This window comes from Aulonocara sp. 'chitande type north' Nkhata Bay, linkage group LG16, assembly GCF_057382095.1.
Source record: "Aulonocara sp. 'chitande type north' Nkhata Bay isolate Kocher_YH1m ecotype deep benthic linkage group LG16, A_spYH_male_GT1.1, whole genome shotgun sequence".
Taxonomy (NCBI): domain Eukaryota; kingdom Metazoa; phylum Chordata; class Actinopteri; order Cichliformes; family Cichlidae; genus Aulonocara; species Aulonocara sp. 'chitande type north' Nkhata Bay.
This window is the reverse complement of record NC_141359.1, coordinates 31,902,701-31,973,586: the sequence shown is the minus strand read 5'-3', so window position 1 is coordinate 31,973,586 and position 70,886 is coordinate 31,902,701. Positions and strand designations below refer to the sequence as shown.

The 70,886-nt window shown below is 41.5% G+C and overlaps 5 protein-coding genes across 5 annotated transcripts; all 5 read left to right on the top strand.

The window, feature by feature from the left end:
- Positions 1-6,877: 6,877 nt before the first annotated feature.
- LOC147311884 (ileal sodium/bile acid cotransporter-like) lies at positions 6,878-13,893 on the top strand. The gene is made up of 6 exons (XM_086266612.1): positions 6,878-7,382; positions 7,841-7,959; positions 8,927-9,015; positions 9,452-9,627; positions 9,716-9,873; positions 13,018-13,893. The coding sequence occupies exons 1-6, from the start codon at positions 6,985-6,987 to the stop codon at positions 13,206-13,208; spliced, it is 1,131 nt and encodes a 376-aa protein (XP_086122738.1). The 5' UTR covers positions 6,878-6,984; the 3' UTR covers positions 13,209-13,893.
- Positions 13,894-16,029: 2,136 nt separating this feature from the next.
- On the top strand, positions 16,030-23,560 carry LOC147311883 (ileal sodium/bile acid cotransporter-like). The gene is made up of 6 exons (XM_086266486.1): positions 16,030-17,309; positions 17,766-17,884; positions 18,029-18,117; positions 18,319-18,494; positions 18,582-18,739; positions 22,143-23,560. Exons 1-6 carry the CDS (start codon positions 16,912-16,914, stop codon positions 22,328-22,330), a joined length of 1,128 nt encoding a protein of 375 aa, XP_086122612.1. The 5' UTR covers positions 16,030-16,911; the 3' UTR covers positions 22,331-23,560.
- A 1,310-nt stretch (positions 23,561-24,870) lies between these two features.
- Positions 24,871-31,628, top strand: LOC147311882 (ileal sodium/bile acid cotransporter-like). The gene is made up of 6 exons (XM_086266528.1): positions 24,871-25,351; positions 25,808-25,926; positions 26,071-26,159; positions 26,361-26,536; positions 26,624-26,781; positions 30,217-31,628. Exons 1-6 carry the CDS (start codon positions 24,954-24,956, stop codon positions 30,402-30,404), a joined length of 1,128 nt encoding a protein of 375 aa, XP_086122654.1. The 5' UTR covers positions 24,871-24,953; the 3' UTR covers positions 30,405-31,628.
- Positions 31,629-32,807: 1,179 nt separating this feature from the next.
- Positions 32,808-39,243, top strand: LOC147311881 (ileal sodium/bile acid cotransporter-like). Its single transcript, XM_086266440.1, has 6 exons — positions 32,808-33,426; positions 33,888-34,006; positions 34,151-34,239; positions 35,800-35,975; positions 36,063-36,220; positions 38,002-39,243. Exons 1-6 carry the CDS (start codon positions 33,029-33,031, stop codon positions 38,187-38,189), a joined length of 1,128 nt encoding a protein of 375 aa, XP_086122566.1. The 5' UTR covers positions 32,808-33,028; the 3' UTR covers positions 38,190-39,243.
- Positions 39,244-41,598: 2,355 nt separating this feature from the next.
- On the top strand, positions 41,599-68,099 carry klhdc3l (kelch domain containing 3-like). Its single transcript, XM_086267861.1, has 8 exons — positions 41,599-41,713; positions 54,747-54,942; positions 55,561-55,643; positions 55,743-55,821; positions 57,159-57,205; positions 57,673-57,793; positions 58,313-58,496; positions 64,862-68,099. The coding sequence occupies exons 2-8, from the start codon at positions 54,780-54,782 to the stop codon at positions 65,472-65,474; spliced, it is 1,290 nt and encodes a 429-aa protein (XP_086123987.1). The 5' UTR covers positions 41,599-41,713; positions 54,747-54,779; the 3' UTR covers positions 65,475-68,099.
- Positions 68,100-70,886: the final 2,787 nt, after the last annotated feature.

The window sequence follows — 70,886 nt, the reverse complement described above, 5'->3', positions numbered from 1 at the left end:
TACACAAAAATGCTGCCCATACAGCTAACAAATAAAAACAATCTACATTATGTTCTTTAAAAAAATATATCATATTGGGAAACATATAACCCTACTGATCAAGAGCCATGTCACTATGATAGGCCTATATCAGGCCAATGATACTGATCAACTGATCCATCAATCTGGCTCTGGTACATGTCAGCTGAGAGCTGGAAGATTAATTTGAGATGCAGCTCAGCACTATGTTCCAGTTTTTTTTTTTGTTTTTTTTTTAAATATAGGCCAGCTGATTGTAGGCCTGTGAGTTTTAAATGACTACAAATTTAATTTATTGTAATGACGGTGGTTGTCCAAATAATAAGCTAAAACATTCCTACGAATTGTAGCTCATATGCATGTGCACACACACGCACGTTAGCTAGCTCCATCTTATTTTAATATCAGGCTAACCAATGGTGGTGACAATATCTTAGCCAAACTAATAACCTTAACACACATGAAAAATAAGAAAGCAATATTGTACACGTATAGTTGTGAAACCTCTTACCTCAAGTTTTAAATGACTACAAATTAAATTTATTGTAATGATGGTGGTTGTCCAAATAATAAGCTAAAACATTCCTACGAATGAGGTCAAACAAAGTTTGCATTGCATCTGGACGCTGTCCCCTTTTCTCCCTCTGTACATGAAAAATTCCTCCAGGTACAGCCATGGGGGGCACTCGTCCTCCGTCTTTTCTACGTCGTTTTCATGGTTGACAGTGTTTTGATTTGATAAATTTAAATTTGATATACCTTTATTAGTCCCACAAGGGGAAATTTCATAAGGCTGTCGACCTATTGCACGCAATGGCGGCGCCATCTCACCCTCCGACCATACATACATTACACAAAACATCACATGGGGAAGACAGGTCAGAGAGGTATAACAATGGAAAATGCACCACATGAGGAAAGATAAGGAGAAAAAAATAACTCCCCCTAGACTGAGCTCCAACAGGGAGATCAGTTTGAGAACAGAAAAAAAACACCTCTGCACATAGCACATGAAAAAAACTCTTAATACACCAAAGAAACACATGACAAGCGACAGGGGTGGGTAAAGAGTGAAAGACAGCCGAATTAGACAGTACATCCGGGCCTGCATGCGCTGGTCTCCTTGATCCCCGTCAGCATCGGAAGAGAATAAGTGTCGAAGGCGTTTGGAAAGCGAGGGGGGATGAGTGTGTGCATATCAGTGTATATGTGCGTGTCCAGAGTTCAGCTGAGACAGTGTCCTTCGCCCTGCTAGGCTAAGTAAACAGTCTTCCAGCCAACCCAGGTGGCCAGCATGGAATGGGAAGGAACAGACTAAACACAGTCGTTATCAGGGTGTTATTGTTCAGCTCCAGCCTTGAGACCGCAACCGGCGCCAAAGGGGGTATCCGCATAAGTGATAGTGATTTTTACTTTAGTGCGAACAGCTCATATGAATTTCAAAGCAGTTCTACAGTCCAACACTGGTCTTTCAATCTCCCGCAAGCTTCGCCATACTTGTGTTCTGTGATGTTGTCATTTCTTGTGCTCAAGGAGACGATTTCTGAGAACTCACGGCAGTGTGCCTCCCCGAGATGTCATCCAATTTGCGCCCAGAGATGATATTTCGGGCTAGCCCTTCTGAGATGTATCCAGTCTGCAGTCAGAGATCTTATTCAGCAGCCGTAGCCTCTCCAAGATCTTATCAATGAGCCCATTTTGAGAAACTCACACCTCTCCCATCGTTCCAATCCCAGCGGGCAGCCTTGTGGGGGTTTGAACAGCCGGTTCCGCTTTCTTAATTCTTCGATTAAGTCAGGGCCAAGCCAGCTCCGATCAGCCAGAACCCTGTTACCATGGTTCCGAATAGGTAGATATCTTCAGCACTAGGGATGGGTATCGTTTAGGTTTTATCCGATACCGGTGCCAAATCGGTACTTTTGAAACGGTGCCGGTGCTTAAAGAATGGAGAACACAAACTTTGTCCAAAAACCTCTCATGTTCAGCTGGGTTTTTTTGTAAAAAGACAACAATGTGTGCCTTTTCTGCAGCTATGTGGCATATATGGCATCACTCTTGGCTGGAAGCAGTGCTTAATCAATGGAAAAAACACAAACTTTGTCCAAAAACCTCTCATGTTTAACTGTTTCCCACTTTTTCTTTGGTCATTTTAGCCTTTTTGGCCAGGGGGAAGGGAGCATCTGCCATCAAACAAGAAGACAGCCGCATGTAGCTATGATGATGTTTGCTAGTTCACCTTACATGCATTCATGTAATAACGTGGTTAGCCTACTCAACGTAAATTACACACGAACAACATGAAGCTACTCACGCAGAGAAGAACGGCTGCTGCTACATCATCATCCGTCATCATTTCTGCTACACTGGCAGGGCTAGGGGCCAGGACTCTCCTCTTCGGGTTTTTGGGGGATGTTGTTCCGGGTCCGATAACTGGCAACCCACCCGACGTGCACGGTGTGAGGTCTGGCAGCAAGCTATCAAATACGGCGCATTTCTCGGCTTTTAAAAAAAACGCTATGCGTCGCCAGCTGTTTAATCGGATTCTTGGTGTTACCTCCTTTGACAGTATCACAGTATCAGCTTAAAGCACTTGTTGCAGGCTGCTGAGTTTGCATATTTTGCTGTGAAGTACAGGCAGACTTTTGACCGCTTCGCCTTGGACATTTTTAATCTGTAGCTCTGCTCTAACAGAACGTACGTACCTGGCCCCGCCTACTATCCTCGGAAACGTAAAATGATTGGCTAGAAGTGTATCACAGCTCAGGAAAAAAAAGCACCGAAATAAAGCACCGAAATGTGCGCTGCTTTTCGGTCTGGTTACTACCGTTTATATCAGAACCGGTGCCATCATGGCACCGGACACCGGTACCCATCCCTATTCAGCACTCAGGCTCACCCAAGCTCAAACTTCTCGTTGAGAAAGGGGTGTCGATTGCATTTAGTGACCAGTTGATCCAATCCATAATTCCTCTTTTAGGTTTTAGAGAACAGACTGTGAGAGAATGTTCCAGGGAAAAGTAAGTAAAAACACGATCTATACAATAATGACACATTTATTGACTTCCAACAACTAAAGGAAAAATTTAAACTTCCAGACCAAAATTTTTTTAAATTTCTACAAATAAGAGACTGGATCAAAGAAAAAACCAAAGGAACTTTCCCTGAGATTCCCAAAGAAAGTCCTTTTGAAACGCATCTTTGCACCAAACCATGGAAGTCAATAAAAGGAATAGCATCTTCATTATACACTATTATTAATGAAAAATTACCTGACTACAACAAAACGGCTCTGAAAAGAAAATGGGAGGCAGATCTGGGCTATGTTTATGAAGAGGTAGAATGGTACCATCTAATGGAACAGGCACAGACCATGTTAATTTCCACAAATCATAGACAAATGCAATTTAATATATTCCACAGGACATATTATACACCTTACAGATTACATAAAATTGATATTAATTACTCTCCCAAATGTTTGAGATGTAAGGTGATAGATGGTGATCTCCTTCATATGCTGTGGAATTGCCCAGTAATAGAGGAGTTCTGGAGACGGACTACTGAAATAATTTCAAGGGTGATTGGGATCCAAGTCGAAATGGACCCAAAACTATGGATTTTAGGTGACATAGACTCTATAAACGTGGATTACCACAAGAAATATTTTATTTTACTTGCAAGTACTGCAGTTAAAAAATGTATTCTGACACATTGGAAATCTGAAAATTCTCCAACACTGAGATATTGGATTAATGAGTTAGCATCCTACTGTACACCTGAGAAGATATCGCATAGTGTAAAAGGGAAATACGGAACCTTTAAAAAAATTTGGGGACCATTTCTTTCAGTATTACCGTCTTTGGACTTGACAGAATATAGAGATGACGTAAATTCCTCTGGGTTTACCCTGAATTTATCCTTGGTTAGGCCCTTCTGATCAGAGTTCTTGAATGTTGTGCTGATTCTTGTGTATAGACGGGTGTAAATATGGGCTGTTTGGATACACGAATGTGATGAAGTTGAGAGCCATACAGGGGTAAAGGGGTGGGGGGATGGTGGGGAAAAAAAACAAACAAAAAAAAAAAACACAAGACAAGACAAGGACATAAGAAGCTAAGCAGGGAAGATAAGGGAGAGGAGGAGGAGGAGAGGAGAAAAGTGCGACCGCCTTCGTCAAGAGCAAGAGCAGGGTCCTCTGTCTTCATTTTGGCTTCTTTGTCTCCAAATCTTCCGTCTATAAAGTAGTTTATACTCCACCATTTAGCACCTCTAGACACCTGTGCCTGCTGCTGCAGCGGAGTTTATTCTTTGCTTACGTCTTAAATTGGCGCGGTCGCTATTGCACAGTGTTATTGGCTGCAAAAATGCAGATGAAAGGTTTGAATATTAATTCAAATTGTGGGTGTACTCAGTAGCGACTTTTGATTTTATAAGTAGCCAAGCAGATTACATGGTGTAAGTTGTACTCAAGTATGAGTAAAATTACACACTTGAAAAATTACTCATAAAAGTACAAGTACCCAAAGAATCTACTTAATTACAGTAACGTGAGTATTTGTAATTCGTTACGTCCACCCCTGGCTATAACGAACTGATCGGCATAGTATACAGGAATATGTCACGGTTCGGGGCAGCAGCCGTGTGAAGAGTGGAAGGAGGACTCAAATGCAGCACTTATTCAGATGTGAAGGGTGATTTATTAACAATACCAGACATAAAGTGGAGATGGCAAACAGAACTAAGGACGAACTAAACTGGGATCAACTACACAAAGGAGTGGCAAACCTGAACATGAAGGGAGAACAGCAGGGAGAGCACGCAGGGGATTTCACAAGGTATGAATACAGACAACGCGACCATGACAGAATATCTGTATGGCCTGGAAGTCACGAGTTCAAAATAGGACACTCCCCATAGGGTGGTCAATAGATGTAGCTATACTACATATATCATTAGCCTGTGGTAGAGAACCCAAGCTTGAAGGATAGAGTGCCTGAAGGGGCAAGACGGGATTTTTTTGTAATTTTATTTATCATTTTAGCCCATTGCTAGGTAGGAATGTCCTCATGTTTTAGGCAACATGATGGGATTAAAATAAAACATTTATTAATCAGATTTGTAAATATAAACATGGTCTTATTTTGATTAAATTAAACTGATGGGGTGGTGTTGTGGTGCAAAAATGCAAAAACATACTACTTTGGTCCTACTTTTGCTGTCATGCATAAATGAGTTATTGTGGATATAAATTACATTTTACTACCATGAAATGAAAATACCAATGTTGTTTAATAGGATGTTATATGTGCATAAATCATTTTAGTGTCTTGACCTGGCAACCACGTGGCATCCACTCTGTAGATAAGAGCCTTTAGGGGCCTAAAATGTACCTGTGTGCCAAGTTCAGTTGCTCAACTGTGTTAAGGGAGTTGGTGGATAAAGTAGCAAACACACAGACAGACAGACACTTCATGTGTTAAAGTGAGATGCACTAATGTCAGGATTTAGTATGGAAATGCTTAGTTCCTCAATAACCCGCAATATATTTATATGTAAAACATTCAGTTCAGTTCAAGAATGAAAGTTAGACATTGACATGACCATTATGGACTGATATGGGCATCCAGAGAGGATTTAAAAAGGTATTGCGTTGGTGTGTTTTAGGTTTCTAACCTCATGATGTCTCATGTACAGTACATTACATAGTGAGTGCTTAAAATGGAGACTTTACTAAAATGAAACAACACATGATCTGATTAATATGAAGGAAACCCCTGTGAAAGAATCATAAATTACATAAACTAGTCTGAAAAATAAATGATAGATGAAAAATAATAATAATGGATTGCATTTATATAGCGCTTTTCGGGACCCTCAAAGCGCTTTACAATACCACTATTCCTTCACTCTCACATTCATACACTGGTGAAGGCAAGCTACAGTTGTAGCCACAGCTGCCCTGGGGCAGACTGACAGAAGCAAGGCTGCCATATCGCCCCATCGGACCCTTTGGCCATCACCAGTAGGCGGTAGGTGAAGTGTCTTGCCCAAGGACACAACGACCCAGACTGCAAAGTTGCATAAAGTCAGTTAGGAAGGCAATAAAATATATCTGGAAAATAAAGCCACCAATTAGAGAACAGCCCAGGGATCTCCTGGTGGGTTTAAACATGCTCATGTGGCAGATTTCTTTTCTTCTTTTATTAGGTAAACTGTTTTTATGTTGATGATGCTGGTACTATCCTTGTGATAGCCCTTAAATTTCTATCAGGACACTTTGACTTTTTATTGTTTCCACACCTGGTACATGAAGTGCCCGTAAACATTTTCATCCTTTCATGTTTTATTGTTTTACAGCATCTTGATTCTCTATATAATTAGACCTATGGCACATAAAAAAAATGTAAAATCAAAATGCAAAAATGAATGACACCACAGACAAATCACCTCTAGCCCACCCCCCACCCCCAATTTATGTGCTCTTTTCCGTTCAATGCAAAAAATATTTCTACACTTTCTTTTATGATTGTGTAAGCTGCATGCCTTTATATTGGGAATGTTATGGGAACTGTGCAAAGAACATGTGCTCTGTGTCTTTTCCTGCATGATGATGCTTGATGACATGAGAGTCCAATAAAAATTTAAAACCCACGTGGCTATAAAAAATGGAGCCAAGGTCCAATGGCATTTCATATTTCATTGGGATTTTCTTTTTTATATGCATGTGTTTTGAACGCTGACCCCATAAAACATAGACTATTGGTTAATTTTTTATCTTTCGGGCAAATTTTATTTGGCTTTGGAACCGTGGGCATAAAGGGCAGTGATCCAAGCTCACTCCTTCTCTTTGTCAGGTCCATTTTCCTGGACAGGGGGAGAAACTGGACTCGTCTCATTTCAAGGACCCTAGCCCCAAAGTGTGTGCAAGTTTTAAGGATCTGCTGATATTCTTCTTCTGCCACAACAATGTCCATGCTGAAGCCAACCACCATGCTGCCAGCTATCTGTGACAATGCTGCCACAGCCTGCTCGGGCACAGACTGCCTTGTTCCTCCCAGTAACTTCAATGCCATCCTGGGAGTAGTGATGAGCACGGTCCTCACCATCATGCTCGCAATGGTCATGTTCTCCATGGGCTGCACAGTGGAAACTGCAAAGCTGTGGGGCCACATTAAGAAGCCATGGGGCATTATCATTGGCTTCCTCTGCCAGTTTGGCATTATGCCTTTCACAGCTTTTGCCTTGTCACTGGCTTTTGGGGTCCAGGCTGTGCAGGCAGTGGTCATCATCATCATGGGCTGCTGTCCAGGTGGCTCAAACTCCAACATCATCTGCTACTGGTTGGAAGGAGACATGGACCTCAGGTGAGACCTTGGGCAGGTTCATTGCTATTTTTTCTTTTTCCCTTTATGTTAAAGAGCAGACTTCTCTGAGCCTTTTTCAGCTGGTGGTTTCTCCCTGTTAAAAAAGGAACCTTCTTTTTTCCCTACTATCACCAAGTGTTGCTCTTAGAGGACCACTATGTTTACTCTATGATAACTATTTGTTTCTCTTGTGTATGTAAACTAAATAGAACATTTTCATGTTTTTTGGATCCCAGAACACTCTTAAGCTATTTTAAGGAAGACTTTCTTGTTGTGTAGCTACCTGGCAGGAGAACAACAGAATTAATGTATTACAAGTTTTTATTGGTCTAGAGTTTTATTTACATTTATTCAATGTTAATGCACTATTTAAATAAAACAAATTGTGTTAGTGTGTATAAGCACAGCTAGGGACAAATGCAGAAAACTCATCAGTGTCCAAATCCTTCGCTCCTCAGTATCAGTATGACAACCTGCTCCTCTCTCCTGGCCTTGGGGATGATGCCTCTCTGTCTTTTAATCTACACCAGTGTATGGACATCCAGTGACACCATCAAGATCCCGTATGACAGTATCGGTAAGGAAAGCTCTCGCAGAACTGAAACACCTGTAAGAATTTCAAACATGTGCCTTTAAGAATGTGTATTACCAGGATGTAACTGTGAATGCTGTTCCTGCCTCTAAGGCAGTGGTTCTCAAAGTGTGTGGAGCACCCCACTGGTGGGGCACAAGTTACCTGGCAGAAAGGTTATGCGGAACTAACATCAGAATCACTTTTATGGTGGAACAAAGACATTTGTGGCAGCTAGGTTAATAATATGCACATCCACTGCATCCCCTGAAAAGCTGCAGCCACGTGTGCAAGTCTGTCGGCTGTCGACTTACACATGCGGCTGCAGCTTTTTGGCTACAGCCTACACACATCAACAGTACCTAGTTCATTCTGTTTTAAGCTGGTGAGGTGTGTTTGCGGATGGCGCTCAGGTATGTTCACCTGCCCCGCAGACCACGCCCCGCCAAAGCTCTGCTATCAAAAGCAGGCTCACTGCAGCCACCATTAGTGAATAGTATTAAACTCTCATTTAAATGATATATTTTTCATCTCTGTTCACAAGTTTCTGGATTTTGTTTTTTTAACTTAGACTGAACATTATTTTTCCATGTCTGATAATGTTCACATTCTGTTTAACTTGTTGCTTTTTTGAAGAAGTAGTGCAGACTAATGAAGCAGTCTAGTGAAAAAAGTTACAAGTTGTGAAACTGGGTGATTGGGACCCACAACCAGTTTCACACCTTGGCTCAGGCGATTAGAGGATCATCAGGGGGTCCTTTTGTCCCTCTGTGGGGGGATACTCCCACTGGGTTTATATCTGGGACTCCCCACCATTTGACCTTAGAACTGAAGAAGCTTGTCGGATGAGAGGTGAAATGTCTTCAAGTAACTTAAAGAAGTCCAGACGCTTTTCTTTGCAAGCTCATTTGACTACGATGACCTGGATGACTGAGTACCTTCACAGACACAATCTACTATTTTGCATCATCAGGTATCACTCTGGCAGCCCTAATCATCCCGATTGCTGTGGGAATGTACGTAAAGCGCAGGTGGCCTGAGATGGCAAAAAAGATTCTGAAGGTAGGAATACTCTACAGCACAGGTGTCAAACTCCAGGCCACGAGGGCCGGTGTCCTGTAGGCTTTAGATGTTTCCTTGATCCAACACAGCTGATTTAAATGGCTAAATGACCTCAACATTTCTTGAAGTTCTCCAGAGGCCTGGTAATGAACTAATCATTTGAATCAGATGTGTAGACCCAGGGAGATATCTTAAACCTGCAGGACACCGGCCCTCTAGGCCTGGAGTTTGACACCCCTGCTCTGCAGTTTATTGAATATAATGCTACAGGTTTAATGTTTTCACTTATAACATCTTGTGCCTCTGTGACATGTTTCTTTTTAGAAATAGCATTTCCATCATACATACTGGAGGGATGTGATATTTCCATTTTACAGTGCCGAACCAGTTAAATCACCTGGACTGGGTTTTAATGGAGTGTTTATGTTGTGCACAGGTTGGATCCATTGTTGGCTTGGTTCTCATTATTGTTATAGCTGTGGTTGGAGGAGTCCTCTACCAGTCGTCCTGGACCATTGCTCCCTCCCTGTGGATAATTGGCACCATCTACCCCTTTATTGGATTGAGCCTTGGGTTCTTCCTGGCTCGCTTTGTGGGTCAACCCTGGTACAGGTGAGGTGACAGCAAAATGTTTCTGACACAGCTACATTTAAAATTTGACTTATTGATGAGGTTCGTCATTGTTCCTTTATTTGTTCAGATGTCGAACCATTGCACTGGAGACAGGTTTCCAGAATGCCCAGTTGTGCAGCACTATCGTCCAGCTGTCCTTCAGCCCAGAGGAGCTGGAAATCATGTTTGCCTTCCCCCTCATATACAGCATCTTCCAGCTCGTGTCAGCACTCGTCTTTGTGGGATGTAAGACCTTAAAACAAACAACACATACATTGGCCATTTTCTCCTGCATCGCTTGACTTTTTTTTAGTTCTTGGTCAGTGAATGCAGCTTCCTTATTTTCCTTCTTTTCGTCCATTGTGATGTTTTTTTGCTGTGTTGAGTCAACAGATTGAGCCAGGTGCTGTGCCATATAAGGATTAAATATTTAACCCAAGTTTAACCAGTAATAGAGTTGCAGCATGCTTCATGCTTCTCTGGTGGTTTATCTGTGTCAGAGATCAAGTATCATGACACCTATGACAGCAGCGGTGATGCCCAACTAGCTGCCACACAAATATCAGCTACAGGTACCCCTTTAAAAAGGGCCAAAGGGGCTGCCATTCCCTGATGGAATGAGCTCTCACTCCCTGGGGCAAAGCAAGACCTTTGGTGCTGTACGCCAGTGAGCTTGCTTCTATAATCCAGTGGGACAGCCTTTGTCTGCTTCACCAATCCAGCCAGAGGTAGAGCTCTGTATAAACATACAGCTGGTAACATAAACACACATTCTGAGTGCTCTCAATGTGGGTACGTAGCACACACACTGGACAAAGAGAATGCATCCTCCTCTGCTCCTCAGATGCAAAAGGAGGGAAGCAAAAGCTCAGCAACTCAAACTCCATTCAGTTATAAGATGCAGGCTTGACCTTGGGAAAATAGGCAGCATTCGGACGCAATACGACCTTATGGCCATCAGGAGAGAACTGTGCAAGAGGGATGCACTGCAACGCATGTAGGTCACCCACTTACTTTGCTGAAGCCAAAGTGAGAACTGATGCAGTCTTATATGAGAGAAATTTCATATCCACAGACTCAATGGGTTCAAAAGAGGGGCTACATATGCCTCCAGCACTAAAGAAAAGTCCCAAGCAGGGACACTGGACTTAAGCACAGGTCTCAGCCAACAAACCCTTTTCAGAAAAGGTATGGTGAGGGGATGTGCACCTGGTGTCACCCCGTCAAAGCCAAAATGACAAGCAGATATAGCTGCTAAATAAACCTTAATCGTTGAAAATGAAAGGACCTCATCCAGCAGCTCCTGCAGGAATTTCAAAACATTCACAAAAGAGCACTGGAATGGGACAGTGTGGCGGTCCTGGCATCATTGCTCGAAGGCTCGCCATTTCTAACAGTACAAGCCTCTAGTGGATGAGGCCGTAGTGTTCTGAATTGTCACTATCACACTAGGTAGCAGACCCTTAGCAATCAAGTTTGACCTCTCAGCAGGTAAGCATGAAGACGCCACAGATCCGGGCGCAAATGAATTATTTCTCCTCCCACCTGAGAGAAGAGGTCCCTGCGGAGGCTAAGTTGACTAAGTTGCCAAGGACTCACTGCTAGCAGGCTGATTATCTCTGAATACCAAGACCCTGTGGGCCACCAAGGGGCCACTACAATCAGTCAGAGAGACTGCCGACGCAATCTCTCTAAAATTGGAGATATCATTTCCACTGGGGGAAATGCATACAGGAGCATGACTGGCCATTGGTGCGCTAGCGCATCCATTCCCAAAGGTTGCATTGTGAACGATTATTGAGAAGAACAGGGGGCAGTGAATATTTACCCTGGAGGCAAAAAAAGATCTACCTGTGCATTGCCAAACAGATCCCAAATCTGAGCCACTATCAAAGGGTGCAACCTCCATTCCTTCACCAGAGTACCCCCCTTGGGGGAAATGAACACTGCACCATAACAGCAGAGAGCGAGACAGCTTTAATAGGGGAAGGGAGGGTGTCCCTCCCTGACTGTTTATGTAAGAGACTATTGTTGAATTGTCCTTCCTGTATAAGACATGCTGGCCCTCCAGGACTGGACGGAAATGTTTGAGAGCTAAGAACACTGCTAACAGCTCTAAGTGGTTGATGTGAAGATCACGCAGGGCTGCGGACCAGATCCCTCTCACTGATGCACCCTCGCACAGCGCTCCCCACCCCCTTAGGGAAGCATCTGTGGACACCACCTTGCAAAACAACACCCTCCCATCTGAGAGCCCTGATGCAGTAGCCTGGGCTCCGTCCAGGGATAGAGAACTAGCATGCACGATGCGGTTACCATCAGCCTCCTCCAGAGGTGACGCGATGCACACAGGTGGTGAGAGAGAGTCCAGCATTGAAACACTCTCATCTTTACCAGTCTAAGTGGCACTACAGTGATCATAGATGCCATCGTGCCCAACAAATGTAATATCGTCTGGAAACGCAGTCTCTGTCCCAGATGAAACTGAGCGAAGCTGTAATGAAACGCAGCCACGCAGCCAGGTGCAAGCGTGTCACTGAGGCAACTGAGCAGCCAGCTGGCTGACCTGCAGCATCAATGGCGGGGCATTGTGTGTCTGTGTCTTTAGCACTGATGCACTGATGCTCTAACATCTATGAACAATTTTAAGTGCAACATCTTCATGAGTTTTTATGTCACCCAGGAGTTTTTTTGTTTAGTGGGATGTTTTATTTGCTGTTATTTTTCATCCCTCACTTTTCCTATCAATTCTACTCTCTTTAGTTTGCAAACCAAAAGGTTCTGTATTGGGTTTAGGTAATTACAAGTATTTTAAGTAATTTAGAGAGAAAGACTTTGGTTTGGGTTAAAACAAACCCCCTAAAAATAGTAATCCTGCACATTTACCAGTGATGAGATGGACCTAACACAATCTCACTAATGCCATACCCCAGTGCAAATCGGAACACATCGGAAGGAAAGACTTTGCTTAAATTAGCAATGCCTGTGTGTTTGAGAAGATGGGGCTACTTAATGTCACAGAGGTGAGAATAGCCTTGAATAAACATAGGTTTTAATGTGTGAAAATGTGGAGTGAGGGGATTGATGGAAGTTAGAGTTCACATTGTTGAAAATGATATGGAGGCCGTCTTCTGCAGAATACCTTGAAATTTTCACTTTTCTTTCAGTCCTGGGCACCAAACATTTGAGAACAGTGGTTTACAGATTATCATAGATGCTTACTAATTTTGAAACTGAACAGAAAAGAAGACGTAGGATGCTTCAAATTGTCTTGTTATGGCATCTTGCATAGATGCTTTGTCACTGAAGTCCTGTTTATTCCACTTTTAAAGGTTTTGTCCAAAGGTGTTTGCTCACTGGTTCTGAATCTATGGTTTGTTTCCTGTCCAGGCTTCCAGCTTTACAAAAGGTATTGTGGTGGCGGTTCGTCTGCAAACAGTGACACTCCGTACTTGGAAGGTCACAATCCTGATCTAGAAGAACAAAAGTACCGCCCACGGGAAAATGGTGGCTTTGAGGGCGATGAGAGCAACAACATGGATGTGAAGGATAAAAGCACTGACAAAAGCACTGAGCTGTGATGCAGCCCTGAAAACCAGAGATGTTCGGTTGTTGGTATGAGCAATAACAACTGCATCACTGAACACACCATTCAGACTCTACTGTGAAGACACAATGCACTCTGCAGGCTGTATGTGCACCACACTAAACCATTTGGAAAAGTTTTAGCTGAACAGGGTTGCACAAATTTCTTCCCCGGGACAGTCAGTATCTAACTTCAAGTGGGAACGTGGTGGGGACCAACTGCTGAATTATGTGTTATTTACTTTTATTCATATCTAAATATTTAGAACCACTTTGCCTGTACATTGTTAGTGTCTCTTAATGAGTGCTTCAGTGGTGGAAAACAGGGTGGTTTTTTGTTGTTGTTGTTTTTTGTAATGTGACAGTCATAATTTATTTGATATTACTGTTATTTCAAAAGCAACAAGAACACAGTGATGACAATAAAGAACAAAATGTGATATACTGATGTAGTTACAGCGTAAGAAAAATCTATGTGAGATCCAGTCATGTAAAAGGTGCTGTGGAGTTGTTTTTTTGTTTTTTTCAAAGTGTGTGATTGAAACGACCCTGCCTGATGAAGTGACACTGAGGTACAGTTACCGCAGAAGGATAACTCAGATGTGGGTGGTGATACATACAAATAATCTGAAGAAACACCAATTTAAAAAACTGAGTGCAACTGTACTTGCTTTGGCAGAGGGGTTGGCAGTTAAATAAATGCAATGGACAAGAAGTAGAAATCAAGTAGGATGTAGAAAACCCAAAAGTATACAGATCAGTTTAAGTTACACAAATACAAGAAAAAATGTAAATAGATTGCTATAACATTAAAGAAAAATGTGACATTTCTTATATAAAAAATATGGTTACCAATAAAGCTGTTAGCATGAATTAACTGTGTAACAGCTCCATAAAAGTAGATAAAGATAAACAGATTTTTGTTATTGTTGTTATCTAAAAAAGCATATTTGTTGGATGTTATTTATGCCCTGCCGGGCACACATGGGGCGGCGTAACCGAATGTGCAGCTTAGTATACAGGAACATCTGTGCCAAATATGGCCTAGAAGTCCCGTGGTCAAAATAGGACATACCCCGTAGGGTTGTCGAGAATAACCAAGCCAAGATCCTGTTGGACTTCCAGATACAAACAGACAAAGTGATTACGGCTAACCAATTGGACACAGAAGTGGTGGATAAGCAGATTAAGATGGCTGTAGTGATAGATGTAGCTATCCTAAATGACAGCAACATTAGAAAGACGGAACACAAGAAGCTGGAGAAATACCAAGAGCTGAGAAAAGAACTCAAGGAGATGTGGAGGGTGAAGGCAACATTAACCAGATTTGTAAATCCACCATATAGATAATAACCTGTAGAGGCCTAAAATGTACCTGTGTGCCAAGTTTGGTTGCTCAACTCTTGAGTTGGTGGATAAAGCAGCAAACACACAGATAGACATTTCATGTGTTAATATGAGATGCACCAGATTTAGCATGGAAATGTTTACTTCCTCAAGAATCTGTATTATGTTTATATGTAAAACATTTAATTTAGTTCACAAATGAAAGTTAAATATTGGTATCACCATTATGGACTGATATGGGCATCCAGAGAGGATAAAAAAAGGTATCACGTTGATGTGTTTTAGGTTTCTAAGCTCATGATGACTCATGTACAGTACACTACACAGCAAGTGCTTAAAATGAAAACTTTAATAAAATGAAACAACACGTGATCTGATTAATTTGAAGGAAACCCCTGTGAAGAAATCATGAATTACATAAACTAGTCTGAAAAATAAATGATAGATGATAAATGATAGGTAATGGCAAAGTTGCATAAAGGGAATTAGGAAGGAGATAAAGACTTTAATAAACTAAAACAACACAGGTTGTACTCAGTGGTTAAGAAAAGCGGTAGAAGCACTTAACAGGACAGTCAGAAAAACTCACGACCACACTGGTACTGGGAATTCCACAGTGCTTGTCCTTTAGTGCACATTCTCTACATCTACCTTACAAGGCCCGCTTATCATACATGAAGCACAACCTGTGTTCCTACAACACAGTGTTCCTACAACATTGCAAGTAGTTAAAGAGGTGAAAGATTTAAGGTCCGTCCAGTCCATACGCTCACGTGCAGGTGCATACTTATGAAGTTACTAACCCTTACCTTGCATTGTCTTAAAGAGAAACCACACCATTGTGACTGTTACAACATGTTCTCATTAATTTGAATGAAACCCCTGTGAAAGAATCATAAATTACATAAACCAGTCTGGAAAATGGCAAAGTTGCATAACGTTAGTTAGGAAGAAGATAAAATATATGAAAAATAAAGCCACTAATCAGGGAACAGCCCTGGGATCTCCTGCTGGGTTTAAACACACTCGCGTGGTGGATTTGTTTATTTTTTTTTTAAATTAGGGAGGCTGTTTTTATATTAACAGCATTTCAGATTAAAAATTAACTCATGTTCAAAATGGTTGATCATGCAGACTTTGGGGTGTTAATTAAAGATTATGTCACCATGAAATGACGAGCTTTTTTCCTCCGTGCCTAGTCTCCTGTACAGAACAGAATGCATTCAGCTTGTCAAATTTACATACGTTTTCGATCGCTACAGTGTGACTCTGCAGTGCTGTGCTGTATGTTTGTAAGTTTTCTCCCCAACAAACACAACAATGGCTACGAAACATTTTGAACCATCAAAGGCAACTGCGGTACCACCCATAAGGCAGAGGAAGGAACCATCGCACAAAAGGTTGGACTTCCGGACATGCTAAAGGAAGGTAGAAGTTACCGTATTTTCCGGATTATAAGGCACACCGGATTATAAGGCACGTTAAGCGAAACAAAACAGATAAGTCAAACTTAACTCATTCTTCTTGCTTTCTCTACTTGATTCATTGATGTTGAATTCTCTGGCAGCCGCTCTATTCACGTTCTGCACCTGAAACAGGGTTTGATCTTTGGTTTCATTCTATAATACTGGACTTATTTTTCTACAAAGGTTTGAACTTTGAGGGTGTTTAAACAAGAGAGAAAAGTGTGAAAATGTTCATGCCTGTCTGAGAAAAGTGTATGAAGTGTGTAGTGAGGGGTTTTTACAGCTTAAAACATCTATAATAATTTTTTTTTAAAAGCTGACTACTTTGCGGATTTGACCTATCTCAGGTTATTTTTTAGAACATAACTCCTACAATAAACGAAGGACCACACCTTTATTTTGTTTTATGGGCTCTGGGTTACTCATGTTTAAAAGAATGATTAAGAGACCAAAGACGGCCATATATAATTGTGCAAAGGACATGTATTCTGTGGCTGCTGCCTCTTTGAAACTTTTCCTGCATGATGATGCTTGATGACATGTGAGTTCATTAAAACTTTAAACCCACAAGGCTGTAAAAACTGGAGCCATGGTGTAATGGTATTTCATATTTCATTGTGATTTTCTTTTTTATATGCATGTGTTTTGAATGCTGACCCCATAAAACATAGACTATTGGTTATTTTTTTATCTTTCCGCCCAATTTTATTTGGCTTTGAAACCGTGGGCATAAAGGGCAGTGATCCAAGCTCACTCCATCTCTTTGTCACATCCATTTTCCTGGACAGGTGGTGAAACTGGACTTGTCTCACCTCAAGGACTCTAAGAAGCCCCAAAGTGTGTGCAAGTTTTAAGGATCTGCTGATATTCTTCTTCTGCAACAACAATGTCCACGCTGAAGCCAACCACCATGCTGCCAGCTATCTGTGACAATGCTGCCACAGCCTGCTCGGGCACAGACTGCCTTGTTCCTCCCAGTAACTTCAATGCCATCCTGGGAGTAGTGATGAGCACGGTGCTCACCATCGTACTCGCAATGGTCATGTTCTCCATGGGCTGCACAGTGGAGGCTGCAAAGCTGTGGGGCCACATTAAGAAGCCATGGGGCATTATCATTGGCTTCCTCTGCCAGTTTGGCATTATGCCTTTCACAGCTTTTGCCTTGTCACTGGCTTTTGGGGTCCAGGCTGTGCAGGCAGTGGTCATCATCATCATGGGCTGCTGTCCAGGTGGCTCAATCTCCAACATCATCTGCTACTGGTTGGAAGGAGACATGGACCTCAGGTGAGACCTTGGGCAGGTTCATTGCTATTTTTTCTTTTTCCCTTTATGTTAAAGAGCAGACTTCTCTGAGCCTTTTTCAGCTGGTGGTTTCTCCCTGTTAAAAAAGGAACCTTCTTTTTTCCCTACTATCACCAAGTGCTGCTCTTAGAGGACCACTATGTCTACTCTATGATAACTTTGTTTCTCTTGTGTATGTAAACTAAATAGAATATTTTCATGTTTTTTGGATCCCAGAACACTCTTAAGCTATTTTAAGGAAGACTTTCTTGTTGTGTAGCTACCTGGCAGGAGAACAACAGAATTAATGTATTACAAGTTTTTATTGGTCTAGAGTTTTATTTACATTTATTCAATGTTAATGCACTATTTAAATAAAACAGATTGTGTTAGTGTGTTTAAGCACAGCTAGGGACAAATGCAGGAAACTCATCAGTGTCCAAATCCTTCGCTCCTCAGTCTCAGTATGACAACCTGCTCCTCTCTCCTGGCCTTGGGGATGATGCCTCTCTGTCTTTTAATCTACACCAGCGTATGGATATCCAGTGACACCATCAAGATCCCGTATGACAGTATCGGTAAGGAAAGCTTTCAAAGAACTGAAACACCTTAAATAATTTCAAACAAGTGCTCTCAATAATGTGTATTATCAGGATGTAACTGTGAATGCTGTTCCTGCCTCTAAGGTAACCTTTTTATAATCTACTTTTTTGCATCCTCAGGTATCACACTGGCAGCCCTTATCATCCCGATCGGTGTGGGAATGTACGTAAAGCACAGGTGGCCTGAGATGGCAAAAAAGATCCTGAAGGTAGGAATGCTCTACAGTTTATTGAATATAATGCTACAGGTTTAATGTTTTCACTTATAACATCTTGTGCCTGTGTGACATGTTCCTTTTTAGAAATAGCATTTCCATCATACTGGGGGGATGTGATATTTTCATTTTACAGTGCCGAACCAGTTAAATCACCTGGACTGGGTTTTAATGGAGTGTTTATGTTGGGCACAGGTTGGATCCATTGTTGGCTTGGTTCTCATTGTTATTATAGCTGTGATTGGAGGAGTCCTCTACCAGTCGTCCTGGACCATTGCTCCCTCCCTGTGGATAATTGGCACCATCTACCCCTTTATTGGATTGAGCCTTGGGTTCTTCCTGGCTCGCTTTGTGGGTCAACCCTGGTACAGGTGAGGTGACAGCAAAATGTTTCTGACACAGCTACATTCAAGTTTGACTTATTGATGAGGTTCGTCATTGTTCCTTTATTTGTTCAGATGTCGAACCATTGCACTGGAGACAGGTATCCAGAATTTCCAGTTGTGCAGCACTATCGTCCAGCTGTCCTTCACCCCAGAGGAGCTGGAAAAGATGTTTGCCTTCCCCCTCATCTACAGCATCTTCCAGCTCGTGTCAGCACTCGTCTTTGTGGGATGTAAGACCTTAAAACAAACAACACATACATTGGCCATTTTCTCCTGCATCGCTTGACTTTTTTTTAGTTCTTGGTCAGTGAATGCAGCTTCCTTATTTTCCTTCTTTTCGTCCATTGTGATGTTTTTTTGCTGTGTTGAGTCAACAGATTGAGCCAGGTGCTGTGCCATATAAGGATTAAATATTTAACCCAAGTTTAACCAGTAATAGAGTTGCAGCATGCTTCATGCTTCTCTGGTGGTTTATCTGTGTCAGAGATCAAGTATCATAACACCTATGACAGCAGCGGTGATGCCCAACTAGCTGCCACACAAATATCAGCTACAGGTACCCCTTTAAAAAGGGCCAAAGGGGCTGCCATTCCCTGATGGAATGAGCTCTCACTCCCTGGGGCAAAGCAAGACCTTTGGTGCTGTATGCCAGTGAGCTCATCTTTGTGGGATGTAAGACCTTAAAACACACGACATATACATTGGCCATTTTCTCCTGCATCACTGGACTTTTTTCAATTCTTGGTCAGTGAATCCTTATTTTCCTTCTTTTCCTCCATTGTGATGTTTTTTTGCTGTGTCGAGTCAACAGTTTGAGCCAGGTGTTGTGCCATATAAGGATTAAATGTTTAACCCAAGTTTAACCAGTCACAGAATTGCAGCGTGCTTCATGTTGTTTCAGTGGTTTGCCTGTGTCAGCTATAAAGTAGAGTTGGTACGATACCACTTTTTTATGTCCGATACCGATATCATAAATTTGGATATCTGCCGATACCGATATGAATCCGATATAGTGTGTTTTTTAAACAAAAAAACTGTTTTTTATTATCGTGCTGCTTTTTGTATAAGTTCATACTCAAGTTAAAAAACAAACACTAAAGCTATTCTGTTATACCTGCATGCAAAAAATACACTGCACCCAAAACATTTCATAGTTCAGCAAAACTGATCAATCTAACAAACTTAAACCTACTCTATCCTTCCTATTCTGGTATTTTAAAGAGTAAGCAACCTAACTAATAGGGTTCTAAAACTCCCAGCAAAAAATAAATAAATAAATAAATAAAATAGGGAACCACCCACCCTCCACCTCATGATGCTTAATCGACGTAATCAACTTTAATTTGATGCAGTGTGAAAAGAAAATGAAAAATGCACAGAAATAAATTATTTTCCAAAAATAATTAAATAGATTCAACATCTTTCTTCAACAGAATTGCAGACTGCACAGATTGTACCTTCCCAAAAAAAAAAGTACTAGCTTACTGGGGTATATTAGACTTAATAGTTGCTATATATAGTAATGGACTTCTATACATTTTACATCAGATTAAAATAATTATTTATTAAAAGCTAGATATTTTAAATGAGAATAAGAAAGAAAAGTATGTCTTTGTGCCCCGTTTTCCTTGTTAATGCCCTATCGGCCCCCTGGCAAAACTTTGCTAGATCTGCCCCGGCTGCATAGAAAAAGATCCTGGTGTAGAACATAAATAAATTCCAACAACAGCTTATCAAGCTTAAACGTGCTGCTGTTGTTCAGACCCTGGTTTCCTCATTCTCATAACTTCTTGGAGATGAAATGCCGGATTGCTAGCTAGGCTACAAATACACACAGCTGCTCTATCACGTGACAAGCACTGCTGCAACGTGCTACGGTTATGAGCCGAGTTACGCCGTGTGGCAAGTTTTGTGAGGTGCTTTCGTGATATTTAATGGATCGGATTACATTTTTTAAATTTTTCTCCGATATCCGATCCAGTGATTTACGTCAGTATCGGACGGATACCGATACGTAATATCGGATCAGTCCATCTCTACTATAAAGTATCGTAATATCCATGTCAGCACATAGTTTGAATATTTTTTCCACCAGTTTCTTTCGGGAAAATTGGGAAAATGGATGACTTTACCTCACAGTCTTATTACTATTTCTTTGACCATTGAATTGTCTAACTGTGAAAGCAAATTACATAAAGGGGGATGCTGCTTAGAATTCAAGGGCACCAGTCAAGGTTAATTCAAGTGTTTCCCAAGAGGTGTCCAGGTGTGCCAGGGACTTTGTGTAAACCAAGCATCATTTTGTAACAGAAAAAAAAGTAATGTAAGAAATTGAATTTGACTATATTATTGACTGACGCATTTAAAGCTGTGATTGAGGAGAGCATTGGAGAATGGCGGAGAAGATGAAGAAAAGCACCCCCAAAATCACCTACAAAAGCTACCTGTCTTTAGAAACTTCCTCGCATGAAGTAATTAGCAGCAGCTTTACAACCTGAGACTCCTGAATGGCAATGACTTTTCACAACTTCCTGCAACAGTGTGTAAAATAACAGCTCAAATAGACGTTGAGAGGATTAAGTGACATGAGAGGACGATATATATGTTATAGGTTTACCTAGGCAACTGATATCTGAAATATCCAGTAGCAATTAACATCAGAGATGTTAATGGTCATTAGCCCAACTGTGGCATTTGTTGGCAGGAATTAACTAAACATTCTCCTGAGAGAAATACTGGCTTTTGTAAAACAGTGGTGGATTTGAACCAGAAGAAGCAGGAACAATGCACTCTCAATAAGAGGTATTGTTAAACACCGCTTTCTCGGGTCTGCTTACTGTGTCTCGCCATGCATGCAGACATCTTTAGCATTACTTTTTTTTTTTTTTTGCCTGTCCCATTTGGTTCTTTAGCCATCAGAATTGTTGTATGAAGACCAACGAGGATACCCAATGGATGCATCTTTAGCATTACTGCACTGAAGCTCTAACACCTATGAAAAACTTTAAGAAGTGCAACATCTTCATGAGTTTTTATGTCACCTAGGAGATCTTTTGTTTTGTGGTATTTTTTGCTTGCTGGTTTTTTTTTCATCCCTAACTTATTCCTTTCACTTCAGGTTAAAACAAACCTCCTGCACATTTACCAGTGACGAAATGGACCTTCCACAGTCCCACTAATGCCATACCCCAGTGCATCTCGGAACACATTCAAAGGACAGAATTTGCTTAAATTAGCAATTCCTGTGTGTTTGAGAAGATGGTGCTACTTAATGTCACAGACGTGAGAATAGGCTTGCATTAAAATAGGTTTTCGTGTGAAAATGTGCAGTGAGGGAATGAATGAAAGTTATAGTTCACATTGTCTAAAATGACATACAGGGCATCTTCTGCAGAATACCTTGAAATTTTGAATTCTGTCTGTCCTGTGCACCAAACATTTGAGAACCACTGGTTTACAGTGTATCGTAGATGCTCACTTATACTTGAAACTGAACAGAAAAGAAAACATGGGATGCTTCAAATTTTCTTGTTATGGCATCTTGCATAGAAGTCCTGTTTATTCCACTTTTAAAGGTTTTGTCCAAAGGTCTTTGCTCACTGGTTCTGAATCTATGGTTTGTTTCCTGTCCAGGCTTCCAGCTTTATAAAAGATTTTGTGGCGGCTCGTCTACAAACAGTGACGCTACATACTTGGAAGGTCAGAACGCTGATGTAGAAGAGCAAAAGCACTGCCCACAGGAAAATGGTGGCTTTGAGGGCGATGAGAGCAACAACACGGATGTGAAGGATAAAAGCACTGACAAAAGCACTGCGCTGTGATATTGCAGCTCTGAAAACCAGAGACTTTGGACTGTTGGTATGAGCAATAACAACTGCATCAGTGATCACAGCATTTGGACTCTACTGTGAAGACACACTGCACTCTGCAGGCTGTATGTGCACCACACTAAACCATTTGGAAAAGTTTTAGCTGAACAGGGTTGCACAAATTTCTTCCCTGGGACAGTCAGTATCTAACTTCAAGTGGGAACGTGGTGGGGACCAACTGCTGAATTATGTGTTATTTACTTTTATTCATATCTAAATATTTAGAACCACTTTGCCTGTACATTGTTAGACATGTGTCTTAATCAGTGCTTCAGTGATTGTAAACAGGGTGTTTGGGGTTTTTTGTAAGGTGACAGCCATAATTTATTTCATATTAATGTTATTTCAATAGCAACAAGAACACAGTGATGACAACAAAGAACAAAATGTGATATAATGATGTAGTTACAGCTTAAGAGAAATCTATGTGAGATCCAGTCATGTCAATGTAAAGCTGTTAGCATGAATTAACTGTGTAACAGCTCCATAAAAGTAGCAGTAGTAGTTAAACAGATTTTTATTATTACTATTTTGGTTATTTATTGTTAATTATTATTTTATTATTAAAATTGGTCAGTAAATCCTGTGGTTAGTTGTTGAGTGAGGAAGTAGCTAAAAGCCAAGTGTGAATGATTGAAATAATAATTTAATAGTCATACATAAATGGTTAATAAGAATGTAATCAGTCTTTGAAAGTCTGGGGTTTCAGTGATCAGTTTTTCTGTCCATACTCAAGCATCAGACTTTGAAATCAACATATTCACACTTTAATGTATGAGTCTGCTGTACTGCAAAGGGACTTTGTTTAATGAAGCAATTACAGTTTAATTTCATTTACTTGGACATTTTTTTTAAATGATGAACACAAACAGTTTTTAATGAATACATTTCTGTTCTCAGTTGTGTAGTTATAAATAAAGATTATTTGCATGTTATTGTTTTTGTGCAGTTGTTCCAATGTCCTTTGTCTTATTTAAAAAAAAAAAAAGACTAAAGCTTGTCTTTGACCGTAGTGTGGTAAAATGTGAACAGCTGCACGTAGTCTTGGTTCAAGGTCACAATCATAATGTTATGTAAATAAATAGTCACCAAGTAGTCATGCTAAATGACGGTGGATACTAAGAAGACTGTTGAACAACAAATGCAACCCATGGAAAACAATAAAGGACAAGATAAGTATGGCTGGAGTTATTGGATTATGTCAAGTTTCATTCATAACAGTGGCACTGTGTCACCCCTGCCATCTAACACCTCAGTTGCTTCAAGCATAGGCTTAGCATCTACAAATTCAATTTTTCAATTCAATTTTATTTATGTAGCGCCAAATCACAACAAAAGTCGCCTCAAGGCGCTTCATAGATACAGAGAAAAAACCAAAAATCATATGACCCCCTATGAGCAAGCACTTTGGCGACAGTGGGAAGGAAAAACTCTCTTTTAACAGGAAGAAACCTCCAGCAGACCAGGCTCAGGGAGGGGCGGGGCCATCTGGTGCGACCGGTTGGGGTGAGAGAAGGAAGACAGGATAAAAGACATGCTGTGGAAGAGAGACAGAGGTTAATAACAGATATGATTCAATGCAGAGAGGTCTGTTAACACATAGTGAGTGAGAAAGGTGACTGGAAAGGAAAAACTCAATGCATCATGGGAATCCCCCGGCAGCCTACGTCTATTGCAGCAATAACTAAGGGAGGATTCAGGGTCACCTGGTCCAGCCCTAACTATATGCTTTAGCAAAAAGGAAAGTTTTAAGCCTAATCTTAAAAGTAGTCCCGAATCCAAACTGGAAGCTGGTTCCACAGAAGAGGGGCCTGAAAACTGAAGGCTCTCCCTCCGTTTCTACTTTTAAATACTCTAGGAACAACAAGTAGGCCTGCAGTGCAGGAGCGAAGTGCTCTAATAGGGTGATATGGTACTACAAGGTCATTAAGATAAAATGGGGCCTGATTATTTAAGACCTTGTACTCTACCACAGAGCGAGCAAACACCAAGTGACAGCGCCGACTACTTTGCGGATTTGACCTATCTCAGGTTATTTTTTAGAACATAACTCCTACAATAAACGAAGGACCACTGTACACCTTTATTTTGTTTTATGGGCTCTGGGTTACTCATGTTTAAAAGAATGATTAAGAGACCAAAGACGGCCATATATAATTGTGCAAAGGACATGTATTCTGTGGCTGCTGCCTCTTTGAAACTTTTCCTGCATGATGATGCTTGATGATTGTGAGTTCATTAAAACTTTAAAACCCACAAGGCTGTAAAAACTGGAGCCATGGTGTAATGGTATTTCATATTTCATTGTGATTTTCTTTTTTATATGCATGTGTTTTGAACGCTGACCCCATAAAACATAGACTATTGGTTAATTTTTTATCTTTCCGCCCAATTTTATTTGGCTTTGGAACCGTGGGCATAAAGGGCAGTGATCCAAGCTCACTCCATCTCTTTGTCACATCCATTTTCCTGGACAGGTGGTGAAACTGGACTTGTCTCACCTCAAGGACTCTAAGAAGCCCCAAAGTGTGTGCAAGTTTTAAGGATCTGCTGATATTCTTCTTCTGCCACAACAATGTCCACGCTGAAGCCAACCACCATGCTGCCAGCTATCTGTGACAATGCTGCCACAGCCTGCTCGGGCACAGACTGCCTTGTTCCTCCCAGTAACTTCAATGCCATCCTGGGAGTAGTGATGAGCACGGTGCTCACCATCATGCTCGCAATGGTCATGTTCGCCATGGGCTGCAGAGTGGAGGCTGCAAAGCTGTGGGGCCACATTAAGAAGCCATGGGGCATTATCATTGGCTTCCTCTGCCAGTTTGGCATTATGCCTTTCACAGCTTTTGCCTTGTCACTGGCTTTTGGGGTCCAGGCTGTGCAGGCAGTGGTCATCATCATCATGGGCTGCTGTCCAGGTGGCTCAATCTCCAACATCATCTGCTACTGGTTGGAAGGAGACATGGACCTCAGGTGAGACCTTGGGCAGGTTCATTGCTATTTTTTCTTTTTCCCTTTATGTTAAAGAGCAGACTTCTCTGAGCCTTTTTCAGCTGGTGGTTTCTCCCTGTTAAAAAAGGAACCTTCTTTTTTCCCTACTATCACCAAGTGCTGCTCTTAGAGGACCACTATGTCTACTCTATGATAACTTTGTTTCTCTTGTGTATGTAAACTAAATAGAATATTTTCATGTTTTTTGGATCCCAGAACACTCTTAAGCTATTTTAAGGAAGACTTTCTTGTTGTGTAGCTACCTGGCAGGAGAACAACAGAATTAATGTATTACAAGTTTTTATTGGTCTAGAGTTTTATTTACATTTATTCAATGTTAATGCACTATTTAAATAAAACAGATTGTGTTAGTGTGTTTAAGCACAGCTAGGGACAAATGCAGGAAACTCATCAGTGTCCAAATCCTTCGCTCCTCAGTCTCAGTATGACAACCTGCTCCTCTCTCCTGGCCTTGGGGATGATGCCTCTCTGTCTTTTAATCTACACCAGCGTATGGATATCCAGTGACACCATCAAGATCCCGTATGACAGTATCGGTAAGGAAAGCTTTCAAAGAACTGAAACACCTTAAATAATTTCAAACAAGTGCTCTCAATAATGTGTATTATCAGGATGTAACTGTGAATGCTGTTCCTGCCTCTAAGGTAACCTTTTTATAATCTACTTTTTTGCATCCTCAGGTATCACACTGGCAGCCCTTATCATCCCGATCGGTGTGGGAATGTACGTAAAGCACAGGTGGCCTGAGATGGCAAAAAAGATCCTGAAGGTAGGAATGCTCTACAGTTTATTGAATATAATGCTACAGGTTTAATGTTTTCACTTATAACATCTTGTGCCTGTGTGACATGTTCCTTTTTAGAAATAGCATTTCCATCATACTGGGGGGATGTGATATTTTCATTTTACAGTGCCGAACCAGTTAAATCACCTGGACTGGGTTTTAATGGAGTGTTTATGTTGGGCACAGGTTGGATCCATTGTTGGCTTGGTTCTCATTGTTATTATAGCTGTGATTGGAGGAGTCCTCTACCAGTCGTCCTGGACCATTGCTCCCTCCCTGTGGATAATTGGCACCATCTACCCCTTTATTGGATTGAGCCTTGGGTTCTTCCTGGCTCGCTTTGTGGGTCAACCCTGGTACAGGTGAGGTGACAGCAAAATGTTTCTGACACAGCTACATTCAAGTTTGACTTATTGATGAGGTTCGTCATTGTTCCTTTATTTGTTCAGATGTCGAACCATTGCACTGGAGACAGGTATCCAGAATTTCCAGTTGTGCAGCACTATCGTCCAGCTGTCCTTCACCCCAGAGGAGCTGGAAAAGATGTTTGCCTTCCCCCTCATCTACAGCATCTTCCAGCTCGTGTCAGCACTCGTCTTTGTGGGATGTAAGACCTTAAAACAAACAACACATACATTGGCCATTTTCTCCTGCATCGCTTGACTTTTTTTTAGTTCTTGGTCAGTGAATGCAGCTTCCTTATTTTCCTTCTTTTCGTCCATTGTGATGTTTTTTTGCTGTGTTGAGTCAACAGATTGAGCCAGGTGCTGTGCCATATAAGGATTAAATATTTAACCCAAGTTTAACCAGTAATAGAGTTGCAGCATGCTTCATGCTTCTCTGGTGGTTTATCTGTGTCAGAGATCAAGTATCATAACACCTATGACAGCAGCGGTGATGCCCAACTAGCTGCCACACAAATATCAGCTACAGGTACCCCTTTAAAAAGGGCCAAAGGGGCTGCCATTCCCTGATGGAATGAGCTCTCACTCCCTGGGGCAAAGCAAGACCTTTGGTGCTGTATGCCAGTGAGCTCATCTTTGTGGGATGTAAGACCTTAAAACACACGACATATACATTGGCCATTTTCTCCTGCATCACTGGACTTTTTTCAATTCTTGGTCAGTGAATCCTTATTTTCCTTCTTTTCCTCCATTGTGATGTTTTTTTGCTGTGTCGAGTCAACAGTTTGAGCCAGGTGTTGTGCCATATAAGGATTAAATGTTTAACCCAAGTTTAACCAGTCACAGAATTGCAGCGTGCTTCATGTTGTTTCAGTGGTTTGCCTGTGTCAGCTATAAAGTAGAGTTGGTACGATACCACTTTTTTATGTCCGATACCGATATCATAAATTTGGATATCTGCCGATACCGATATGAATCCGATATAGTGTGTTTTTTAAACAAAAAAACTGTTTTTTATTATCGTGCTGCTTTTTGTATAAGTTCATACTCAAGTTAAAAAACAAACACTAAAGCTATTCTGTTATACCTGCATGCAAAAAATACACTGCACCCAAAACATTTCATAGTTCAGCAAAACTGATCAATCTAACAAACTTAAACCTACTCTATCCTTCCTATTCTGGTATTTTAAAGAGTAAGCAACCTAACTAATAGGGTTCTAAAACTCCCAGCAAAAAATAAATAAATAAATAAATAAAATAGGGAACCACCCACCCTCCACCTCATGATGCTTAATCGACGTAATCAACTTTAATTTGATGCAGTGTGAAAAGAAAATGAAAAATGCACAGAAATAAATTATTTTCCAAAAATAATTAAATAGATTCAACATCTTTCTTCAACAGAATTGCAGACTGCACAGATTGTACCTTCCCAAAAAAAAAAGTACTAGCTTACTGGGGTATATTAGACTTAATAGTTGCTATATATAGTAATGGACTTCTATACATTTTACATCAGATTAAAATAATTATTTATTAAAAGCTAGATATTTTAAATGAGAATAAGAAAGAAAAGTATGTCTTTGTGCCCCGTTTTCCTTGTTAATGCCCTATCGGCCCCCTGGCAAAACTTTGCTAGATCTGCCCCGGCTGCATAGAAAAAGATCCTGGTGTAGAACATAAATAAATTCCAACAACAGCTTATCAAGCTTAAACGTGCTGCTGTTGTTCAGACCCTGGTTTCCTCATTCTCATAACTTCTTGGAGATGAAATGCCGGATTGCTAGCTAGGCTACAAATACACACAGCTGCTCTATCACGTGACAAGCACTGCTGCAACGTGCTACGGTTATGAGCCGAGTTACGCCGTGTGGCAAGTTTTGTGAGGTGCTTTCGTGATATTTAATGGATCGGATTACATTTTTTAAATTTTTCTCCGATATCCGATCCAGTGATTTACGTCAGTATCGGACGGATACCGATACGTAATATCGGATCAGTCCATCTCTACTATAAAGTATCGTAATATCCATGTCAGCACATAGTTTGAATATTTTTTCCACCAGTTTCTTTCGGGAAAATTGGGAAAATGGATGACTTTACCTCACAGTCTTATTACTATTTCTTTGACCATTGAATTGTCTAACTGTGAAAGCAAATTACATAAAGGGGGATGCTGCTTAGAATTCAAGGGCACCAGTCAAGGTTAATTCAAGTGTTTCCCAAGAGGTGTCCAGGTGTGCCAGGGACTTTGTGTAAACCAAGCATCATTTTGTAACAGAAAAAAAAGTAATGTAAGAAATTGAATTTGACTATATTATTGACTGACGCATTTAAAGCTGTGATTGAGGAGAGCATTGGAGAATGGCGGAGAAGATGAAGAAAAGCACCCCCAAAATCACCTACAAAAGCTACCTGTCTTTAGAAACTTCCTCGCATGAAGTAATTAGCAGCAGCTTTACAACCTGAGACTCCTGAATGGCAATGACGTTTCACAACTTCCTGCAACAGTGTAAAATAACAGCTCAAATAGACGTTGAGAGGATTATAAGTGACATGAGAGGACGATATATATGTTATAGGGTTACCTAGGCAACTGATATCTGAAATATCCAGTAGCAACCAACTGTCAGGTAAAAAGCCTTATGGCTTTAGTTGGATCAGAGATGTTAATGGTCATTAGCCCAACTGTGGCATTTGTTGGCAGGAATTAACTAAACATTCTCCTGAGAGAAATACTGGCTTCTGTAAAACAGTGCTGGACTTGAACCAGAAGAAGCAGGAACAATGCACTCTCAATAAGAGGTATTGTTCAACACCGCTTTCTCGGGTCTGCTTACTGTGTCTCGCCATGCATGCAGACATCTGTAGCATTACTTTTTTTTTTTTTTTGCCTGTCCCATTTGGTTCTTTAGCCATCAGAATTGTTGTATGAAGACCAACGAGGATACCCAATGGATGCATCTTTAGCATTACTGCACTGAAGCTCTAACACCTATGAAAAACTTTAAGAAGTGCAACATCTTCATGAGTTTTTATGTCACCTAGGAGATCTTTTGTTTTGTGGTATTTTTTGCTTGCTGGTTTTTTTTTCATCCCTAACTTATTCCTTTCACTTCAGGTTAAAACAAACCTCCTGCACATTTACCAGTGACGAAATGGACCTTCCACAGTCCCACTAATGCCATACCCCAGTGCATCTCGGAACACATTCAAAGGACAGAATTTGCTTAAATTAGCAATTCCTGTGTGTTTGAGAAGATGGTGCTACTTAATGTCACAGACGTGAGAATAGGCTTGCATTAAAATAGGTTTTCGTGTGAAAATGTGCAGTGAGGGAATGAATGAATATTATAGTTCACATTGTCTAAAATGACATAGAGGGCATCTTCTGCAGAATACCTTGAAATTTTGAATTCTGTCTGTCCTGTGCACCAAACATTTGAGAACCACTGGTTTACAGTGTATCGTAGATGCTCACTTATACTTGAAACTGAACAGAAAAGAAAACATGGGAGGCTTCAAATTTTCTTGTTATGGCATCTTGCATAGAAGTCCTGTTTATTCCACTTTTAAAGGTTTTGTCCAAAGGTCTTTGCTCACTGGTTCTGAATCTATGGTTTGTTTCCTGTCCAGGCTTCCAGCTTTATAAAAGATTTTGTGGCGGCTCGTCTACAAACAGTGACGCTACATACTTGGAAGGTCAGAACGCTGATGTAGAAGAGCAAAAGCACTGCCCACGGGAAAATGGTGGCTTTGAGGGCGATGAGAGCAACAACACGGATGTGAAGGATAAAAGCACTGACAAAAGCACTGCGCTGTGATATTGCAGCTCTGAAAACCAGAGACTTTGGACTGTTGGTATGAGCAATAACAACTGCATCAGTGATCACAGCATTTGGACTCTACTGTGAAGACACACTGCACTCTGCAGGCTGTATGTGCACCACACTAAACCATTTGGAAAAGTTTTAGCTGAACAGGGTTGCACAAATTTCTTCCCCGGGACAGTCAGTATCTAACTTCAAGTGGGAACGTGGTGGGGACCAACTGCTGAATTATGTGTTATTTACTTTTATTCATATCTAAATATTTAGAACCACTTTGCCTGTACATTGTTAGACATGTGTCTTAATCAGTGCTTCAGTGATTGTAAACAGGGTGTTTGGGGTTTTTTGTAAGGTGACAGCCATAATTTATTTCATATTAATGTTATTTCAATAGCAACAAGAACACAGTGATGACAACAAAGAACAAAATGTGATATAATGATGTAGTTACAGCTTAAGAGAAATCTATGTGAGATCCAGTCATGTCAATGTAAAGCTGTTAGCATGAATTAACTGTGTAACAGCTCCATAAAAGTAGCAGTAGTAGTTAAACAGATTTTTATTATTACTATTTTGGTTATTTATTGTTAATTATTATTTTATTATTAAAATTGGTCAGTAAATCCTGTGGTTAGTTGTTGAGTGAGGAAGTAGCTAAAAGCCAAGTGTGAATGATTGAAATAATAATTTAATAGTCATACATAAATGGTTAATAAGAATGTAATCAGTCTTTGAAAGTCTGGGGTTTCAGTGATCAGTTTTTCTGTCCATACTCAAGCATCAGACTTTGAAATCAACATATTCACACTTTAATGTATGAGTCTGCTGTACTGCAAAGGGACTTTGTTTAATGAAGCAATTACAGTTTAATTTCATTTACTTGGACATTTTTTTTAAATGATGAACACAAACAGTTTTTAATGAATACATTTCTGTTCTCAGTTGTGTAGTTATAAATAAAGATTATTTGCATGTTATTGTTTTTGTGCAGTTGTTCCAATGTCCTTTGTCTTATTTAAAAAAAAAAAAAAGACTAAAGCTTGTCTTTGACCGTAGTGTGGTAAAATGTGAACAGCTGCACGTAGTCTTGGTTCAAGGTCACAATCATAATGTTATGTAAATAAATAGTCACCAAGTAGTCATGCTAAATGACGGTGGATACTAAGAAGACTGTTGAACAACAAATGCAACCCATGGAAAACAATAAAGGACAAGATAAGTATGGCTGGAGTTATTGGATTATGTCAAGTTTCATTCATAACAGTGGCACTGTGTCACCCCTGCCATCTAACACCTCAGTTGCTTCAAGCATAGGCTTAGCATCTACAAATTCAATTTTTCAATTCAATTTTATTTATGTAGCGCCAAATCACAACAAAAGTCGCCTCAAGGCGCTTCATAGATACAGAGAAAAACCCAAAAATCATATGACCCCCTATGAGCAAGCACTTTGGCGACAGTGGGAAGGAAAAACTCTCTTTTAACAGGAAGAAACCTCCAGCAGACCAGGCTCAGGGAGGGGCGGGGCCATCTGGTGCGACCGGTTGGGGTGAGAGAAGGAAGACAGGATAAAAGACATGCTGTGGAAGAGAGACAGAGGTTAATAACAGATATGATTCAATGCAGAGAGGTCTGTTAACACATAGTGAGTGAGAAAGGTGACTGGAAAGGAAAAACTCAATGCATCATGGGAATCCCCCGGCAGCCTACGTCTATTGCAGCAATAACTAAGGGAGGATTCAGGGTCACCTGATCCAGCCCTAACTATATGCTTTAGCAAAAAGGAAAGTTTTAAGCCTAATCTTAAAAGTAGTCCCGAATCCAAACTGGAAGCTGGTTCCACAGAAGAGGGGCCTGAAAACTGAAGGCTCTCCCTCCGTTTCTACTTTTAAATACTCTAGGAACAACAAGTAGGCCTGCAGTGCAGGAGCGAAGTGCTCTAATAGGGTGATATGGTACTACAAGGTCATTAAGATAAAATGGGGCCTGATTATTTAAGACCTTGTACTCTACCACAGAGCGGGCAAACACCAAGTGACAGCGCCGACTACTTTGCGGATTTGACCTATCTCAGGTTATTTTTTAGAACATAACTCCTACAATAAACGAAGGACCACTGTACACCTTTATTTTGTTTTATGGGCTCTGGGTTACTCATGTTTAAAAGAATGATTAAGAGACCAAAGACGGCCATATATAATTGTGCAAAGGACATGTATTCTGTGGCTGCTGCCTCTTTGAAACTTTTCCTGCATGATGATGCTTGATGATTGTGAGTTCATTAAAACTTTAAAACCCACAAGGCTGTAAAAACTGGAGCCATGGTGTAATGGTATTTCATATTTCATTGTGATTTTCTTTTTTATATGCATGTGTTTTGAATGCTGACCCCATAAAACATAGACTATTGGTTATTTTTTTATCTTTCCGCCCAATTTTATTTGGCTTTGGAACCGTGGGCATAAAGGGCAGTGATCCAAGCTCACTCCATCTCTTTGTCACATCCACTTTCCTGGACAGGTGGTGAAACTGGACTTGTCTCACCTCAAGGACTCTAAGAAGCCCCAAAGTGTGTGCAAGTTTTAAGGATCTGCTGATATTCTTCTTCTGCCACAACAATGTCCACGCTGAAGCCAACCACCATGCTGCCAGCTATCTGTGACAATGCTGCCACAGCCTGCTCGGGCACAGACTGCCTTGTTCCTCCCAGTAACTTCAATGCCATCCTGGGAGTAGTGATGAGCACGGTGCTCACCATCATGCTCGCAATGGTCATGTTCGCCATGGGCTGCACAGTGGAGGCTGCAAAGCTGTGGGGCCACATTAAGAAGCCATGGGGCATTATCATTGGCTTCCTCTGCCAGTTTGGCATTATGCCTTTCACAGCTTTTGCCTTGTCACTGGCTTTTGGGGTCCAGGCTGTGCAGGCAGTGGTCATCATCATCATGGGCTGCTGTCCAGGTGGCTCAAACTCCAACATCATCTGCTACTGGTTGGATGGAGACATGGACCTCAGGTGAGACTTTGGGCAGGTTCATTGCTATTTTTTCTTTTTCCCTTTATGTTAAAGAGCAGACTTCTCTGAGCCTTTTTCAGCTGGTGGTTTCTCCCTGTTAAAAAAGGAACCTTCTTTTTTCCCCTACTATCACCAAGTGTTGCTCTTAGAGGACCACTATGTTTACTCTATGATAACTATTTGTTTCTCTTGTGTATGTAAACTAAATAGAACATTTTCATGTTTTTTGGATCCCAGAACACTCTTAAGCTATTTTAAGGAAGACTTTCTTGTTGTGTAGCTACCTGGCAGGAGAACACAATAGAATTAATGTATTACAAGTTTTTATTGGTCTAGAGTTTTATTTACATTTATTCAATGTTAATGCACTATTTAAATAAAACAAATTGTGTTAGTGTGTTTAAGCACAGCTAGGGACAAATGCAGGAAACTCATCTGTGTCCAAATCCTTCGCTCCTCAGTCTCAGTATGACAGCCTGCTCCTCTCTCCTGGCCTTGGGGATGATGCCTCTCTGTCTTTTAATCTACACCAGTGTATGGACATCCAGTGACACCATCAAGATCCTGTATGACAGTATCGGTAAGGAAAGCTTTCAAAGAACTGAAACACCTTAAATAATTTCAAACAAGTGCTCTCAATAATGTGTATTATCAGGATGTAACTGTGAATGCTGTTCCTGCCTCTAAGGTAACCTTTTTATAATCTACTTTTTTGCATCCTCAGGTATCACACTGGCAGCCCTAATCATCCCGATCGGTGTGGGAATGTACGTAAAGCACAGGTGGCCTGAGATGGCAAAAAAGATCCTGAAGGTAGGAATGCTCTACAGTTTATTGAATATAATTCTACAGGTTTAATGTTTTCACTTATAACATCTTGTGCCTGTGTGACATGTTTCTTTTTAGAAATAGCATGTCTACGAGAATATTATTGTGCAGCTCAGTTAAGACCGCTGATTTGTCTCTGTTGTCCAAACTACACCGCCGGATGGAAAGATGTTGAAGGAACAATAGTAAAAGAAATACCAGTTTCAGCTTTAATATCGGACATAAAATTGCAGAATAAAATACATATGGCAGATAAACCTATACTACAAATAATGATATCAGCTTGGAAAGAAGTAATAAAAATTGGTGGTTTGGAAAATGCCTCTAAGGTTTTAAGATGGTGTGCATATGATTCAGATTTTACTCCAAATCAATATGATAATAGATTCAAAAACTGGATTTCAAAAGGTATAACCAATTATTATTCATTTGTCCATAAGGGTGCATTTCAAAGCTTTGAATCTTTAAGGAGTAAACATGACTTGGGATCTGATGATTTTTTTAGATATCTACAGATCAGAAATTATTTTAATCAAAACTTAAAAGTGAACCTAAACGAATTACAATTTGTAGAAACATTCTTATTACTAACCAAATCTGAAGTGCAAAGTAAAATTATTTCTAAATTATATAACAGCATCCGGCGGTGTAAAAACGACAGCACTCTGTATATTAAAGCGAAGTGGGAAAAGGAGGGTAATTTGACAATTACAGAGAAGTGTTGGGCTCACGCATGCAAGATACAGTGGGCTACCACTGGGTCTAATGTTTGGCGTGAATTTTGCTGGAAAAGCATTATGAGATTTTTCATTACCCCTGCTCAACAAAGATATCGAGGAATTGGTGATAAATGTTGGAGATGTGGGGGAGATGGAGCTAACCATTTCCACATCTTTTGGGACTGTAAAGATATTCGCCAGTATTGGTCTCTAATCCATGATCATTTACGTGTTTTTTTCATTTGTTTTTCCTTCAACTTTTGAGACCATGTTTTTGTGCAATGCACCAGTGGATAAACTGAATTCCAACGACAGAAGACTCCTGTATATCCTTCTGGCCGCAAGTAAAAAGCCTCTTACGAGAAGATGGCTTAAGCCTGAACCACCAACGATAGAAGACTGGATACATTCTGTACAAGAGATCTATACGATGGAAAAAGTGTCATTTTCTCTTAAACTTCAGAGGGATACCTTCTACGGAATATGGTCTAAATGGAACGACTATGTTAAGCATATGAGGTGTGATTTTGTGTATGATGTTACAACCCTGAGTTCTACGTAAACCTACCTGCCCTGCTGCCTCCTAACCCTAGGTTTTTTGTTTGTTTGTTTGTTTGTTTGTTTGTTTGTTGTTGTTTTGTTTTGTTTTGGGGGGGGTGTTTTTGTTTGTTTGTTTGTTTTGTTTTTTCAGAAAAGAAGAAGAAGAAAAAAAAGAAATAGCATTTCCATCATACATACTGGGGGGATGTGATATTTCCATTTTACAGTGCCGAACCAGTTAAATCACCTGGACTGGGTTTTAATGGAGTGTTTATGTTGTGCACAGGTTGGATCCATTGTTGGCTTGGTTCTCATTATTATTATAGCTGTGATTGGAGGAGTCCTCTACCAGTCGTCCTGGACCATTGCTCCCTCCCTGTGGATAATTGGCACCATCTACCCCTTTATTGGATTGAGCCTTGGGTTCTTCCTGGCTCGCTTTGTGGGTCAACCCTGGTACAGGTGAGGTGACAGCAAAATGTTTCTGACACAGCTACATTCAAGTTTGACTTATTGATGAGGTTCGTCATTGTTCCTTTATTTGTTCAGATGTCGAACCATTGCACTGGAGACAGGTATCCAGAATGCCCAGTTGTGCAGCACTATCGTCCAACTGTCCTTCACCCCAGAGGAGCTGGAAAAGATGTTTGCCTTCCCCCTCATCTACAGCATCTTCCAGCTCGTGTCAGCACTCATTTTTGTGGGAGGTAAGACCTTAAAACAAACAACACATACATTGGCCATTTTCTCCTGCATCGCTTGACTTTTTTTTAGTTCTTGGTCAGTGAATGCAGCTTCCTTATTTTCCTTCTTTTCCTCCATTGTGATGTTTTTTTGCTGTGTCGAGTCAACAGAAAGAGCCAGGTGCTGTGCCATATAAGGATTAAATATTTAACCCAAGTTTAAAGAGTAACAGAATTGCAGTGTGCTTCATGTTGTTTCAGTGGTTTGCCTGTTTCAGCTATAAAGTATCGTAATATCCATGTCAGCACATAGTGTGAATATTTTTTCCACCAGTTTCTTTCGGGAAAATTGGGAAAATGGATGACTTTACCTCACAGTCTTATTACTATTTCTTTGACCATTGAATTGTCTAACTGTGAAAGCAAATTACATAAAGGGGGATGCTGCTTAGAATTCAAGGGCACCAGTCAAGGTTAATTCAAGTGTTTCCCAAGAGGTGTCCAGGTGTGCCAGGGACTTTGTGTAAACCAAGCATCATTTTGTAACAGAAAAAAAAGTAATGTAAGAAATTGAATTTGACTATATTATTGACTGACGCATTTAAAGCTGTGATTGAGGAGAGCATTGGAGAATGGCGGAGAAGATGAAGAAAAGCACCCCCAAAATCACCTACAAAAGCTACCTGTCTTTAGAAACTTCCTCGCATGAAGTAATTAGCAGCAGCTTTACAACCTGAGACTCCTGAATGGCAATGACGTTTCACAACTTCCTGCAACAGTGTAAAATAACAGCTCAAATAGACGTTGAGAGGATTATAAGTGACATGAGAGGACGATATATATGTTATAGGGTTACCTAGGCAACTGATATCTGAAATATCCAGTAGCAACCAACTGTCAGGTAAAAAGCCTTATGGCTTTAGTTGGATCAGAGATGTTAATGGTCATTAGCCCAACTGTGGCATTTGTTGGCAGGAATTAACTAAACATTCTCCTGAGAGAAATACTGGCTTCTGTAAAACAGTGCTGGACTTGAACCAGAAGAAGCAGGAACAATGCACTCTCAATAAGAGGTATTGTTCAACACCGCTTCCTCGGGTCTGCTTCCTGTGTCTCCCCATGGATGCAGACATCTGTAGCATTACTGCACTGAAGCTCTAACACCTATGAAAAACTTTAAGAAGTGCAACATCTTCATGAGTTTTTATGTCACCTAGGAGATCTTTTGTTTTGTGGTATTTTTTGCTTGCTGGTTTTTTTTTCATCCCTAACTTATTCCTTTCACTTCAGGTTAAAACAAACCTCCTGCACATTTACCAGTGACGAAATGGACCTTCCACAGTCCCACTAATGCCATACCCCAGTGCATCTCGGAACACATTCAAAGGACAGAATTTGCTTAAATTAGCAATTCCTGTGTGTTTGAGAAGATGGTGCTACTTAATGTCACAGACGTGAGAATAGGCTTGCATTAAAATAGGTTTTCGTGTGAAAATGTGCAGTGAGGGAATGAATGAAAGTTATAGTTCACATTGTCTAAAATGACATACAGGGCATCTTCTGCAGAATACCTTGAAATTTTGAATTCTGTCTGTCCTGTGCACCAAACATTTGAGAACCACTGGTTTACAGAGTATCGTAGATGCTCACTTATACTTGAAACTGAACAGAAAAGAAAACATGGGATGCTTCAAATTTTTTTGTTATGGCATCTTGCATAGAAGTCCTGTTTATTCCACTTTTAAAGGTTTTGTCCAAAGGTCTTTGCTCACTGGTTCTGAATCTATGGTTTGTTTCCTGTCCAGGCTTCCAGCTTTATAAAAGATTTTGTGGCGGCTCGTCTACAAACAGTGACGCTACATACTTGGAAGGTCAGAACGCTGATGTAGAAGAGCAAAAGCACTGCCCACAGGAAAATGGTGGCTTTGAGGGCGATGAGAGCAACAACACGGATGTGAAGGATAAAAGCACTGACAAAAGCACTGCGCTGTGATATTGCAGCTCTGAAAACCAGAGACTTTGGACTGTTGGTATGAGCAATAACAACTGCATCAGTGATCACAGCATTTGGACTCTACTGTGAAGACACACTGCACTCTGCAGGCTGTATGTGCACCACACTAAACCATTTGGAAAAGTTTTAGCTGAACAGGGTTGCACAAATTTCTTCCCTGGGACAGTCAGTATCTAACTTCAAGTGGGAACGTGGTGGGGACCAACTGCTGAATTATGTGTTATTTACTTTTATTCATATCTAAATATTTAGAACCACTTTGCCTGTACATTGTTAGACATGTGTCTTAATCAGTGCTTCAGTGATTGTAAACAGGGTGTTTGGGGTTTTTTGTAAGGTGACAGCCATAATTTATTTCATATTAATGTTATTTCAATAGCAACAAGAACACAGTGATGACAACAAAGAACAAAATGTGATATAATGATGTAGTTACAGCTTAAGAGAAATCTATGTGAGATCCAGTCATGTCAATGTAAAGCTGTTAGCATGAATTAACTGTGTAACAGCTCCATAAAAGTAGCAGTAGTAGTTAAACAGATTTTTATTATTACTATTTTGGTTATTTATTGTTAATTATTATTTTATTATTAAAATTGGTCAGTAAATCCTGTGGTTAGTTGTTGAGTGAGGAAGTAGCTAAAAGCCAAGTGTGAATGATTGAAATAATAATTTAATAGTCATACATAAATGGTTAATAAGAATGTAATCAGTCTTTGAAAGTCTGGGGTTTCAGTGATCAGTTTTTCTGTCCATACTCAAGCATCAGACTTTGAAATCAACATATTCACACTTTAATGTATGAGTCTGCTGTACTGCAAAGGGACTTTGTTTAATGAAGCAATTACAGTTTAATTTCATTTACTTGGACATTTTTTTTAAATGATGAACACAAACAGTTTTTAATGAATACATTTCTGTTCTCAGTTGTGTAGTTATAAATAAAGATTATTTGCATGTTATTGTTTTTGTGCAGTTGTTCCAATGTCCTTTGTCTTATTTAAAAAAAAAAAAGACTAAAGCTTGTCTTTGACCGTAGTGTGGTAAAATGTGAACAGCTGCACGTAGTCTTGGTTCAAGGTCACAATCATAATGTTATGTAAATAGTCACCAAGTTGAACAACAAATGCAACCCATGGAAAACAATAAAGGACAAGATAAGTATGGCTGGAGTTATTGGATTATGTCAAGTTTCATTCATAACAGTGGCACTGTGTCACCCCTGCCATCTAACACCTCAGTTGCTTCAAGCATAGGCTTAGCATCTACAAACATAATATTGTTAATGATGTAGCCATCAGAGATTAGGATTATCAGTCAAATTCAGGGAATTGTTGATGACACGTAAAATAACCTTCAACAAGGCAAAAGGTTAAGTTTAACAGGTCCCTGAATTAAACTTAACTTTCGAGGACCTGACACCTTTACCTTGTTGAAGGTTATTTTATGAGGGCATCCCCCAACTTACATGAAAACTAGTTGTCTAGACAGTGGCCTGCATGGGTTTCTGTGTTGGTCAACTATCCATCCATCCATCCATCTTCATCCGCTTTGTCCGGGGCCGGGTCGCGGGGGCAGCAGCCTAAGCAAAGAGGCCCAGACCTCCCTCTCCCCAGCCACCCCTGTTGGTCAACTATATATTTCATTTTTGGATACTTCCGTTGTAGGCTTGTTATTAGTGAGTGAGGCCTGATTAAGAGGTCAAATCAATGCTGCAGATTAAAGGCACAGCTGTCCACAAACAAAAGTGCAAACTGCTCTGATAAAGCAGGGTCATTGCTGTGACTTAAGTGTATGCCTAATTGTCTTTACAATGATTCCGTGCTTATGTCTGACTGAGTAGTCCTCAAAACACAATTTTGGAGAAGAAGTCACAGTGTCTTTATCCAACTAATTCCACTCCTTTATCAAACACACTAAACCCTATAAACATTCACCACAGGTTTTTGTGAAATTAAAATCTGTAAGAATGCCACAGCAGAGCAACCGGACTGGGATCATTCTGCTGCAATGCTGGAGGCAACCCGTGAATTTGTTTGAATGGCATTCAAATCCTCCATTGACTCAGCAGCAACTTCAGGCAATTCTGACTGAAGAGTGGGCTGCCAACCCACAAAATTACATCTGGAGGTTGTGCCTCTATGTGTCTGAACAGGCATATTACAACAGTGATCAGTGAGGATAGGGTGCACACTAATAACTGATTGTGTATTTTTTTATTTTTGTAATCTGCAGGGTTGTCACTACAACAATATACAGTGCTTATTTTTCTTGTTTTGGTCCTCCTTCTGTTTGTTTTGTCACTGATTAAGTTAGGAAATTCAGTGGTCATTTGCCTGCTACACAAACTACACCAGAGAATTTATTCGTGGTGCATTATTAAATCCTTTGACTGTGTATTTGCTCTCTAAATAGTGTCAAAAACATCAGATAATGTCGGCTAGATCAGTAGAGACTGATTATTAGCTAAAGTTAGCTTTATCTAGTTTCCACCCAATGAACTGTTTTTATTTTGGTACTGTTCTGGTCGAATTGGGCTTCGTTGTTTATTTTAAATTGCCTTTAAGGAGAGTGAACTTAAATAGTGAAAACAGCCCAGACTTATTGGAAATGCACAATGATATACTTGTTTTTGAATCTTTCATCAAAGCTAGTTCCAGGGTTTCAAATGGCTGGAGTACCTTGCTAAGAATGCATCTTTCTGTTTTGTTTATCAGGTTTTTAGTAAGAATCTAAATAACAACATTTATGAAAGGCGGAGTTAGGAGTTGGCAGTGTTTACAGCAGATAAAAACAGCACATTTCAAAGTAAAAGTGAAGCAAAAAATACCTGATGAGACTGACGAGAGACCAGATGATGAGACCAGAGATGGAAAGTCAGAACAGTTGGCCTTCTGTGTGAAGGAGGGTGCAGTGAAGGAAAGGTTCATGGCCCAAATTTTGATGCTGCATCTACTGCAATTGAGAAACTACTGGTAGAGAAAGGAACTGATCAACTGAAAGTTGAGTCTGTGTAACATAGAATTACCACAGACTTGCAACAGTCATAGATTGGGGCATTTGGGGGTGTGCAATCCCATTTTAGAAAACAGTAACTTGAACTAATATACACTATATTTTCCCTTCATATCTGCTTTGCTATAAACTGTTTAGTAGCAACTGGAAAAAATTCTGATAATCATGATTGAGTCGTTCCGTTTTTCACCCAAGAGCACGTGTATTATATTAAAACGGATTTTTTAAAAATCATTCTTATACATCATAGTCACCTAATTAGGTTGCTTTTGAAAATAACATTGTAATGTGTATCTAAAATGAGGTTTCATATCTCATCATACGCAGTACATTTGTTTTTTGCCGTCACGGACGCGTGGCCAATCCAAACAAATTCTTTCACTTCCCAGACCTGCGGTGGGAATTTACGAGGTGAAATCGAACGCACCAGCAGCCCGTTAGCAGTAAAGCAACGACCAAAACAGAGACACTGCAGCGGAGGACTGTGCGTAAGTAAAACATCATTTTAACGCCAAAACTGGCTGTTTTTTTTTTTCACATGAAGTGACCTTTTTATAACTATTTTAGAGCTCAGAGGCTTTTCGGCACTGAAGCTCGGACCTGCTTTGGTTCCGTTTTGATCAAACAGACGAAAAAAAAGTTGATCTCATTTCCTCTTCTCGAGCGTTACCGTTATCATTCCTCTGATAGATTTTCCTCGGGGTTTAATATGTGGGAAACCAGTAAGTTATCTTACTTTAGCCAAGTGGCTTTCCTTCGATTACATAAACTACTGAAAGCACGCGGGGTGTCGCTGCTGGAGATGTGAGCGAGTTGTGGGTTCACGGGTCGCATTCCCCCTGATTAAACTGACGTGTCTAAAGTCACGTTAGGAACGGTTGTACACATCAGACAACTTCACGTTAACAGCCGCCTTGTACAAAAAAGCGCCTGTTGCTACTTATCTAATGTTAAACGGTTAGAAAACACTTTTTGTCCTGAGTATACACCTAAGATAAAGAAAGAGGGCAGTTAGCGTAGCCTTAGTCACCCAGACAACTTCATGTCTTATTATCTGTAACAGTCCGAGAATTTCAGATTCGATAGGAGTGAAAACATCACTAATGTGGCTTCATGGGAATACAGCGGCTCCATTGTGTGTGCTTTATCTGATTGCACCAGCTTGGGAAAAGTAATATATTACACATTTACCCAGAGGATTGGCAGAGACTGGTTGATTTAAATCTTTACCTCATATTTTAAGTTCGGTACCATCTATAAAGTGCATTTCCTTGGAAAGAATATATTACTGAATTTCTGATTAACATCCTCCCTAACAAGTCAGCTACCAGAATACAATGATGACACTATGTTGGTCCAGTAACTCCACAGATCACTTCCACTGTACTGATGAATGTTTGTAAAGCAGTAATAGCTTACTGCATTTAAAAAGAGGCCATGCAGTCTCTTTTTAAATACTTTTTAATTTGACCCTTTTTAAAAAAAAATCCAAATTATTTGTAGGTGATTATATTAGCTTTTTTTTTGCAACAAGCTAACAGTTACTCTGTGTATAGTCCTGAAGTGGCCTCCACACAGTAGCATCCACACAGGAAGTGATTTGGTTGTTTCCTTCCCATAACATTGTCACTGGCTGTTGGTTGGTAGTGGATAGGATACCAGGCTCTGGTTGCTTAGGTAACACTTGTGTATTTACTCCCCTCGTGTGTCAGTCAATGATATCCTTTGCACTCATTGGTGGTCAGTTCAGTCAGTCAGGACTAAGAAAGGTTTAACTGCCATTAACTTTACTGATCTCTGGTTTCCAGTTTGATTGCAGTTGCTTCCATAGACTCCCGGTCCCACAGAAGTCTGTGGGAAACTAGCCCTGACTTTTGTAAGCACTTTTCAGATTTTGTATCAGGCGACACAGAATAAAATATTTATTTGATCAATTTTGGTCATTTCGTCACGAATTGGTTGCAAAACTCTTCAGTTTGATGCTTCATAACACAACTTGATGAACCTACACCAGAGGTGCCTCTGTCCATCTTTTGCACTGTGTTTTATACTGTATAGAGCAGTGGTCCCCAACCTTTTTTGCGCAATGAGCCGGTTTATGTCAGACAATATTTTCATGGACTGGCCTTTAAGGTGTCGTGGATAAATACAACAAAATAAAACGAGTACCGGTACCCAAAAAAAATTATTCATAACACACGGGAAAAGACCCAGGGAAACCAAAGTTAACAATAAATACCCTGTAAATCATACATTTCACACCGAGCCTCAACTCTTGTGGCCCAGTACCAAACAAAGTATCAAAGTTGTTTGGTACCAGTCCGTGGCCCGGGGGTTGGGGACCGCTGGTATAGAGGACACTCCTTTAAACTAATGGAGATAGTGGATCTGGAGCAGATGCCATGGAGAGTTCAGCAAGGTGATTCACAGGCCTCACTGCACGTACTGTCTGGACTGGACCCAGCTGCGCTCACCAGAAACTGGACTTCGGTATTGAGTTTGTACTGCTGCATGGGCTACAGCATAGAAGAGATCATTTTTTCCCTGATCATTAAACGTGTACATGGAGCAGTCTGAATGATCTAGCATCAAAAAACAATAGGAGGACATTTTTTTCTCTTGCTTTGATTTTAGATTGGAGCTTAAAGTGGCTAAGTTTAAAAAGATCTCCTTTTATCTTGTTCCAACTTTGTTTCAGCAAGTGTGCGTGTTTTATAAAGAGCGGCGTTTATGCAGGTGAGCAGCAGACTGAGTTAGTGGAGCTACGAGGTAAAAATGCAAAGAGGATGCAGATTTTTTTACCTGTTCAGCTGATAGCTGTCCACGTATGGTCACAAATTCTGGTCATCTGAATTTTTCATAGTTGCACATGAACATTTCTTCATGCTTGAAGTTTTTTTTTCTCATCAGTACTGTTGTGTTTTGTCTTTGGGCCCCACATGGTTCTTTACGAAGTATAAGGTGGTGCTTTAATAGGTGCATGTTAAACTCGACTGCGATTGGATGATTTATTGGGTCAATGGAGCAGATGGGCTAGCGCTAGTTAGAGTATGCTCACAGTTTCGAAACATTGCAGTTTCTTTAACAGCTCCATCCTGTTTCATTTGTTTGGCTGATATCTTCACATATTGTAAATTCATTAACACAAAGAAATCTATAAGACTTAAATAACCTATGTAAGACAGAAACCAACATAACAACATAGGAACAGTTTTGCTGTGCTATTTTCACCACAGGAGTTGATCATGGTGCTCAAACGTTATTTAAATTCCAGTGGGCAGCATTGCAGCAACCTGAGTTTTCTGCGACTCAGATTTCTGTAATAACATGATTACACATCCTGCTACAATAACAGTATTTGTTGACTGAGTGAGGTTCAGTCACTGCAGGAGAAAACCTCTTCACTGAAAAAATCCTACGACAAATCTGAAGTCTCAGAGTTGGTTAAAAACGACAGTAGAGTTTTTTTTTAGAGTAACTTGTTGTAATATTTGTTGGAACTGTAATTGAAATCAAAATACACAGTTATTTGCACAGCCTTAATTCGAGCTGCTTCATTATAGCAAATGATTGCTTTCCATAATTGGACCTCGAAAACCACAGATTCTCTGACTGTCATCTCAGCCTGAGCCGTGAGTGAGTTTTGGCTTTTAGAAAACACTTGAACAGAGGTGCATTTGAATTGTAACAGAAAACAAACGAGTAATCACTTTATCCTAATTATCCTGTTTTATTTAGAATCACTGGAAGACAAAATGTAAAAAGGAATTCCGATTAACCTTTCAGTGCTAGTATAATCACATGCCTGAAATGTTAAATTTAAGAATAAACTGTATTTATGCCAAAAGCTGGAACTTCCTGTGTTATAGTATCCAAAATATTAAAGAATGCCTATCACAGATTAGCTCAAATAAAATAGAAAAGTTCAGTAAAATAAAATCCAATAAGGTAAAATTTACAATCAAGAAGGAGTTCATTTACACAGAAAAGGTTAAATAAGATTAAAAAAAACAAGAGCGTCATAAACCAAAATCTATATTAAAAACAGAGCAGGTGCTTTGATTTGTAATAGAGGACAAAAAGAGAGCTTAAAAACAAAAAAGCCATTGTTTTAGCCTGAGGGGTGCTGAGGCGCAAAAGTCCACAAAGGTTGCTAACTTCCTGCATAGTCAGTTGCAACTGACCTCCAAAATAGCGATGGGAATTCCGGCTCTTTTTAGAGAGCCGGCTCTTTTGGCTCGGCTCACTAAAAAGAGCCGGCTCTTTTGGCTCCCAACTGGCTCTTCAGGTTGTTTTGTTGCTAGAAAGGTAGAAGCCTGGGGGATGCTAGTGTTAATTAATTTATTATCAACAACAATATAAAATTATGCACAAAAGGAATTACTAATGTTTTTTAAAAAATGTGGTTTTATTTATATATGTTTATATATAAATATATACGGTGGCCCCTAGAGACAAAGCACGTACAAACTCTGAAGCATGTACAAACTCCAAAACACATTTCTAGCGTTAACTGAACTTCCAAAACAAAGCTACCTAGATCACTTAAAGTACACAATTGAAAGCATATGTGTATTGTTTGTGTATTTATACACAGGCAGTCATATATATTCAAATAATTTAAAAAAATGTTAATTTACTTGGTACTTCGTGGCTTGTGTAACCACTAGGTAACAAAAGCTCAACACTGCCCCTAGCATCCTGGAGCACTTCCGTTGTGTTTTGTACATGTTTTGGAGTTTGTACGTGCAGACTGCAAACCAGGCTTTGTCATCCAACACAGCGTCTAACCTCACAAATGTGCTTCTGGAAAAATTGTCAGAAATTCCCATAAACACGCTCTTAAACATTATGGAAAGCCTTTCCAGGAAAGCTGAAGCTGTTATAGCAGCAGAGGGTGAGCTGACATCATATTAAACCCTGCGTATTAAGAATTAGATGTGACCCTGAAGTTCACAAGGCAGATGAGCCGATGCTTTAGGAAATACAGAAAAATATGGTGAAAAACAGCTGTTGCTCCATTTGATCCTAGATTTTAAGGACTGCATTCCTGAATATTGCTTTTTTTTCTCCATGAACAACAAAGTTATGGTCCCATTTATTCATGTGACTCTCAAGTATTTGGACAACACTTGGCTAGGTGTGTCACTTAAGTGTTGTGACCTCAGAGCTGTTTGCTCTTGTGATAGCCTGATAAGACAGCGGTCAAGTCCAAACAGAGGAATACTAATGGCTTTGTAAAACTGAGTATACTTCCTCACTTAGAGATGGAAAATTACTGCTCACAGTGAGAAAGAGCAACGCTATTAAAACTCAGCTTACATGTTATGTAAAAGCATCCTTAAATGAGTCACTGGTGCTGTTTAGTGACTTGTAGTAATATAACTGATATAACTAAAGCACCACTGCTTGTTCATGCGTATATTACACAGTAAACCGACCTTATATCCATCTGTGTTCTGGCATTTCACGGAATGATCGATTAGCTGATGAATGATAAAATAATAACAACAACAATAACAAAAGTCAGTAATTTCATTGTCCATTGGAAAAAGAACAGCCCTTAATATTTTTTTATGCTGTAAAACTAAATTACATTTAAAATGAGCCAGTAGTTCACGTTTTAAATTTTGGTCTTTTTTATATTTTCAACTTTTTGAAGGTGGCCTTGGGTTAGAATTCACAGGCTGGCTAGGCAATTTTTCTGTATTGAGTTTCCATGTTCTAAATGTGCCTGTTTTGGTTCTCTTTAGTACTCTAGCTTCGCTGTCTCTGCCACAACAAGTATTTAAATATATGTTTTTGAAATGCCAAACGATCATGTGTGTCATCAGCCATCCAGGACACCATCTATTAAAGCCAGAGAGAACATGCTGAGCGCAGTGTTTCCCATAGCTGTATTAGTTTTTATTTAAGCAGGAAGTGAAACTCTTGAAAAGAAGCTTTATTTCCCTAGAGTGCTATGGGTGTTGGCATGTTTCAGGATACTGGGAGTAACTCCACCTCCAAGAGAATATATGAAGAAGCCATCTGTCAGGGAGAACATGAGGCTATCTAGTTAGCATCAACTGGACTTTCAAAATAAGAGTGAGGAGGATTATTCATTAGTAAAATAGCTAGTAAATGTGGGAACACAGAGACAGACGGCCACTCATACTCACATCCAGCCCTACATGCACTTCTGAATCACTAGTTAACCTCACATGCATCGCTTTGGACTGTGGCAAGAAGCTGTAGTACCCAAGCCACTGGAGCAACATGCAAACTCCAACCAGTAAGTGTCATGGTTGGCTGTGTGGTAGGCGGGCAAGCAGGAGTGGTGGATCCAAAATGCAGGACTCAGACACAGAAGTTCAACTTAAAGCGCAGCTTTAATGCTGGAAAACCTCTTACTAACTAAACTCACCAAAAGACAAACAAAAACGCTGGTGGACTAAAACACTGAAGCACAAAACACTGAACTGGAAACAAAACACTGGCAACACTGAGGCAAAACACACAGCTTGTTGAGGGTACGACGCAACACTGACTCAGAGAAACACAGGGTCTAAATACACTGGGAAGTAACGAGGAGAATGAGACACAGAAGGAGAGCACAGCTGGGGGAAATTAGAACTGACGAGACAAGCAAAGCAGGACACATTCACATAAGTCACGGACCTTCAAAGTAAAACAGGAAGGATCACACAGAGACGCGAACTTGACACCGTGGAGACAGCAACTAAGAAACACAGAGACATAAACCATAAGGCAGAGGACTCTAAGAACCGAGAGACACAGAGGGGAACCCAAACATGCAGACACGGACTTACACAGAACAGAGGGCACATAGAGAAACATGAAGGGCAAGGGATAGAAACTAGAAACCATAGCATAACTCACACCAAGTACAATAATACAAAACCCACAAAGAACTAAAACGCTGGGTCAGGAGACCCAGGACCCTGACAGTACCCTCCCCCCAAGGGCTGGCTCCCGACAGCCCAACACAAGAAAACGAGAAAAAAAAAAAAAAAAAAAAAAAAAAAAAAAAAAAAAAACACACAACGAAAACCGCCGAAAACAGAAAACAACCCGACCAGGGCGGGCGGCGGGGGTCCAGGAAGGAGGGCACGAAACAAAAACACAGAAGCATAAGAAAGCCCAAAAACAAAACACGAGTCCAAAACAGAAGAGTTCAGGGGGCCGGCCAGGGGGCCGGCAGCACAGGAGGCCAAAACAGGTCCGGGGGCCGGCTGCGCGGAAGGCAGCGGCGGCGACTCAGGCGATCCGGACCAGGCGAAGCACAGGCAGTAGCTGGGCCAGGCGAAGCACAGGCTGAAGACACGGAGGCTGGGCCAGGCGAAGCACAGGCTGAAGACACGGAGGCTGGGCCAGGCGAGGCTGAAGACACGGAGGCTGGGCCAGGCGAGGCTGAAGACACGGAGGCTGGGCCAGGCGAGACTGAAGACACGGAGGCTGGGCCAGGCGAGGCTGAAGACTCGGATGAAGCTGGACCAGACGAGGATGATGAAGCTGGACCAGACGAGGATGATGAAGCTGCAGCAGGAGGCTGGACGGGCTCCTCGGACCCTCCAGCGGAGACAGGAGACGAAGGCCGGAGCGGTCCCTCGGACCCTCCAGCGGAGACTGGAGACGAAGGCCGGAGCGGTCCCTCGGACCCTCCAGCGGAGACAGGAGACGAAGGCCGGAGCGGTCCCTCGGACCCTCCAGCAGAAGCCACCACTAAGCCAGCAGTCATGGAGTCCTCTGGCAAACACGAAGGCAACTGGCGATGCACTGAGCACTGGCTCTGCCCAGGCAACGCTGACATGGTGCAGTTCTCAGGTGGCTGCATAGACTTCAGGGATCCAGAATCAGCTGGGGACTGAGACCTAGCCTCTGGGGAAGCCCTGGAGCGGCAAACTGTGCCAATGGCGGCTGAACCATGAAAAGCACCTTGAGATGAAATTAAACTTTCTCCCTGCATGGAGTGAATGAGCGAAACCGGTGATACTGGAGCCAGAGCTACGGGTAGCGGGGGCACTGGAGCTACTGGGGCCTGCGCGACAGGCGGCACTGGAGCCACTGGAGACTGAGCTGAAACAGGCACTGGAGACTGAGCTGAAACAGGCACTGGAGACTGAGCTGAAACAGGCACTGGAGACTGAGCTGAGGGAGGCTGCGGGGCAGGTGACACTGGTGTACTGGGGTGAAGGCAACGAGGATGCAGTCCCTCTCTTAAGGGAGGATGGAATGATTTAGTGATAAGGCTTGATGGGAACAGATGCTGATGCTGAGAATACCAGGCAGCGAGGGCTTCCAGGAGGGTAGCTGACCCTTCCTTGCCTGGACCGCCCATGCCAAACAGTTCGAAGCACATCCTGGCTCTCAGAGCTGTTATTAGTTGTTTTAATCTGTTAATGTCCAAAAAACCAGCTGTGCAGAGGGTGGAAGACAAAAAGTTGTCGAAAAAGACCACCTGAAGGAGTCTCTTGGGGGTGTCCTCAGCGTGGATTACTTCCCGGCAGTAATTCCACAACTGCGCGAAATACTGAGACCGTGAGTCCGCAGGATCCATTTGATGGTTGCGTCGTTCTGTCATGGTTGGCTGTGTGGTAGGCGGGCAAGCAGGAGTGGTGGATCCAAAATGCAGGACTCAGACACAGAAGTTCAACTTAAAGCGCAGCTTTAATGCTGGAAAACCTCTTACTAACTAAACTCACCAAAAGACAAACAAAAACGCTGGTGGACTAAAACACTGAAGCACAAAACACTGAACTGGAAACAAAACACTGGCAACACTGAGGCAAAACACACAGCTTGTTGAGGGTACGACGCAACACTGACTCAGAGAAACACAGGGTCTAAATACACTGGGAAGTAACGAGGAGAATGAGACACAGAAGGAGAGCACAGCTGGGGGAAATTAGAACTGACGAGACAAGCAAAGCAGGACACATTCACATAAGTCACGGACCTTCAAAGTAAAACAGGAAGGATCACACAGAGACGCGAACTTGACACCGTGGAGACAGCAACTAAGAAACACAGAGACATAAACCATAAGGCAGAGGACTCTAAGAACCGAGAGACACAGAGGGGAACCCAAACATGCAGACACGGACTTACACAGAACAGAGGGCACATAGAGAAACATGAAGGGCAAGGGATAGAAACTAGAAACCATAGCATAACTCACACCAAGTACAATAATACAAAACCCACAAAGAACTAAAACGCTGGGTCAGGAGACCCAGGACCCTGACAGTACCCTCCCCCCAAGGGCTGGCTCCCGACAGCCCAACACAAGAAAACGAGAAAAAAAAAAAAAAAAAAAAAAAAAAAAAAACACACAACGAAAACCGCCGAAAACAGAAAACAACCCGACCAGGGCGGGCGGCGGGGGTCCAGGAAGGAGGGCACGAAACAAAAACACAGAAGCATAAGAAAGCCCAAAAACAAAACACGAGTCCAAAACAGAAGAGTTCAGGGGGCCGGCCAGGGGGCCGGCAGCACAGGAGGCCAAAACAGGTCCGGGGGCCGGCTGCGCGGAAGGCAGCGGCGGCGACTCAGGCGATCCGGACCAGGCGAAGCACAGGCAGTAGCTGGGCCAGGCGAAGCACAGGCTGAAGACACGGAGGCTGGGCCAGGCGAAGCACAGGCTGAAGACACGGAGGCTGGGCCAGGCGAGGCTGAAGACACGGAGGCTGGGCCAGGCGAGGCTGAAGACACGGAGGCTGGGCCAGGCGAGACTGAAGACACGGAGGCTGGGCCAGGCGAGGCTGAAGACTCGGATGAAGCTGGACCAGACGAGGATGATGAAGCTGGACCAGACGAGGATGATGAAGCTGCAGCAGGAGGCTGGACGGGCTCCTCGGACCCTCCAGCGGAGACAGGAGACGAAGGCCGGAGCGGTCCCTCGGACCCTCCAGCGGAGACTGGAGACGAAGGCCGGAGCGGTCCCTCGGACCCTCCAGCGGAGACAGGAGACGAAGGCCGGAGCGGTCCCTCGGACCCTCCAGCGGAGACAGGAGACGAAGGCCGGAGCGGTCCCTCGGACCCTCCAGCAGAAGCCACCACTAAGCCAGCAGTCATGGAGTCCTCTGGCAAACACGAAGGCAACTGGCGATGCACTGAGCACTGGCTCTGCCCAGGCAACGCTGACATGGTGCAGTTCTCAGGTGGCTGCATAGACTTCAGGGATCCAGAATCAGCTGGGGACTGAGACCTAGCCTCTGGGGAAGCCCTGGAGCGGCAAACTGTGCCAATGGCGGCTGAACCATGAAAAGCACCTTGAGATGAAATTAAACTTTCTCCCTGCATGGAGTGAATGAGCGAAACCGGTGATACTGGAGCCAGAGCTACGGGTAGCGGGGGCACTGGAGCTACTGGGGCCTGCGCGACAGGCGGCACTGGAGCCACTGGAGACTGAGCTGAAACAGGCACTGGAGACTGAGCTGAAACAGGCACTGGAGACTGAGCTGAAACAGGCACTGGAGACTGAGCTGAAACAGGCACTGGAGACTGAGCTGAGGGAGGCTGCGGGGCAGGTGACACTGGTGTACTGGGGTGAAGGCAACGAGGATGCAGTCCCTCTCTTAAGGGAGGATGGAATGATTTAGTGATAAGGCTTGATGGGAACAGATGCTGATGCTGAGAATACCAGGCAGCGAGGGCTTCCAGGAGGGTAGCTGACCCTTCCTTGCCTGGACCGCCCATGCCAAACAGTTCGAAGCACATCCTGGCTCTCAGAGCTGTTATTAGTTGTTTTAATCTGTTAATGTCCAAAAAACCAGCTGTGCAGAGGGTGGAAGACAAAAAGTTGTCGAAAAAGACCACCTGAAGGAGTCTCTTGGGGGTGTCCTCAGCGTGGATTACTTCCCGGCAGTAATTCCACAACTGCGCGAAATACTGAGACCGTGAGTCCGCAGGATCCATTTGATGGTTGCGTCGTTCTGTCATGGTTGGCTGTGTGGTAGGCGGGCAAGCAGGAGTGGTGGATCCAAAATGCAGGACTCAGACACAGAAGTTCAACTTAAAGCGCAGCTTTAATGCTGGAAAACCTCTTACTAACTAAACTCACCAAAAGACAAACAAAAACGCTGGTGGACTAAAACACTGAAGCACAAAACACTGAACTGGAAACAAAACACTGGCAACACTGAGGCAAAACACACAGCTTGTTGAGGGTACGACGCAACACTGACTCAGAGAAACACAGGGTCTAAATACACTGGGAAGTAACGAGGAGAATGAGACACAGAAGGAGAGCACAGCTGGGGGAAATTAGAACTGACGAGACAAGCAAAGCAGGACACATTCACATAAGTCACGGACCTTCAAAGTAAAACAGGAAGGATCACACAGAGACGCGAACTTGACACCGTGGAGACAGCAACTAAGAAACACAGAGACATAAACCATAAGGCAGAGGACTCTAAGAACCGAGAGACACAGAGGGGAACCCAAACATGCAGACACGGACTTACACAGAACAGAGGGCACATAGAGAAACATGAAGGGCAAGGGATAGAAACTAGAAACCATAGCATAACTCACACCAAGTACAATAATACAAAACCCACAAAGAACTAAAACGCTGGGTCAGGAGACCCAGGACCCTGACAGTAAGGCCCCAAACAGCTGTTTGATTCAAATTCAGCACTGTAACTGAGTAACATTAAACTTCTTATAGGCTTGAAATTTCATATTTCAAAACTGCAGGAAATTACTGGATAAATGCTTCCCACAGTAGGGGTTCAGTCTGGATTTAGCCTGCTTTCTTTGTAGATGAGAAGCTTGAGTGTCAGTTTGAAGGTTTCTGCTTTGGCTCCTTGTTCAGATGCTGGGTGCTCTCAGTCGGTACTAAAAAGGTATCCAGTTGGTATCCGGGGCTATGGCTCCCCACGCCCTCTAGCAGATCATTACACGAAGGAACCTTTTAAATACAAGCGCGCTCATGCTCACAGGTGTACACACGGGTGCTCACAGACACAAACTACACCCTTTTTGGCTCCTACTTCTCCTCCTGTGTGCTGTCAATCCTACGTGCTGCACAATAATAATTAATATTTAGTATTTACTGTTATATTCACATAGATCATCGCAATGATGTTGTTTATTATATTGCTCTCTCTTTTTTGCTTGTTTTCTCTTTTGTCTTTCTCAACAGGTGATCCAGGTGATTGATATATGTATTTTTTGTCTGTTTGTTTTGTTGGTTTTTGTTTTTTGCCCTTTATCATCATTCCTCTTCCCCGCTGTTTTTCTTTCCCTCGTTCTTTCTCCCTTTTCTTTCCCCCAGTCATGTCTGTCCCGTGTGTAGTAAGCGAAAATAAAATAAAATAAACAATAAAAGCAAAGGTGAGTCAAATAGACCAATACGGCAAGGCCGGGATGGTCCATTTGGTCAAGTAATTCTGTTGGGCATCTTTCTTTGCCTTTAGATGATAATTCTGATGGCAAAAAGAACCAAACGGGACAGGGGAAAAAAAAAAGGTATCCAGTTGTTTTGTGCATCAGAACAGTTTTCCAAAGGCTGCTGTTGTCACTGGCCATCGGGTAAATGCAGAACAAACAGGATTCATTTGAGGAGTAAAGTTAATGTGCACTCAAACCAAATGTCTTCAGTAAATTAATTCAGGAGAAAAAAATTTGTTCATTTGATAAGAAGTTTATCATTCAACAAGGAAGAAGGAAGAAGAACGGTATAAAATTCTGTCAATGCCACAATGTGCATGTAAATAAAAGTTAATTTTGTCTTTCTCAGGACTCTGCAGGCAGTCGGAAAAAAGATGCAAATGAGGGAAAAGCTCTGATGGGTTCTAAAATGAAAGTTAAATTAGTGTAGTTGCGTGCAGGATCATAAGTACTAGAGTTTTTGGAAAGTTGAGTAAACTATGATTATATTATCGTGTTATATTATTATTATTACACTACAATTCTGGCTCTGTTTGAGGAGCGGTGCTCCAAAAAACTTGGTGTAGTCCCTCTGCTCTTTTAAGATATGAACTCGTGAATCTCCACTCATGTTCTGGTGATACAGACAGTTTTTAAAGCATTTATTGTGTAGTGGTTTGCACATTAGCTTAGAAAGTAAAAGGTTCCGGGGTCAGTTCCAGCCACAGACAGGTTAGGAAGGGCATCTGGCGTAAAACTGCCCAATCAAACATGTGGAGCTTGCTGTGGTGACCCCTCGTGAATACGGAAGCAGCTGTTGCTTGGGTTTTTCATTTGTCCTGTCTCCTGTAGTGCAGCCTTTGTTTCATCCACTTTGATCAGGGCCTGTTCACACGGACGGAGATGAAACTCATCGTTTTGCACCGTTTAACAACTTACAGCATCCAGGTGGAGTCAGTCAGCGGCTCTAGTATCTAAAAAATGTAAACTTTTAACAGAAAGAAGGCTATTTAGTCCTGCATATCATCGCACAATGAAGCTAAAAAGGTGCTACCAGTCTGTAACATTTGTTCTTGGCACTTTTTAGCCATGATAGTGGGTCCATATAACGCACGACTGTATACACTTACTTTCTTTTAGAAGATGTTCCAGTGAGAGTGAGGGCTGCCAGGTATGAGTCAGAACAACCCCTGTTTGTGGAAACAGCTCCCCCTGAGAAGCAGCCTGTCCCCGTGCGACCGCTACAAGCACGCCTGCTGCAGCTACAATGCAAACGTCTACGTCCTGGGAGGCAGAGAGAACAGATGTCTGAGGGACTTCTGGAAATACAACGTGGGTAAGGGCCCCCATCCATTAATAGCCATGCATATATAAAGATGCAGATCTATATAAAGACGGATGACAGAATACTTCCTTAGAAGCGATATCCTTGTGGCTGGTCGCAGAATAGCCACTAGAAAGACCTCTTTTTAAGAATTACATATTAGGCAGAGTAGCCAAAAACCATGTTCAGGTACTCATTTACATAAAGCCCTCTCTTCAAATGACCAATTAGTCTACTACTTAAAACAGCACAAAAGAAACAGACAAATGTTATGACTTAACACTTTGATCTTCACTAAGATCTGTCCTTTCAGGTATGGTTATGATCACCTCCTGCTCTGCCCTGGTGAAGGCTACAATGCTTCAAATCTCCATCTTTTATATGCAGTCTTTTATTAAAAGATAGCACCAACTATTCCTATGGTATTTGGGCAACGCCTTTGTGCAGATGTAGAAAGTGTTGCAAGTCGTTCAAGTTTATATACACACTGTCATTCATGAAAAAAGATGCAACATTTATTCCACTTAAACTTTGCAAAGGATGTTTTTTGCTGCATTCTTATAAAACAGCCTCCTGTAATATTCTTTTTGTAATCATCAGTTAACAACACTGCTGTGTTCAATATTTCAGTGTCTGATGAATGGACCGAGTTGAGCTGCAGTGGTGAAGCGGCACCAGAGGAGCTAGAGGGACATTCTATGGTAGCTCACAAGGTACCTTCAATTTCTTTAATCATTGGACATAAAGCAGAGAGACCATCTTATGACAGCGGTGGGCATGCAGAGTATGTTTAACAGCTTTGAACTTTTCAGGGTTTCCTGTACGTGTTTGGAGGCCTGTTGGACTCTGCATACACCACATGCAGATGTGCTCTCTGGGTGTTTGACATCGGTGAGTTTCACTGCAGTGCAGCATGGGCTGGCAGCCAGTCACACTACTGTTGTAGTCAATTCTCAGGCTCAGCAGGTAAAACATGTTGCTGCATGTCGATCCTCCTAATCCCTGTAAAACGTTTCATTCCTCTGTGTCACTAAAGCTGAGAGAGAAACCTGAGAGGGTCTCCATGCTCATAACCTCACGACTCTAAAGACAATTAGAAACAACATAAGAAAAGGTGATTTACCCCAACACATATTTATCAAATGGAGGAAAACTGCAGCTGTGTTCATTTCCTGCTCTAACACTTCCTGTGTTCTTCACTTCAGCTCAGTTTTTATTCTGCTTGTTCCAACATAACCTAAATTCCATCTCATGCACAGTTTTTTTCAATTCTCACCACTTATTGTATATAAAATCATATCACATCTGTAAAAAGCCCCCGAAACGCCCACCCTCAAAATCAATTGGTTCTTTTGTTTTCATAAGAACTACAATATGTTTAATGAAGCAATTGTTTTACACAATTGTTACATTTTACCGAACTTGGATATTTTTAGAAGTATAAGCTCTTGAAGTTTTCGTTCCACTCCAAGTGTCACGATGTAAAGAAAAATCTAGTTTTTGTTCAGCATGATGGGATCTGTCATGACTTGCATAAAATGCAGCAGTTTCATTTCTTTGACATAGAGCAACAGAGACAAGCATTGAAAAAGTGCATTCTGGGTAAACTTTCAAGGTTAATATCCTTGGATGGATAGGTCAATGTAGCGATAGCTGTGGAGTGGAGAAACAACACTGGTGTTACCGCAATCTCAATAATAGTTAGGACAGATCACACTGATCAAAGCAAGTTATGGTCCTGAAGATGTTTTTCTAAGTTCGAATCTCAATTGAGTTGAAGGTCAAGGTCAGGGGTCAACTTCTCTTAAAATCACCTATGCTAGGAAGCGGACAGGTAGCACAGGTAGCTGGTGGTATTTTTAAATATGTTATTTATTAAAAATATTTTGCCTGGTTACATTTAAGCATTAAAAACGACAGGATTAGGTTTAAAACTGTCTTGGTTTAGGTTAAAATATAACATTTACCACGTCTTTTAAAGCCTCTCTACTTTGGCCAACTGGACAGTTTGTGTCCCTGTAACAATAGATTTCATAAGACTGGGCTGCACAACAGTGTGTGTCAGTGTATTTCAGAATTATTGCAGAAGTGCCTCTCCTCTTTGTATGTTAGCCTTTACTTACTTTTTTTGTCTTGGAGTAAGGCTGACAGATGTTGTAAAGACATCATATCCATTTTATTGTACGTCACTCTTTTAGTTTAATTTTCTTGTGTCATTTGTGTTTCAGCAAAGCAGAAGTGGGTGCAGTGGCAGGGAAAGAGGAGCTTGCTTCAGGTACCGAGTGCTTTTCATATCTAAATGATAACATGTTCTCTGTCTATAGAAAACAATCAGATGGTTAGATCTCATTATCAGCTTATAACAGAAATAATTAACCGCTCAGTCCTCGTGTGCTGCCGTTTGTTTTGTGTCACGCAGTCACAACACTTGGAAGCACATCAGTGAACACTGTGCACAGTTCCTGCCATCCTTTGCTTGTTTTAGCTTGTATCAGCAGAACAGAAGTCACACACTACCCACATATTTGTTAGAACTTTAAAGGTCAAATAAATTGATTTGCAGTGTTTCCCCACAGAATGGATATAGCTAAGTAGGAAGAGGATCACCAAAGTAGGAAGAGAAAGGTTAGGGTTAGGTTGAAGAAGCCCAAATTTAATGCATTTTTTGTGACTGTTCAATCAAGGTCATAGAAGTAGCTTACCATCTATTCTAAATGTATTTCTCTCTCTTTCTGTGTGCAGACCCAAATGCCGACCAACAGGAAGGGCCACAGCACCGTGGTGCTCGGCTCTGCCATGCTCATGTACGGAGGATTCATTGACATGAAAGGCACCTCCCAGGATTTCTGGAGTTTGGACTTTAGTGAGTTTAAAACTGGCAAAAGGGAGAATTCAGTCAGCTCCTTCCATATAAAACTAACCAAATCTTAAAATTCCCACCTCACACCCTCAAAATCAGCTGACCTTTTATGGTATTTGCCAGAGTTACTATCAAAAGATTAATTGTAGCTTTTGTTCAGCATGATTTTTCTATAAGCAACTTTGAGCATTAATATAATGGGATAGATCATAAGTTCAGTAAACTGCATCAGTTTAGTCCCACTTGATGCCAAGCTCATCTTCTAGCTGTGATTCCATCTTGGTCAATATAATTTTATAAACTGCTCATATTTACCAGTGTGAATGTAGTTTATAGCTGTGAGATGGAGAAACAAATTGACAATTAAACTGAGCTGAACCGTTTCTAGGAGTGAAATCTCACCCATATTCAGTTAGAGGGCAGCATGTGAACATCATCAGCATTGTGACACATGCAAACACAATGTGAGCTGCAGAATGAGCATTAATTATAGATACTTGTTTGTGTGTGTGTTAATGGCAGATACCATGTCTTGGTCCCTGCTGAGTGGCTCTCAGCAGGACTCATTAGGCCCAGGCCCCAGACACAGTCACTCAGCTATAGCCTATCAGGGCTGCGTGTACCTGTTCGGAGGCTTAAAAGGTTTACGGGAGCAGAGAGACTTCTGGAAGTGGAATTCCAGCAGCCAGACATGGAGTTCACTCAAGTAAGTGCGGAGTTTGTCTGTATTTTTGAAAACTGGATGCAGTGAAAAAGATCAGTCTCGACATTAAAACCACTGACAGGTAGTGATGGGCAAACTGAGACATACAAAGTCGTTGTGCCAGCACTGGATCATGGTTTCAAAACAATTTCACAGCCATCTCCACAGCGACACCTGCTGGCTGCTTTTGTGTCAGTACTTGAACAGGCTATTCTGTGAAACAACACAGACAAGCATTGCAGATTTCTAGACAAATCTACATGTTATACCAGACTATCAATAGTTATGATCAATACATGTTTTGGAGAACTTCCTTTACAACAAAATAAGAAATACTTTGGAATGGTTAAAGACAGCGATGACTGCAATGAACTCTGTGTTTCAGCATTTTGCTGTGGTTGTGTTAACGTACATGAGGCTGTTTCAGTTACTTACTAATTCAGTGCAATACAAAACAAGCCAGTTTGTAAATAATGTATACTGAAAATAGCTGCTCTGTTCATCATGATGTCCACACAAGGTCTGTGGATTTGACTGCGGCTCATTTTGTAAATAGGTTAAGTAGAGGCCCCAATATCATTTATTCTCTTTGTGACTGAATATAGCTAATTACACTTATGGAAAATGAATAAAATAAGAGAAAAATGAAGCAATACTGTCTACATTTGTCATATGCAAAGATTTTTATTCACGACATTTTGAGTCTTTTTGGTTTTTCAGCTATTTTTCATTATTATTAACTGACATCCCTAACCTTGGAAAAAGTCCATTCACGAGGCACACTTATTGCAGGTATACATAAGTCTTTTTTGCCATGATATAAAGGTGTGAATATGTAACACATCACTCCTGTGAATATACTACTGGATCATATGCCCCTTGAAGGAATTCATCTCTGTGGGTTTCACTAACCTGGCTGTCAAAAAGTTCTATGTTTTTTTAATCCTGTGCTGTGGTTATTGTTTTTGCTGCTGCTGACTCTTAAGCTTTCTGGGAGTTTTTACTATCATTATATTTGGTCTACACTCTGACAATAAAACCTAGAAGCTGTAGGTAAGCCGCCTGTTGAAACTATAGTTAAATGCACCAGCAATGAACCCAGACCCAGAGTCATTCTAAATTAGCTCACACTGGCTCTTACAGATGGTCAGCCTCTAAAAAACACAACTTTGCTCATTAGCTTTTTCAATTTAGGCCCAGTTTATACAGGGAGTGCAGAATTATTAGGCAAGTTGTATTTTTGAGGAATAATTTTATTATTGAACAACAACCATGTTCTCAATGAACCCAAAAAACTCATTAATATCAAAGCTGAATGTTTTTGGAAGTAGTTTTTAGTTTGTTTTTAGTTTGAGCTATTTTAGGGGGATATCTGTATGTGCAGGTGACTATTACTGTGCATAATTATTAGGCAACTTAACAAAAAACAAATATATACCCATTTCAATTATTTATTTTTACCAGTGAAACCAATATAACATCTCCACATTCACAAATATACATTTCTGACATTCAAAAACAAAACAAAAACAAATCAGCGACCAATATAGCCACCTTTCTTTGCAAGGACACTCAAAAGCCTGCCATCCATGGATTCTGTCAGTGTTTTGATCTGTTCACCATCAACATTGCGTGCAGCAGCAACCACAGCCTCCCAGACACTGTTCAGAGAGGTGTACTGTTTTCCCTCCTTGTAAATCTCACATTTGATGATGGACCACAGGTTCTCAATGGGGTTCAGATCAGGTGAACAAGGAGGCCATGTCATTAGTTTTTCTTCTTTTATACCCTTTCTTGCCAGCCACGCTGTGGAGTACTTGGACGCGTGTGATGGAGCATTGTCCTGCATGAAAATCATGTTTTTCTTGAAGAATGCAGACTTCTTCCTGTACCACTGCTTGAAGAAGGTGTCTTCCAGAAACTGGCAGTAGGACTGGGAGTTGAGCTTGACTCCATCCTCAACCCGAAAAGGCCCCACAAGCTCATCTTTGATGATACCAGCCCAAACCAGTACTCCACCTCCACCTTGCTGGCATCTGAGTCGGACTGGAGCTCTCTGCCCTTTACCAATCCAGCCACGGGCCCATCCATCTGGCCCATCAAGACTCACTCTCATTTCATCAGTCCATAAAACCTTAGAAAAACCAGTCTTGAGATATTTCTTGGCCCAGTCTTGACGTTTCAGCTTGTGTGTCTTGTTCAGTGGTGGTCGTCTTTCAGCCTTTCTTACCTTGGCCATGTCTCTGAGTATTGCACACCTTGTGCTTTTGGGCACTCCAGTGATGTTGCAGCTCTGAAATATGGCCAAACTGGTGGCAAGTGGCATCTTGGCAGCTGCACGCTTGACTTTTCTCAGTTCATGGGCAGTTATTTTGCGCCTTGGTTTTTCCACACGCTTCTTGCGTTCCTGTTGACTATTTTGAATGAAACGCTTGATTTTTCGATGATCACGCTTCAGAAGCTTTGCAATTTTGAGACTGCTGCATCCCTCTGCAAGATATCTCACTATTTTTGACTTTTCTGAGCCTGTCAAGTCCTTCTTTTGACCCATTTTGCCAAAGGAAAGGACGTTGCCTAATAATTATGCACACCTGATATAGGGTGTTGATGTCATTAGACCACACCCCTTCTCATTACAGGGATGCACATCACCTAATATGCTTAATTGGTAGTAGGCTTTCGAGCCTATACAGCTTGGAGTAAGACAACATGCATGAAGGGGATGATGTGGACAAAATACTCATTTGCCTAATAATTCTGCACTCCCTGTAGCTGTATTGTCCTAATCGCTCCAGCAGTTTAGCAAATTACAAGCTTGCTACATTGCTTTTCATTTTTTAAGTTAAAGTACTTTTTGCTTCCTAATGTTTCTTTATTCACATTTTTTTTTACCTGTGTTTTAATTTGTGAAACTATATTTTAGTTGTAATTTATTTATTTTTTTAGTTTTGCTTTTAAAGAACTTTGTGTTTCAAATCAAGAAACTAATTTGCTTCAGATGATTTAAATGATTTATTCCAGATAGAGTGGTGTAATGCAGAGTAATGAGGCGTGGTGTTCATGGAAAATTGTAAAGGGTGAGAAATGAGTCAAACCTTGTAAAACAAATGCAGTTTTTAGCATAAAGAGTAAAGCAAAGAGCAGGAGGAACATAAAGGGAAGGTCAAGACTCACGAGAAAACTTGACAAGCAGTCTGTTGCAGCTCCTCATCTGAATATTCCCACATAACACAACATGGCAGAAGAACCTGATCCAGTTGATGAGACAGAGAATCCTTCAGCAGCGGCTGAAAAGACTGGGATCACTTTTCAGCCGCTGCTGACAGGCTGACATGTGAGGTGGAAACACTGATTGTAGTGTGTCTGTTGAAAAAAAAAAAGGAAAGAAAGAGTCCTGAGGAACCGTCTCTTTAATGGTTTAGTAATACGTAAATTTATGTATATAAAGAGCTTCAGATCACTGAGATTTACATCTGGAGACTTGTTTTTCTTTTGTTGTTTTTTTTGTTCTGGATGACTGAATATGTTACATGTAAAGACTTGTGGATTGATTCGTCTGGCGTTATGAACATGAACAGCAGTTTATCAGGACTAATGATTAGCCGGTCAGTAGCATAGTCAGGACTAACGTCACTTGTTTTTGCCCCCTGAGGCACAGGTATCATACAGCAAATGGAAAAAAAACAGACAGACAGTGTGACCCTAATAACACAATGTTACTGGAAGGTCTTGTGATTTCTAATGGTGATAACCTGACTTTGTAGGTTGTAAACCGTTACAGTTACATTTAAGTAAAGTCTGAGAAAAATATGAGAGCTTAAGATGCAGATGTAATTGTTTGTTTCTCACCTCCCCTCCAAACTTTCTCTGGTTGGTTTAGAGGCGTTTTATGGCAGGGTTCCTGAAATGAACTGACTGAGTGCTGCCAACTTACAGTGGGGCAAAAAAGTATTTAGTCAGCCACCGATTGTGCAAGTTCCCCCACCTAAAATGATGACAGAGGTCAGTAATTTGCACCAGAGGTACACTTCAACTGTGAGAGACAGAATGTGAAAAAAAAAAAATCCATGAATCCACATGGTAGGATTTGTAAAGAATTTATTCGTAAATCAGGGTGGAAAATAAGTATTTGGTCAATAACAAAAATACAACTCAATACTTTGTAACATAACCTTTGTTGGCAATAACAGAGGTCAAACGTTTACTATAGGTCTTTACCAGGTTTGCACACACAGTAGCTGGTATTTTGGCCCATTCCTCCATGCAGATCTTCTCGAGAGCAGTGATGTTTTGGGGCTGTCGCCGAGCAACACGGACTTTCAACTCCCGCCACAGATTTTCTATGGGGTTGAGGTCTGGAGACTGGCTAGGCCACTCCAGGACTTTCAAATGCTTCTTACGGAGCCACTCCTTTGTTGCCCGGGCGGTGTGTTTTGGATCATTGTCATGTTGGAAGACCCAGCCTCGTTTCATCTTCAAAGTTCTCACTGATGGAAGGAGGTTTTGGCTCAAAATCTCACGATACATGGCCCCATTCATTCTGTCCTTAACACGGATCAGTCGTCCTGTCCCCTTGGCAGAAAAACAGCCCCATAGCATGATGTTTCCACCCCCATGCTTCACAGTAGGTATGGTGTTCTTGGGATGCAACTCAGTATTCTTCTTCCTCCAAACACGACGAGTTGAGTTTATACCAAAAAGTTCTACTTTGGTTTCATCTGACCACATGACATTCTCCCAATCCTCTGCTGTATCATCCATGTGCTCTCTGGCAAACTTCAGACGGGCCTGGACATGCACTGGCTTCAGCAGCGGAACACGTCTGGCACTGCGGGATTTGATTCCCTGCCGTTGTAGTGTGTTACTGATAGTGACCTTTGTTACTTTGGTCCCAGCTCTCTGCAGGTCATTCACCAGGTCCCCCCGTGTGGTTCTGGGATCTTTGCTCACCGTTCTCATGATCATTTTGACCCCACGGGATGAGATCTTGCGTGGAGCCCCAGATCGAGGGAGATTATCAGTGGTCTTGTATGTCTTCCATTTTCTGATGATTGCTCCCACAGTTGATTTTTTCACACCAAGCTGCTTGCCTATTGCAGATTCACTCTTCCCAGTCTGGTGCAGGTCTACAATGCTTTTCCTGGTGTCCTTCGAAAGCTCTTTGGTCTTGGCCATGGCGGCGTTTGGAGTCTGACTGTTTGAGGCTGTGGACAGGTGTCTTTTATACAGATGATGAGTTCAAACAGGTGCCATTCATACAGGTAACGAGTGGGGGACAGAAAAGCTTCTTACAGAAGACGTTACAGGTCTGTGAGAGCCAGAGATTTTCCTTGTTTGAGCTGACCAAATACTTATTTTCCACCCTGATTTACGAATAAATTCTTTACAAATCCTACCATGTGAATTCATGGATTTTTTTTTTCACATTCTGTCTCTCACAGTTGAAGTGTACCTCTGGTGCAAATTACTGACCTCTGTCATCATTTTAAGTGGGGGAACTTGCACAATCGGTGGCTGACTAAATACTTTTTTGCCCCACTGTAATTCAAAGACATTATCAGAGGTGCACGTCACAGAAATCACTGCGCATTAGAGCTCTGAAACTGATGAAGGAGACTTGGAAATCAAGTTTGCATCCAGATCAAAGGGAAATTTTACTGTCTGCATATTCTTGGTGACAAACGTACCACAAATAGACTCACTGTTTTTCTAATCTGTGATATATCAGCTTTAATTCCCAAAGTGTGAAAAGAGCTTTGGCAAAAGGAAAGGAAAAAGGGGGCAGGAAGCTTGTAGTGTCTGCTGTGACACACAGATGTATCTGCAGTCAGTTTTTTGGTGTCCTCAAAACACACAAGAGTCAGTATTAAACTCAACACCTCACTTTAAGATGTTTTTCCACAGATCATTTGCCTCACCCCTCTTTTGTGTCCTCAGTTCCTCTCTTAGCGTATTAGTCTTAGCCCCTCCCTACCACAGAGAGCAGAGGAGGCAAGGAAGAGACACAAGGAGAGGAGTCAAGGCAGCTGGTGTTCAACAAAAAGAGATGTCCGTCCTTTAAATACGATGAGTGACACATCTGTCAGAAATAGATTTATCATCCCAGGTTTAACAGTGCAAATGATGTGTTTTATATCCAGGGGTAATTTTAATAAAGTAACATGGCACAACACGCCATATAGAAATATTATCACACATACGATCACACATGGATCAGCAGATTATCGATTACAGCTCCTGGTGCTCCCAGCACTTCCTGTCTGACCGGTCTGTTTAGCTCTGATGTTTTTAGCACTGACTGCTGAACTTATTTGGCATCATTTGGTGTGCTCTTTCCTGCTAACACCACCTGTGGTTGTTTTTCTCAGGTACGGCCCTCCTAAACTCACAGGACACTCAGCTGTCACCTATAAAGACTCAATGCTCCTTTTCGGTGGAGGCGAGACCCAGGACTCTCCAAAGAACTGCCTGTGGAGATACAGCTTCATCACTCAGACCTGGATGCAGCTCACCACACTCCCGGGCTCCAACCCCCCAGACAAGATTCACCATTGCTGCACTGGTCTGGGTCCCAGCTACAAAACCAGTAGCACCAGCAAGAGCTTCTGCTCAGACTCAGGACTCCAGCCCAGGTTACTGGGAGGGAAACTCAAGCCGTTTAAGAACAAGTGCTTCCCAGCACCAGATAACGCTATAGAGCTGGAGACTTTCACTCCAGACAGAGAAGCCAACAGAAGTTCTTCAGAACTGGAGACCAGCAGAGAGGCCTTAATAGAGATAGATGGTCAGCGTATTGGAAGCTGCCTGACATTTGAGAACAAAGCATTCATGAAACAATGGAGCTGCTCAGAGGAGGAGGCGCTGGAGGACAAGGATGGAGACATCACTCAGCATCTGCCCGACCTGCTGCTGGTGCTCGGCGGAAAACCTTGTACGAGAACCAGCCCCATCTCCATGTGGCAGGTGACGATGATTGACTGAATAAACGATTCTGTTCTCTGCGCGAGAAGCAGGTTTTAATAGGTGTTACTAGCTTTCTGTGAAAAAGAAAACAACATGAAATATTTTTATACTTTTGTACAGTTTCAGTGTTTTGATTTTTACATTTTTTGCAACATTCAAGTAAATTTTGGGGAAATGGCATTAGCATGAGCTGTGTCCTGTTAACAGTGAATGTGAAAAAACACAGTATCTGTTCTGTGTATCTGTTTATAGTTTCTGTAAGAACAGGGAAGGTATTGGAATCAGATCTTTAGTGAGCATCAGCCCAGAATTTCACAGTCATTTATTCCTGTATTAATAAAGACAGAATAGTGCATTTTTATTCTTGGTTGTACTCCCATTGTACACTTCATTAGGTACACCATGCTACCACCAGGGTGGACCTACTTTAGTTAATTGTTCATGGCACAGATTCACCCAAGTTTCTGCAAACATTCCTCAGAGATTTTGTTCCACATTGACATGACAGCATCACACAGTGGCTGTACAGTGAACTCATTGTCATCTTCATGATACCAGATACCAGATATGTGGCACATCATGTTATCCTGCTGGAAGCAGCCATCAGAAGATGGATACACTGTGGTCATACAGATAGGCAACAGCTATACTCAGGTATCTAATGAACTGAAAAAAGAGCAAAACAGAAATAAATGAAAAATAAGCATTATTTAATTAACATTAAAATAAGTATTTGCAGTGTCAGAAGGCTTTGGAGTGTCTGTATTTACCATTGGTACTTACATCTAAAGAGTGAGTCAGCTCTTTGTGTTGTGATGGATTATTTATTCTTCTGACCTCCTTAAATCTGTCCACGATCAATACCACACATCACATGAGACAGAACAGCTAATCTAAAGCTGAACACTTTCAAACAAAAAATCAACTGTAATGAGCAAACCTGCTAAGAAATACTCATTCAAAATACACAAACTCCCTTCAGGTGGTGCCAACAAAGGTGAACGTGTGTCTGAGTGAGTTAAGAATATTTCTACTCGAGTAAAAAATATTTGAAATTGTGTTGCATTCGTTCGTCAGCTGAGCTTCTCCCACAGCTCCTTTTAAAATGACCAAAATTGTTTCATTTATGTTCTCATATTTTTATAGAAATATAGCTTCATGACAGAAATTCTTACCTGTTCTATGAAAAGGACATTTAAACAATTCCCATCTGTTACTTCTTACAAAACAACTTCTTTGTTTTAATAAAAGTACAAAAAGTAAACTGAACGTATGTTTGAGTGAATTACAGTATGCTTATATTATTTAAGATGGCGACTGTGCAATACTTTGATAAACAACATATTGCACTGGAGACCTCACAGTCAGACTCTTTGTTACCTCCATGCTTTACTTTCAAACTAAATCCAAACATCTGGGCTGCAGATGTGGAAGATCGGCAAGATTTTTGACAGAAACAGAAAATCTATAGATCACTCAAATATCTGAAGAGTGTCAAAGTCATACCAAATTCTCTAAAAGGGTTCTTTTTTTTTTCAAATAAAAAGTATTGCAAAAGTACATCGAAATGTCACCTAAAGGTCAGTGAGGAATATTAGTGAGTTGTAAAATAATAGTGTGCTGAGTGCGTCCTTATGCCAGGACACAAACTTAACAAAAACAAAAAGGAAATTGTGATAAAACTTCGAAACACTGAACCTGCCCGCTGATCAGCTCCTCTTACTGACCCCACAGCTGTGACCGTTTGGAAATGTTTTCACCTGCTCAGAAATTTGAACACAGGTCAGCCTGACAATCTTCTAAATCTGTTTGAAGTGCAATCAACGAATGCTTTCACCTAACAGTAATGTCAGCTACACTACACAAGAGGGCGCCACATCTCCACAGACTCCATCAACGAGCTCCAGAAGATGAACTGCTTACCTATGTCTGTTTTCACTTCTGACTAAAAATCCCTTTGGACTCACAGATGGGTTTGATTTCATCTTTTTAAAAAAAACAAAAAACGTGTGTCTGTTTTTAAAAAGAACTGTCGTTTACATCATGAATTCATGGCTGTTTAAAGGGGATTGAGCAGGTCATGAAAATCTGAAGTTTTTATTACATTAGATGCAAATATTGTCACCGAGGGGCTCCCGTACCTTCACTGTAACTGATGTAGTTTGTACAATGGTGCTGTTGTGTCCTGTTTGCTGTCTGTGCTTTATTTTTTGAGTAATGTGTAACACTTTAATGTAACTGCCTCAGAGTTACTGGATGTCTAAAAAGATCTCTATATGACCATTGGCGCTTTATTGCACTGAACTTTTATGACTTTTATGATTTTCTAAATTTAAACATGTTTCATGGCTGACCCTCTTTTTCCCCAGAATGTCCTGTTAGAAATGCCAAGGCTTCAAATGTTTTTCTTAATCCACTTCTGTAAATTGTCCCTGTAAAGTGCAACAAATCCTCATGTTTGAGGTTTGCTAAAACCCACTCTTTAAAAATGAAAAGTTACATATTTTTGAAAAATATCTGTGGACTTCAGGCTGGGTTTACCAAAAAAAAGGGAAGTCAGAATGTAAACCTCAGAAACTTTGGATTTCCACTTGATTTTACAGAGAAGTTCAGTGAATTTGAACACTGGGTCTGCCTAGAATCTCAGCATTAATAAAATGCTAAATAGAGTTCATGTGGACCTTTATTGATCCAACTTTTATTTTCTCTCTGAAGTACATCTGTTCTGGGGTTACTCTGGCTTTGCGTGAGTACACCTGTAGGAGAGTAACTTAATCAGCTATTATGCTGCAGACCAGGCTGCTCTAATCCATCGCCGCCACTGCTGCTCTTCATTTCTTTTGACCTATTGACCTACATTGCTGCTACACACATGACACACAGACGCTTCTGAAAACTACAACAGGCACTCTTACTGGGACTTAAAGGCTGCACAGTCTAATCTGACTGCTGTGCAACATACTGGCCCTCATTTAGAGCAGCAGGTGCCTTTTCCTTTGGAGATTGTAGTTCTAAAGACCCGATGAAAGCAATCCAACACTGATGTTTTCTTCTTATGTAGTTAAATTGAGAGGTTATTACCAAAAGATCACACACCCCTGTTCTCTGCTGGACATCGGGGCGGGGGGGCTGGGAGGAGGTGTTGGCCGTCCGATTGGGATCTGGGATGCGGGGCCTCCCCGCTGCTGCGGAGCCTGGGGCGGTCTGCTTGCCTCCACCCCGGGGGAAAAGGTAACATCTCCTGGGTCTAGGTGCCGTTTCCCCCTCCAGGGGTGAGGGTACCTGGACCTGGGGTATAGAGTTTGTTTGGGGAGTGTGATTGTGCGTACAGTGTCCATGTATGTCTATCCCTACGTTGAGTGAGTGCTGAGTATTTGTATATGTGTGCATGAGGGTGGGAATGGATGTTTGTGTCTGTGTGTGCCTGTTTGTCTGTGTTTCTATGTCAGGTTGGGTCTTACACTCCACCTCTCTGGGAACTCCCAGGCCCTCCAAAGGCCTATCTCCCCTCACCACACTCCCTGCGGGTAACTGATGCCCTCAGGGGTTGGTGCGTTGGTGGTTTTTGGTGTCCGGGGCTGGGCGCTCAGGTAAAGAACCAAATGGGACAGGCAAAAAAAAAAGAAAAAAAAAGAGAGTAACTTAATCAGCTATTATGCTGCAGACCAGGCTGCTCTAATCCATCGCCGCCGCTGCTGCTGCTCTTCATTTCTTTTGACCTATTGACCTACATTGCTGCTCCACATATGACACACAGAAGCTTCTGAAAACTACAACAGGCACTCTTACTGGGACTTAAAGGCTGCACAGTCTAATCTGACTGCTGTGCAACATACTGGCCCTCATTTAGAGCAGCAGGTGCCTTTTCCTTTGGGGATTGTAGTTCTAAAGACCCGATGAAATCAATCCAACACTGATGTTTTCTTTTTATGTAGTTAAATTGAGAGGTTATTACCAAAAGAGTGAAGTATAAAATATCAAGTGTTATAAGTATTATAACATCCCTTTACAAATGGATTATTACATTTAATCATTATATTTAAAAAAAACAAAAACAGATGACATTTTTAAAAATCCAGTTTATATATTTTTTTAATGCATTCAGCATTAAAAGCTAAAATTTCAGATGTGATATTCAGACTCTTAGTTTTTTCAAAGCCTGTTTGACAGCAGTTACATTGTGGACATCTTGGTTGAGTGTGTACAGACGCTTGGATTTGGGAAGTTTCTCCCACTCTTCCTAGGAGATCATATCAAGCTTGGTTGGGCTGGATGGGGAGTCTCCTGTCCCTGGAGAAATCGCTGTTGAACATCTAACCTTCAAACTGTGGATATGCTTGGCTGAAATCACCCTAGCAACCATATCTACTAGTTGAGGAATGCCTCCACAGCATGATGCTGCCTCCACCATGCATCACTGCAACGGTGGGCGTATCAAGTAAAGAGCAGTGCCTGGTGTTTTTCCTGGAGTTCTGCCAGCGGGTATAGTTTTTCTTGCATCAGACATGGCAGTATGTTTCCTTGTGTGCTGCTCATGGACCTTACAGCCGCTGTGATGTCACTCATTGGTTTCAGTCTCTAAGCTCCGAAGTATCCGCCATGTTTTGTTGGAGTAGAATTCCACATATTTTGAGGCCCGAGGCTCCAGAAAGATCATAGACTGTATGGAAGCATCACACAGATTAGTGTGATGCTCAGTAACATGCAATTGAAATTTTAGAGAATCACTCATTTAAACTGAAGTATAAACTTTTAGGATGGTAGGGTAGGTATTCTGGACGATGGCCGAGAGGACACCCTAGTTTGCTATTGAGGCTGCAGATGACTAGATGACTAGAACTATTCTACATACATGCATTGACAGCTGTAGGGCCAAACAGGCATTTCGATAATACTTAACCCCCTGCTGGCCCTGGGACAATTTTTGTACATTGTAGTTTTTCAGTTACAAGCCATTTGCACTGTGTTGAATAGAATATAGCCAAATTCTCTAAAAAAAAGTTTGGCATAATTTCATTTCAAAATTCAAGTCTGACTTCCTTAAATTAGCTTCAGTGGCTAAGCTAACAATACACATCCTTTTAGAGCCCTAGGGGCCGTTTGCGGCCCCATTGACTTCCATTATAAACGCTATTTTTCACTGCAGAATTATTACCGTTAATGTCTTGGTGATTACTTGTGTTTCCGTTTCGTTTTGCAGGACGGGCCTTAGAGTTGTAATTTTTTATTTGTCCACCGGGTGGCGCCCTTGCTCCACATTTGACCCCGGGCTGGAAAACAGTGGGCTGCTTAAACAGACCTGCGGGAAATGAAGCCTCATTTCCGGCGTGCAGCAGCGGCTTCGCCCGCTGATCAGGCGGGACCATTTTCGGCCCCTAGGACCGTGAGAGGGTGCATTTTTTTTTTAGTCAACAGGAAATGACGTATTTG

Coding starts and splice junctions, on each gene's coding strand:
- LOC147311884 (XM_086266612.1), top strand. CDS start 6,985: ATGTCCATGCTGAAGCCAACCACCATGCTGCCAGCTATCTGTGACAAT. Junction 9,016..9,451: donor TGGCAAAAAAGATTCTGAAG/GTAGGAATACTC, acceptor TGTTGTGCACAG/GTTGGATCCATTGTTGGCTT. Junction 9,874..13,017: donor AGCACTCGTCTTTGTGGGAT/GTAAGACCTTAA, acceptor TTTCCTGTCCAG/GCTTCCAGCTTTACAAAAGG.
- LOC147311883 (XM_086266486.1), top strand. CDS start 16,912: ATGTCCACGCTGAAGCCAACCACCATGCTGCCAGCTATCTGTGACAAT. Junction 17,310..17,765: donor GAAGGAGACATGGACCTCAG/GTGAGACCTTGG, acceptor TTCGCTCCTCAG/TCTCAGTATGACAACCTGCT. Junction 17,885..18,028: donor GATCCCGTATGACAGTATCG/GTAAGGAAAGCT, acceptor TTGCATCCTCAG/GTATCACACTGGCAGCCCTT.
- LOC147311882 (XM_086266528.1), top strand. CDS start 24,954: ATGTCCACGCTGAAGCCAACCACCATGCTGCCAGCTATCTGTGACAAT. Junction 26,160..26,360: donor TGGCAAAAAAGATCCTGAAG/GTAGGAATGCTC, acceptor TGTTGGGCACAG/GTTGGATCCATTGTTGGCTT. Junction 26,537..26,623: donor GTGGGTCAACCCTGGTACAG/GTGAGGTGACAG, acceptor TTATTTGTTCAG/ATGTCGAACCATTGCACTGG.
- LOC147311881 (XM_086266440.1), top strand. CDS start 33,029: ATGTCCACGCTGAAGCCAACCACCATGCTGCCAGCTATCTGTGACAAT. Junction 35,976..36,062: donor GTGGGTCAACCCTGGTACAG/GTGAGGTGACAG, acceptor TTATTTGTTCAG/ATGTCGAACCATTGCACTGG. Junction 36,221..38,001: donor AGCACTCATTTTTGTGGGAG/GTAAGACCTTAA, acceptor TTTCCTGTCCAG/GCTTCCAGCTTTATAAAAGA.
- klhdc3l (XM_086267861.1), top strand. CDS start 54,780: ATGAGTCAGAACAACCCCTGTTTGTGGAAACAGCTCCCCCTGAGAAGC. Junction 55,644..55,742: donor ATTCTATGGTAGCTCACAAG/GTACCTTCAATT, acceptor TGAACTTTTCAG/GGTTTCCTGTACGTGTTTGG. Junction 58,497..64,861: donor CAGACATGGAGTTCACTCAA/GTAAGTGCGGAG, acceptor TGTTTTTCTCAG/GTACGGCCCTCCTAAACTCA.